This window comes from Tasmannia lanceolata, unplaced genomic scaffold (assembly GCF_043159265.1).
Source record: "Tasmannia lanceolata isolate RefF3 unplaced genomic scaffold, GAP_Taslan_0.1 ptg000026l, whole genome shotgun sequence".
NCBI classification, from domain to species: domain Eukaryota; kingdom Viridiplantae; phylum Streptophyta; class Magnoliopsida; order Canellales; family Winteraceae; genus Tasmannia; species Tasmannia lanceolata.
Window position 1 is genome coordinate 214,512 of NW_027518703.1, and position 72,089 is coordinate 286,600.

Genomic DNA, 72,089 nt, shown 5'->3' on the forward strand with positions numbered 1-72,089 from the left:
AAAATATGTTACAAAATTTCGGTCCGAAATTTCATAATTTCGTTTCGGAATTTTTGTCCGGAATTTCGAACCAAATTACCAAATTTCGGACCAAAATTTCGGTTTTCGGTGGGGTCCGAAACTGTTACCAAAATTGAAATTTTAAACCATGCTCAAAACCACTGTTTAACACTAAGAACCACTATTTAGTTAATTAGATCCACTATGTAGCACTCAAAACCACTATTTTAGCACTAAAAACCAATATTTAGTAATTAGAACCACCATTTAACACTTGCAACCACTGTTTTAACACTACATAACAACTATTTAACACTAAGAACCACTATTTAACAGTCCAAACCACTGTTTTAACACAAAAGAACCCCTATTTAATAGTCCAAACCACTATTTATACACCAAGAACCACTACTTATGACTCAAAAACACTAAGAACCACTATTTAAACATTAAGAATCACTACTTGGCACTAAAAAACACGAAGAACCACTATTTAAACACTAAGAACCACTACTTAGCACTCAAAATCACTAAGAACCACTATTTAACACTCCCAAATACTGTTTTAACCCTAAAGAACCACTATTTAACACTAAGAACCACTATTTAAACACTAAGAACCACTACTTAGCACTCAAAATCACTAAGAACCACTATTTAACACTCCCAAACACTGTTTTAACCCTAAAGAACCACTATTTAACACTAAGAACCACTATTAAGTTAATTAGAACCACTATTTAACACTCCCAACTATTGTTTTAACAATAAGAACCATTATTTAACACAAATAACCACTGTTTTACACTCCAAATCACTATTTGAACACTAAGAACCCCTATTTAGTTAATTAGAACTACTATTTAGCACTCTCAAGCATTGTTTTAACACTAAAGAACCACTATTTAACATAAAGAGCTACTGTTTTAACACTAAAGAATGACTATTTAGCACTCCAAACCACTGATAGTTAGACCCACTATTTAGCACTCCCAAGCACTGTGTTAACATTAGGGAACCGCTATTTAGCACTCCGAACTACTATTTCAACAGTAAGAACCACTATTTAGCACTTCAAACATCTATTTTCAAATAACAAAGTTAAGCGGGAGATAATACCCTAAATTTGAGGCCAAATGGAACCAAAACCCCTTCCTACATGGAATAAAGCATGCAAATGAGAAGATGTTGAAGAAGGCAAAAAGTACAAATGGGTTTGATGCCAAATGCAAGAAGACACTAAAATGGGTTTTTTATAGGACTTTGAGAAGATGAGTAATACACGGTTTTTAAACTATGGCTTTGAGAAGAGATTGAAGAAGGTAGTATAAATGGGTTTGATGCCAAATGAAAGAACACTAAAATGGGTTTTTCATGCCACTGTGAGAACAGGATACAAGGTGTTTGCCTTTGAGAAGAGGTTGAAGATGGTAAAAAGCAAGCAATCATGACAATAAGGTTAAAAGGTGACTTTTGGAAAACGTGCATAAGGGATGATTGGATGGCGAAACTTCAAGAGGTAAGGGGGTATTCTCATCCGGAAACGGGCTAAGTTTCTCCCTCCTCCCTTCTTTTGTAATTTAGAAAATAACCCCCTTTTTTGACAATTTACATTTTCATGATCATTTTCCCTTAAAAAAACCTCTCAAAAATTAGGCAATGTCTCATCTTTTTATGCCATACAAAGGAACTTCCTCCAAGTATAGCAAAACTCAAAAAAAATTATTTCCATAGGTTGATCTAACCCTCCGATCCATAGAGGGTTAGTATCAACCCTCTAACATTCAGATCGGAGGGTTAGGATCAACCTATTGAAATGATTTTTGGGGCACAACCTCTTTAGGTTGTGACCCATCTAATGGACGGTATGGATCATCCTATGGTGCGGGCCATACCGTACTTTTAATAAAGTGAGAAGTGTGATAATCAAATACAGTAGTGCTGATAACATTTCCCTATATTATATTTTGGGAGATGATTTCGCACCCGTGTAACGTGATTTGATGTCAAAAAGCGTCTGGCACCCTTTATCATGATCTGACTGACGTCAAAAAGCGTAAAAAAGGAAGGTAAAGTTAATAGACTTTTAACACTTTTTTAGTTCAAGTGGTGCGAATAATCCTATAGGGGGTGCAAATTTGTCATCTCCCTACATTTTTTAATTCGAAATTTCGGAATTTAGTAAAATTTTGAAAACAAAATTCATTTTTCCGGAAGTAAGGCCAAAATTTGGGAAATTTCGGGTTTTGGGGGTTTCGGTTTAGGTCCCAACCGAAATCCAAAATTTAAAACCATGCTTATCTATAAGTGCAGTCTCTGCACATTAGAAAAAAGGGTGATGATTCCCACCCCCCAACACCACCACCCCCCCCCCCCCCCCCGCGCACACACACACACACACACACTCAATTATAGGAGGGATGCACCCCCTTTTAACATGATTTGAAGTCAAAAAGCGTTAAAGTTGCCCACAGGGGACGCATCCCTCCTACAGGGGTGAAAAAATCATCTCCCTAAAAAAAGGAAAGTGATATCCACCCCTTCTAATTACTTGAGACACCCAGCAGCAATGTATGAATGACTGCATAGGGGCTGATGTATTTCGTGTCAGAAGGATTCAATGGGGCTGATTGCCATGTACACTTCTGCTGGGTGTCTCGAAAGGGGCAGATATATCACTTCCCAAAAATAAATTATGAGGTATGCCTACAGTCCAAGTGGGACCACAATGCGAAAAATCCAATTGTAGAATGATCTTCACCCTTGTAGTTGAATACACATTTCAATGGGATCAAGTTCCAAATCTTCACTCATTAGCTGGGAAATTACTACATGTCTTTATAGATTTCAGATGATAAAGTGAAAAAATTTTATGGTTAGAGGTTTATTGTTTAAGGTTTTGCAATGACTGGTTTGAGGTTTGGGATATGAGTATGACAATGTTATAAAAAGTTATAAAAATTGATGTGCAAATCTGTAATTTAGGATGAGATAATACCTTATACGAAATTAATCTGGTAACTTCAAAAGCAGATTTCAACAGTAACAATTTTCTGCAATAATAAACTGTAAAGAAAGAACAAATCGTTAGATCACTTATCGAGTTGAGGCACGAAGAATCTTCGCTGTCCTTAAGGCAAATCTCGCCCCCACTATGACGAATCAACGGTGCAGATGGGCGTCACGGCGTATGCCTCCAGGATACAACAACTCTCGCTCCAGGGGTGTGCACTCACGCAGCCCGGATGCCTAACAACTTGCTTATATGTGCCAAAAGCCTTGATCAGAAAGGTTGGGAAAACCAGAAGGAAACCAGAGAGAGGATTGCAGAAGAAGAATCCGTTCTATATATATTTCTATCTCTGTAAAACCGTTTTTATAGAAAAATAATAGACACGTTGGGATGAAACGTCGCACTCTTTTAATGCGTGAGAGACGTTTCCCAAACGGTCACAAAACCATGATTTAAGGAATCTCAAACGGTAAAAAGTATTAAATAATGATTAAAGAAAAAGAAAAGAAATAAAATAAAAAGGCTTTCGGCCACGCGCGCGGCCGGCCGAGCCGCGCCGGGCCGGGTGGCGCGCGTGTGGTAATACCAAAAGCCCACCGGACCCAAGTGGGTGATCCGTGCGCGTAGGATTCACATGACCTCTTTCTCATTCACAAGACTAAGAGAGTGAAAGTATATATATGGCCACTCTCACCCTCTCACACTTCCCATTTGGGACTAAAGTTTTCTCATGGCTTTAGTCTTTTTGGAGGGAAGCTTTAACTTTGAGTGAGAAGCCCTAAAGCAAAAGGTAAAGCCAATGTAAAAGACTAAAAGCACCCCTTTGTAAGATTGAATTACAAAAAGACTTTTGCATAAAAAAGTCAACAATCCCCCACTAATTCAAAATTACAAGAAATAAATCATAAATGTAAATAGATTTGATCAAGGCAAGATGTGTTATGCATCAGTAGAGGTGTCTTTTGGACTTGAACCTTTACTTAGTGCAGGTATATCGAGTTTATCAAGTATTTGGTTAACATACGTCTTGAACCAAGCACTTTTAGTAATAAACTGAAACAACATACCACACACACAACACAAAAGGCATAAGCAAGTTCATACAGTGTTGCACTTTTCGGCCATGTGCTATATCCTGATTTCATGAGAGCTCTAGAGAATTTAGCCCAATTCTCATAGGAAGCGGCCACACTTCCACACTCATATAGGTGTATCTATCAGGAGTGCCCTATAACTACGCACCCCACTGACAATCAGCTTGACAGCTAGTCAGCTATAGATAACATTAAGAGTCCTACAACTCATCCTCTTACCGTTACAGGTTGCACCCACACCATAGGGATAGGCTTAGTGAACTTAATTCACATACAACTTGGTGCAAAACAGATCACTCAAATAACTTGTTTTTCCCATTGAACCTACTTCTTCGGATCTCCAGTCAGATAGGTTGGGTTCCTGTTATAGGTGATCTAAACAGTGGGCTTCAGCCCCATCCCCCTCGATGTGCTTATGACTAAATTTTTATTTAGTCCTTTTGTAAGACAATCTGATATATTATCAATTGATCTTACAAAATCTATGGTTATCACTCCATTTTTCAACAACTGTCTTATGGAGTTATGCCTCCGATGAATGTGTCGGGATTTTCCATTATATACATTATTACCTGCTCTTCCAATAGCAGCTTGACAATCACAGTGGATTGTAATACCTGGTACTGGCTTATTCCAAAGTGGAATATCAGACAGAAGGTTTCTAAGCCATTCGGCTTCCTCACTTGCTTTCTCTAAAGCAATAAACTCAGACTCCATAGTGGATCTGGCTATACAAATTTGCTTGGTAGACTTCCAAGAAACCGTTGCACTTCCTAGAGTGAAGACATATCCACTCCTAGATTTGGTCTCAAATCCAGATACCCAATTGGCATCGCTATACCCCTCTAGTACAACAGGATATTTAGAAAAATGCAAACCATAGTTTATGGTTCCTTTAAGATATTTCAATACTCTAATTAGTGCTTCCCAGTGATCACTACCAGGATTACTGGTATAGCTACTGAGTCTACCCACTGCATAGGCTATGTCTGGCCTAGTGCAGTTCATCAAATACATTAGACTCCCTATAACTCTAGAGTATTCAAGTTGATCTACTCCGCTCCCTTTATTCTTACATAATCTTATACTAGAATCATATGGGGTAGCTACAGGTTTACAATCAAATTGATTAAACCTCCTTAATATTTTTTCTACATAATGAGACTGAGTTAAAATTATTTCTTCTGGGTTTCTATTTATTTTGATACCCAGGATTACATCTGCCTTTCCCAAATCTTTCATATCAAAATTATTTGATAAAAATTTCTTAGTGTCTTTAATTACACTTATGTCTGTTCCGATGATCAACATATCATCTACATACAGACAAACAATAACACCACTATCCCCACTAAATTTGCTATAAACACATTTATCTGATTCATTTATTATGAATCCATTTGATAGCATCACACTATCAAACTTCTCATGCCATTGCTTTGGTGCTTGTTTTAAACCATATAGAGATTTTATAAGTTTGCATACCTTTTGCTCTTGGCCTTGGATTACAAAGCCTTCAGGTTGATCCATATAAATCTCTTCATCTAATTCACCATTCAGAAAGGCTGTTTTGACATCCATTTGATGGATTTCAAGGTTATAGATTGCAGCTATGGCAATAAGGATTCTAATAGTGGTTATCCTGGTTACAGGTGAGTAAGTGTCAAAAAAGTCCATTCCTTCTTTTTGCTTAAACCCTTTAGCTACTAGTCTAGCTTTGAACTTATCTATAGTTCCATCAGTTTTTAATTTCTTTCTAAAGATCCACTTGCAACCAATAGGTTTACAACCAGGAGGCAGATCTGTCAAGATCCATGTCCTATTACTCAAAATAGAGTCTATTTCACTCTTGACAGCTTCTTTCCAGAATGAAGAATCTGGAAGTGACATTGCATCTTTATATGTCTTTGGATCTCCTTCTAGAAGATAGGCAATGAACTCTGGACCAAAGTTTTTCTCTACTCTTGCCCTTTTACTTCTTCTAGGCTCTACAGATTCCTCAGACACTTGATGCTCTTTTTCTATAGATTCAATAGGTCTTTTTAGTGTGTTCTCACTTAGACTAGTCTTATAAGGGAATATGGTTTCAAAGAATTCAGCATCTCTGGATTCAATTATGGTGTTAGGATGCATATCAACATGATCTGATCTATAGATTAAGAACCTATATGCACTACTGTTTTGTGCATATCCAATGAATGCACAATCAACAGTCTTAGGACCTAACTTAGTACTTTTAGGATCTGGAATCCTAACTTTAGCTAAGCACCCCCACACTTTAAGGTATTTAAAATGCGGTTTTCTATTCTTCCATAACTCGTAAGGAGTTTTGTCAGAATCTTTAAATGGAATTTTGTTTAGAATATAACAAGCAGAGAGAAGAGCCTCTCCCCATAGGTTCTGAGGTAAACCTGAACTCCCTAACATAGAGTTTACCATGTTCATTAAAGTTCTGTTTTTACGTTCAGCAACTTCATTTTGTTGTGGAGAGTAAGGTGCAGTTACTTGATGAATTATGCCATGAGATTCACAAAAAGCACTAAAATCATTAGAGGTGTACTCACCTCCTCTATCAGATCTTAGGATTTTGATCTTCTTTTCTAACTGATTCTCTACTTCAGATTTGAATGTAATGAATTTATCAAATGATTCATCTTTATATCTAATAAGATAAACAGTACAAAATCTAGAGAAATCATCTATAAATGTAATAAAATACCTTTTTCCTCCTCTAGTTAAAACATTGTTTAAGTCACATACATCACTATGAATTAAACTAAGAAGTTCTGAATTTCTTTCTTCTACTCTATGAAAAGGCTTCTTAGAGTACTTTGATTGCACACAAATTTCGCATTTATCTACTATTAGATCACTTTTAGGAATTAGACCTATGGTCATCATTTTCTTTAAAGATGCATAGTTAACATGACCTAGCCTACCATGCTATAAACAAGAAGAATCAATAATATAAGCAGAAGAAGAAGATGCTTTATTCATAATGTTCTCAGATACATTCAGTTTGAATAAACCCTCACTGGAATAACCCTTCCCCACAAATTCACCATTCTTAGTAATGACAAATTTATCAGCCTCGAAAACTAGTTTAAAACCTTTCTTGATCAGAAGTGGCCCAGACAGCAGATTCTTTCTTATATCTGGTACGTGAAGGACATCACAGAGCTTCAGAACTTTTCCAGATGTAAGCTTCAATAGGACTGTTCCTTTACCCGCCACAGCAGATGCTGACGAGTTTCCCATGAAAAGCTGCTCTCCATCCCCTACAAGCTTGTAGGAAGAAAATACACTTCTGTCACTACAGATGTGTCTGGTGGCACCAGTGTCCACCCACCAGTCCTTCACGTTGCTAACCAGGTTCACTTCAGATACTACAGCCGACAGATATTGATCTTCAGCCACATTTGCCTGAGGCGCATTATTTCCTTGAGGGTTTTTCTTCTTGTCGTTTTTGCGACAGTTTTTAGCATAGTGACCTGCTTTCCCACACACAAAGCAGTTACCTTTCTTTTTCTTGAAGTCCTTATTATTTTTCTTGAAATTTCCTTTTCCAGATCCATACCCAGGTTTAGAATAGATTTTCTTTCCAGATGAAGATTCAGTGAGATTTGCCTTAGAGTTAAACTCATAGGCCTTTGATTTCTGTTTTCTGAAACGGTTTTCCTCTTCAGTTCGAAGATATACAAATAGATCTTGAAGAGAAAAATCGTTTCTGTCATGCAAAAGGGTGTCTTGGAATTTCTCCCATGAAGGTGGTAATTTTTCAATAATTGCACCAATTTGGAGCTGTTCTTCTATTTTAATACCTCTAGCAAGAATATCAGAAACAATCAACTGGATCTCATTTACTTGATCCATAATAGATTTTCCATCTATCATCTGATATCGGAAATATTTTCCAATAAGATGTTTCTTAGAACCCGCGGCTTCAACCAGGTATTTCTGCTCTAGAGTTTCCCACAACTCTTTGGCAGACTCAATTCTGAAAAATACATCGAACAATTGATTGCTGAGACAACTCAGTATATGGCCTTTACAGAGATAATTATCTATTTTCCTTTTCTCAGAGAGATGGGTTCTTGCGGGTTCTTCCTCATCAGGTGATGGTTCAGGAGCATTCAAGATATAGTCTAGGTTCAGAAAGGTGAGAAAGAATCGCATCTTTTCTTGCCATCTACCGAAATCCGATCCATCAAATTTTTCCGGTCTTTCGGTTTGGGAAGTCATGATGATTAATTTCCAATAATCAGAATCCCAAATTACAGATCACAGATCGTAGAGTTTTGCCTTAAGATTGTTATAAAAAGTTATAAAAATTGATGTGCAAATCTGTAATTTAGGATGAGATAATACCTTATACGAAATTAATCTGGTAACTTCAAAAGCAGATTTCAACAGTAACAATTTTCTGCAATAATAAACTGTAAAGGAAGAACAAATCGTTAGATCACTTATCGAGTTGAGGCACGAAGAATCTTCACTGTCCTTAAGGCAAATCTCGCCCCCACTATGACGAATCAACGGTGCAGATGGGCGTCACGGCGTATGCCTCCAGGATACAACAACTCTCGCTCCAGGGGTGTGCACTCACGCAGCCCGGATGCCTAACAACTTGCTTATATGTGCCAAAAGCCTTGATCAGAAAGGTTGGGAAAACCAGAAGGAAACCAGAGAGAGGATTGCAGAAGAAGAATCCGTTCTATATATATTTCTATCTCTGTAAAACCGTTTTTATAGAAAAATAATAGACACGTTGGGATGAAACGTCGCACTCTTTTAATGCGTGAGAGACGTTTCCCAAACGGTCACAAAACCATGATTTAAGGAATCTCAAACGGTAAAAAGTATTAAATAATGATTAAAGAAAAAGAAAAGAAATAAAATAAGAAGGCTTTGGGCCCACGCGCGCGGCCGGCCGAGCCGCGCCGGGCCGGGCGGCGCGCGTGTGGTAATACCAAAAGCCCACCGGACCCAAGTGGGTGATCCGTGCGCGTAGGATTCACATGACCTCTTTCTCATTCACAAGACTAAGAGAGTGAAAGTATATATATGGCCACTCTCACCCTCTCACACTTCCCATTTGGGACTAAAGTTTTCTCATGGCTTTAGTCTTTTTGGAGGGAAGCTTTAACTTTGAGTGAGAAGCCCTAAAGCAAAAAGTAAAGCCAATGTAAAAGACTAAAAGCACCCCTTTGTAAGATTGAATTACAAAAAGACTTTTGCATAAAAAAGTCAACAATGACAATGCTTCTCATTTTGAGAAGAAGAAAATGGGGAGAAATTGGGGGATGAGATTGGTGTTAGGTGCCTAGATGGGTCCCACTTGGGTTGGAATAAATGAGTTTAAATTTTGTAATTTGTTAACTTTGTTCTATACTTGTTTAGTATGGGTAGGATTATTAGAGATAAGGCTTAAAATATCTAGATTGGCTTGAGTAGGAATTTTAGATGAAGTGGTCAAGGGGCTGGTATGAATAACACATGTAAGTAGCCCTTTTCAAATGAAGAATTTCAAACCCAAAACTGTGTCTTTGCAAAGATGAGGACTGATCCTTCCCTCCAAATGGGAGGTTTGTAACAAATTGACCGAAGGCCCAAGTAACTTAGTAGAAGAAGAAGAACTGTTTTTCACTACTCGAAAAGGTGCCATTTGATGAAATGGGGCGTCCCTTGAGTTTGCTTATGCTCTTCCAATTTTTTTTCATTCTTGGCACAAAAAAAGCACAAAAATGCTATAGAAAATGGCTATTGAAGGTCGCCTAACATTCAAATGATTGTTTTACAAGTAGAGAATGTTGGGTCTTATTTTACAAAGAAAATTAGATAGGATGGAAGCACCAGCATGACCACACGTTCATAGACCGCGCGAAAGAAAAAAATAACCTTCTCATTAGAAGGGGGCAGCCCCAGGGTAGAAAAGGGGGCAAATATATCACTTCCCATATTTTATAAGATAAACTCTATGGTCTCAAGCATGGTTTTAAATTTTGACCGAAATCCAAAATTTCGGGTTTCGGTGGAGACCGAAATCGAAATGGCACATACCCGAAACGTGTCATTATTTCATACGAAAATTTAAAATTTCGGACGAAATTTCGTGCGAAATTTTAGGGATTTCGACCAATTTTTTTATTTTTTAATTATTTTATAATTATCCCGAAATTTCGACCAGAATTTTAGGGATTACGATAACGAATAAAATATTCTTTTTATTAGTCCGTCGGATTTTGAGCGAAATTTCGATTTTGGTGGGGTACCAAAACCGGTACCGAAACCGAAATTTAAAACCATGGTCTCAAGTGGAGTTAAAAAAGGATGTCCTTATTGCAAGGCGTTATCTGCAAGGATATTTGGCCATTGATTTTAAGTTTAAAAAACTTAAAAAATGTTTTAAGGATTCTAGATGGGTGAGTAAAAAAAATCTTTCATTGCATTTCATAAACCTCAAATCACGAATTATGTATTTAAATAACTAAAATAGTCTTATATCTTTAAAAAAAACCTCTCAAAAAATTAGGCAATATCTGGATTTCTTTATGCACTACAAAGGAATTTCCTCTAGAGCATAGTTAGCAAAACTTTTTAAAAAAAATCCGTTTAAAACTTTTACATTAAAAGAGGTAGGGCAAACCAAAAACAACTTGGGTGGAAACAGTAAGGAAAGACTTGAGAGCTAGGAACGTAACAGAGAATATGACCTTGGATAGGATAGAATGAAAGAAAATGATCCATGTAGACAAACCCAACTAGTGTCAGGATTAGACTAAGTCAATTTGAGCCAGGTAAATCCTTTCACCTTCTTCATGAAATTTTCTAAAGAATTCATTAGCCAACCCCAACTAGTTGGGTTGACTTGAATTGAGTTTAAAACTTTTACATTAGCTCGGTTTTTTTCTTGGAAGAAAAAGTTTTATACATGTTTTAAACGTATTTTTTGATCAACTTATTGAGGCCCGAGTATAACTCATCCTTAAAAAGCTCTCTGTTATGGGAAGGGTGCCCATTCCCTTATAAGTCCGTCAACATCCACTCACTTTTACGACATGGGATCTTTGCTTTTGTATGGAACCCCCAACCAGAGGCAGAGCCACATATAGAATGGAGGCAATGACCTGCAAAATCCCTTTTTTGAAATGTAAATTCCCTTCAAAAATTGTTTTCTATATAAAGCTAGTTAGACCTCATCCCCTCCTCCCCCCCCCCCCCCCCCGCCCGCAAATTACAAGTGCATGCAAAGTGTAAATTAGTTCGACCACCCAAGTGTAAATTCCTTGCTCCACCCCTTCCCCCAACACAACTTTCTAACTTTACCCTCACTATATTTTGTAAAAACTATAAAATTTTAACTGCAGATTTTTGTGTTTCCGTTTTTTTGTCCAAACCATGGGTAGTGTATCCAGCCGGGATTTATCTTATCCCCACCACCCGGGCTGTTCTCCATAGGACCCCACTGTATTTTTTATTTTATTTTATTTTTGAAGGAAAACACTTACAAAACAGGATTTCATTGACGAAAGTGGAATTGACCATGATTTGGTTAACTGCAATGCAACAGCCCATCATCAGCGAAATGCCCTCTGCTTACTTACCCCTAACCTTGGTCAAACTGAGTTTCCATGAAACTGCTTGAGTTTGTCAATGGTGGTGCCTCTAGAAATACTGAGAATAGGGAGTTCAGTGTAATAATATCCTTCTCTTCTACTGATGGAGTGCAACTCGGGTCAGGCTGAGTTAGGTTGAGGCCAAGGCCAACCATAAGCCCAACCCGGGTCGCATTACCTCAACCCGACTTAACCCCTGCCTCGGGTCGAGGAGGGTCAACCCTAAACCAAACCACCTCTAAATCTCTTAACCCTAACACAACCCTTCTAACCCCATTTTCCAAATTGGACGGGGTTGGGTTTGTCATGATCGGGTAGGATCGCCAAAGACCGAAATTCTAACCGAGCCCAAAATTAAATCAGGTCAGCTTTTCCGAACCCAACCCTAGTAAATGCCAACCCAAACCGAGCAGAAATATTGTGGGTTGAATCCAGCCCAAGTTGCACCCATGACTACCGTTAATTTAGGCTTTCGTTGTAAGTTTTTCATTTCTATGAATATGATGAGTCCTCAGTCTATGAAGATGACAAACTTATAAATAGGAGCTGTTCCTATCTTAGGCATTGGTTTAGGATTCAAGGTCTCAGTTCCAAAAAAGTTTAGGGTTCAAGTGTTCAAAATAAGGGACACACCAAGAGGCTGCCTATAAACACAAGAGATAACGGGCAAGCAATCCAACAATAAGGAAAATCTGAAAGGGAAGTGATATTTTTCACCCCCTTTTGGTCCTTGGGCCACACCCCTTCTAGTGTAAAAAGAGTAGTCCTAAATACACTAGAAGGGGTGTGGCCCAAGGACGAAAAGGGGGTGAACATATCATTTCCCAATCTGAAACCTCATTAAAAGGCCAAAGCAAGAAAAACAAATATGATATCTTGATTTGATGATATCTCCTAAAAACCCCTAGCTTACAAAATTCTAACAATTAAAGAAAAACTTAACAGATGTCTGAAAAAACATGAAGGGAAAGAGAACCAGAGGCATAAGTATCGAGATACATTGTAGAAATTGATAGTGAAACTACCCATACAGAGGGCATTAGCTAGTAGCTTAACTTAGTAGTTCAACAAGCTCTGCTTTCTTCAGCTTTGAATACCCTTTAACACCGCGAGACTTTGCAAGAACCCTCAGTTCAGATAGTTTTAATGAGCTTATAACAGTATGTTCAACAGGCAATGATGGTTCTTCCACAACTTCATCATAAGCTTCATCAACATCTGAAGATTCTGCATCCAACTGAACAAAACCTTCATCATGCAAATCCGAAGAAACAGGCTCCGGGTCCAACTGAACTATATTCTTTCTCTCCTTACCCTGTGACTTTGATGGTGAACTCAAACCGATATCTTTTTCAGTGAAAAGAATTGGTTGGTATTTTACTCTGGGCACTGGAGATTTGCGCCGAAATTTTGATGCGGGCCTAGTATAAGGAGCCACACTTGGTTGTTCTTGTATTTCCTCTGGTGCGAGGGAGTTGGAATCCAAAAAGTTCGAATTTTTCTGGCCGTTGATTGAGTTGTTACTTCCTGGCTGATCGAGATTAAAATCTTCGCTGTCATTTCTCTTCCCTTGCTTGGCTGAGTGCTTCCGCAAGAATTTTGATGCAGGCCTAGTATAAGGAGCCACATTTGGTTGTTCTTGTATTTCCTCTGCTGCGAGGGAGTTGGAATCGAAAAAATTTGAATTTTTCTCGCCATTGATTGAGTTGTTACTTTCAGGCTGATCGAGATTAAAATCTTCGCTCTCAATTTTCTTCCCTTGCTTGGCTGAGTGTTTCCTTAGAAGTTTGAGAAGGGAATCGACTGTTCCTCGTTCTCCTTGTCCTTGCAAAGCTTCAATCCTTTTCTCTTCTTTGATTGCAGCTCGTTCGCGGAGTTGGGCTTGGACTTTTCTAAAAAGTTCAACAATCTCTTTTTCTCTTGGTCCAGGCTTCGCAGTGGCCTGAAACTTTGAACTTCCAGAGAGAGAAAGTAATGGCCCGTCTTTGGAGGACAAAATCTCAGTTTCTTCATCAGAGCGGTCTTCCTCTTGGTTTTGCATGTTTTTGCTTCTAGAGAACCCATTGCGTTGTTTGTTTTGACTCGAGAAATCTGGGTTTTTTCTAGGGTTACTAGAGCTTGCATTACAAACAAGTGATGTCCTTTTGGAGCCATAAACAAGTTTTTTACTCAGTGGGATCTTGAACCCCGAGCGGGGGAGACATCTTCCCTCAGATAGTCCATAACCTAAACAAAGAGCCATTTTTCATACAGTGGAAGTTCAGATGAGCCGGTGATATATTTAAGTATGCATCAAAACAATCGAAACAAAATAATTTATACTTAGGTTTTGATTCTTACAGTTTTTTATTGCTACTAATTCATTACAGAGCTTCCAAGATATGAGTTTACACAACATCGAAATGGATCGAGACTAATTTCAGGACATTTTAAAAACAAAAGATACTTTTTTCACCATTGTAGCTTCTAAGCATCATATAATAAATTCCAAACTCGTAATTCGTAATAGAGAAACAATTAAAAGTTACTTCAAAGTTCATACAACATTGTGCAGATGAAACAAATTTAAATGAGAATTTTGTATGAGCTGCTAGCCTAAAAAGTCGAGGAAAACTTTTTAATCATGTTTAAGTGTTTCCTTATTCATGGCTACGGGTTGTTTGCTGAAGAAAATAGAATGGCATCTCCGTTAATACCAAAATTGGTTCCAAAGTTGGCATCTCCTTGCAAGCTAGAAAGTGTTTGCATGCAACATGGCTCAAGCATCTGGAATAGTGGGAGTATTTTGGATAGGGGGAGTATTAAGAGATGACCAAGGAAATGTTGTTCGGGCTATTCGGGCCCAATAGGTATTTCGGATGCAAATGAGGCGGAAGTGCGAGCCATACCATGGAATCAAACTTCTAAACAATGTTGAATTGGAAAAGGTGGAGATAGAAAAAGACTCAGAGAATGTAATTAGGTGGTTTAATGGAACTCACTCAACTCCTTGGAGATTTGCGGCTCTTTTTTATGAGATTCAAGATAATATTGGAGGTTCACAAATAGTCAATTATCATGTCAAGCGGAGCGCAAATGGGGTAGCGGATAAGCTAGCAAAATATGGGGTATCCAAAGAAAGATTGGAGCAAATTGATTATCTCCCCCCTTCTTCGATCTTGTATTATCTGTATTGACCATCTCGGTCTCCTTTCGATAATATTAATACTATCTACCATTCAAAGAAAAAACATGGGTCAAGCATCTGGACCAAAACTTTCATCCTAGATTTTAAATGACAAATACAAGTTTTCTAGTAACCATTTTTTTTTAATGGTAAGTTTTCTAGTAATCTTTCCAAACAAAAATTGGTAGTCTATTGATATTCATTACTCAACTCAACTCTAAGCCTTTGACCCAAACTAGTTGGGATCGGCTAATGAATTCTTTTTTTTTTAGACGGTAAAATGAGAATATATTAAAAGGCGAACTGAGAAGGTTCAAAACAAATTACAGAAGGAGAAAGAAAAGAAAATACAAAATCATGGTGGGAGATAATCAAACCGCTCCAGACTAGACCTAAAAACACCACCCCTTGCTAGGGAGTCAGCATCTGAATTAGCAGATCTCCTCACATGCTTAAACAATATAGACGAGTCAAGAACTATATCATCAATTTCCTATAAGAAAGATAAAAACTGCCACGGAGGAGAAGCTGCACCCAAAAGCCAGAGAACAACATTAGAGGAGTCCCCTTCCACTATCACCTTATCTAACACAGAATTATCCAAAAACTTGATCCCACAATGAACTGCTCTCACTTCCGCTTCATTAGAGTCCGCCATACCAATGGGGCCCGAGAAGGCCCAGAGAACATCCCCCTTGGAATCTCTGCATAAACCCCCAATCCCTGCATCACCAGGATTGCCAAGAGATGATCCATCGAAATTCATCTTTAACATCCCATCTGGAGGAGGGAGCCAAGATTGATTAATTTTGACTTTGCTAACCCCCTCCTTGCAAATAATCTGCCAACCTTTCCATAGATCATAGCCTGAGACGAAATGAAACAGAGAAAGGCTTCTAGCCCAAGAAATGACCGCTGCAATGATCTTGATAAATATCCAGTAAAACGATTTTGCCACTTCGTCAAATACTCGGGAATTTCTTTCCTTCCAAATGAACCACCATGAAGCCAACATCGGCTAATGAATTATCTCAACTCAACTCAACTCAACAAAGCCTTTGTCCCAAACTAGTTGGGATTGGGTAATGAATCCTTTAGAAAATTTTCATGAAGAAGGTGAAAGAATCTACCCGGCTCAAATTGACTATGTCGAATCATGACAGTAGTTGGGTTCGTCTACATGGATCATTTTCTTCCATTCTCTCCTATGCAAGGTCATGTTCTCAGTTATGTTCCTAGCCATCAAGTCTTTCCTCACTGTTTCTACCCAAGTTATTTTCGGTCTGCCCCTACCTCTTTTTACGCCATCAACTTGGCACAATTCACTTCTTCTCACTGGAGCAGCCACAGGCCTACATTGGATATGCCCAAACCATCTTAAGCGGTGCTCTCTCATCTTCTCCTCCATTGGTCCCACCCCCACCTTTTTACGGATGTCTTCATTTTTAATTTTATCTAACCTTGTGTGGCCGCACATCGATCTAAACATTCACATCTCCGCTACACTCATCTTATGCAAAGGGACACATATTCTAAAAATATGATCATAGACGATGTCAGACTACACAACGCTAATAAATAACACCCATAAGGTACAAAACAGCGACTCTTTAAATCCCTGCTATATTTCAAATAATTTATTAATGTAGTAATGAAAAGCCTAGGAGAAAGTGCTGATAACTACAATTATTGAATTCCTCAAGCACTAATTTAGACGACCAACGCAGTGCACCTCACAAATTTCTTAGGGTCCTTTTTCTTCTAAACAAGTGAGAATTTTTAGGTGTCAACAACAACAGCAAGACAGCTGAAAGTCTAAATGTCTTGCCATTCCATAGCATTTTTCATATTTCATGACAAACAGATACTTACCACTTACCAGGTGCTGTTTTCCATTTTTTTTTTACATTTAGCTCACAAACTCACCATTCATAAGTTAGCATTGTTTCTATGTCTATATAATTTTTCCGAAAACAATGTTAGACTTGCACGTGTTAAGCATATGGCTAGTGTTCATTCTGAGCCAGGATCAAACTCGCCTTTTGAATATGATTGGGCCCTGAAGTAGTAGAACCTGGTGAACTGGGTGTACTCCCTGTCTTCTTTATCCTGACCCCTCGCTTTCTATGTTATATATATGCCAACCCACTCATCTTATTTTTTGTAAATCCACCAGGCAATTGCTAGGAATTCATGCCTGTTTACAGAAAATATTAAGGCCTGTTCGTTTGAGATTATGTCAATGATGCACATTTAAACGTCAGAAATATGACATTAATTTATCTAAACTACATAATTAGTTTGTGTGGATCTTTGTTGAGGAGTTTATGACTGGGGTTTTAGTATCAGATCTAAGTTCAGGTTATATATAGCTAGGTCTGGAATTGGAAGGGGCTGCTATATGCAGTTATGCACGGTTGGGAGTTAGTAAAAATAGTTTCTATTTGATTCACAAATTATTATATCATGATAAAGGATGGGGAAGTGTCAAAAGACAAGCCACAACAGTGTTACAAGGTCTTATATACAAAACAAGAGGTCATATGATAATTGACCTGCGAGTTAGTGATGGAATTAATGGAGAGTTCATTGTGATTCCTTTATCCTGGAACTTCCTCGTGAAATCAGCCACCTTCCGTGTTAGTCGATGATCGATTTTATTGGCCATCTTTAAAGAAAGACGTAGCGCGAGTTGTTTTTTAGTGTCGTACTTGCCAATTGGGAAAGGCTAATAAGCAAAACACTGGATTATACACGCCTTTGCCTATTCCTCATTCTCCATGGAAAGATGTCGGCATGGACTTTGTCCTAGGACTACCTAGGACAGCTCGAGGACATGACTCTATCCTGGTTGTGGTAGTTCGAGTCTCACGGATGACTCACTTTGTCCCGTGTAGCAAGACAGCTGACGCCGTGCAGGTTGCTAAGCTGTTCTTTAAGGAGGTCGTCAAACTTCAAGGGCTACCAATTTCCATTGTACCTGATAGAGATGTCAAATTCGTTAGCTATTTTTGGAGGACACTTTGGAAACTCTTCAGAACACAATTGAAGTTTTCATCAGCATTTCATCCACAGACTGATGGTCAGACTGAGGTCGCTAATCGTAGTTTGGGTGATTTGTCGAGATGTTTAGTAGGAGACCGTCCAAGTACATGGGATCTTTTGTTACCAACTGCTGAGTTCGCGTACAATAGTTCTGTTAATCGGACTATTGGAAAAAGCCCCTTTGAGAGTGTTGATGGCGTCAACCCTCATCAGCCTGTTGATCTTATATCATTACCCCCTGATGCCCGTCCCTCTCAGTCAGCCGATTCTTTTGTCCAGCACATCCGTGACCTACATGCTGATATACGTCGTAGGATTGCTACAAGTAATGTTGACTACAAACTAGCCGCTGATGTACATCGTAGGACTCTTGAGTTTAATAAAGGCGACTATGTTATGGTTCGTATTCGTCCTGAGCGTTACCCTCGCCATTCTTTCAAAAAGTTGCATGCTCGAGCCATTGGACCTTTTCGTATCCTTTGTAAGTATGGCCCTAATGCATATTTAATAGACTTACCAGCTGATATGAATATTAGTCTTGTATTCAATATCGAAGATCTTATCACATATGGAGGTACCTTCGAGCCTCCTTCTATGCCGACAGATGATTATATAGGTCGGACTGCCAGCTCTTTTGTTCCAACCCCAGTACCAGTGGTTCCACAAGTTCCACCACTTCCTGCCGACCAGATTGATGCTATACTTGCCGATGAGATCGTTTCATCACGCCACGGTAGTTTTCAGCGCTATCTTGTCAAGTGGCGTCGTTGGCCAGATTCTGACGCTACTTGGCTTGCTGAGGAGGAGCTTCGCCGTTTGGACCCCGACATTTTGGAGCAGTACCTAACTATTCACTCTCCAGAGGAGAGTTCTTTTCAACAGGAGGGAAATCATGGAGATCGACGTCCCTTGCGAGTTTATTCTCAATGGGCCGCCCTCGAGGAGCCCCGTAAAGATCTTTTTATTGTTATTTTATTGCCTTAGGGGTGTTTTTGGGATTAGTTGGTATTATTAGGGTTATTTTACTCTTTATGATTATTTAGGGTGTTTTAGTGCTTTAGGGATTGTTAATTGCCTATTTATAGGCCAAACTACAGCTCTTTTGTTAAGATTGAATGAATTATTGATTATTGAGTGAAACTTCTCTCCCTACAGAATTCTTCTTCTTCTCTTCCCCCTAAATTCTCCTCTTCTACTTCTAATCTCCTCTCTTTCTTCTTCTTCTTCTTCTTCTATTTCTCTTTTTAGTGCCTACATCAGCTAGACTATGAGAAAATGGACAGATTGCTCAAGCAGATAAAATTTACTCGGCACACACAACTACACAGAATCATGGAGAAACAACACTCAGTAGATTGAAGATGAACATACGCTTGGCAGGGACCTTACGTAAGCAAAATTAAGCAAACCACATTATAAACACGGAAGCAGCTACATTCGACATAATTAATTCTATCCCACTGGCTATGTAGATAAACTAAGATACCATGGGCAACATTCCACATATAAGGGAAAGATGTTCATGTCTATAAAACATTATGTCATTGAGAAGTGATCATACTTGAGATCAATTCGAGGAAGAAACCAAATTTCAGGATGTGTACTACAGTTACATTAAATAATGGCCCACTTTTGACAAGAGCTCTAATATAGATGAGTTACATATCAAAGCTTGTAGTTAGACAACCGTAACTAAGGGCAGAAGGCACCATAGCTATTTGATTGGATGAAATATGAAACCGTTACTAGTTCATAAGCCATAAATTATTGAAAAGCACGACCATTTTTCACTATCATCTGAGCATAGGACAGCCTTGGTTCAAAGCTTCTAATATGAATGAGAATGTGGGAAAACGTGTCTTGAGATCCATAACTTCATAAACATTAAAATTGGACCAGAAAATTTAGCTCCAAGGTGACAATAGAAACTTCTTGACCAAAAAAAAAAAAAAACAATTCATATTCTCAGACTCGTACCCAATGACATCTATAAATTCCAGGATTTGAAGCTAATAAAATCTACAAGCTACATAAAAGCTTGAGAGAAGCATCAACTTACCCAGAGAGAGAGAGAGAGAGAGAGAGAGAGAGAGAGAGAGAGAGATTTAAAATGAACAAAAAAGAAAAAGAAGAAGAAGAAGAAACAGACCCAAAACAAGCAAATATTGGAGACCAAACTGTAATTATTCATCCTAGAATCTCAAGGACCAAACTGTAATTATTCCCAGCGGTACCTTAAAAAACTAGGAGCTCAAAGATTGATGGATGAAGGCAAGTGAATCATTTCCGTTAAAATGATGTTGAAGACAATACGAAGCACATTAAGAAATATGTATCCTAAGGAAGTGGGGAGAAGTTGAACTAGTAGGGCAATCAGTGTAAGGGTGTCATATTTAGAGAACTTGATCATACCGCTGATGAAAGGGCGATATGCCGTATTTCATGCAGGCAAAATTTGTATAGACCCTTGATTCGATCGGAAATCATCATCAAGGGAGGGGCTCTCGGTTAGCAAATTAAACAATGAAGAGGATTAATGTAGAAGAAGAGTCTTGCTGATTGTTTGCATGCTGTAACGACGTTGAGAGTGGAAGTATTGATCAAAGAGATTATCATGAGCTTGCAACAACAAAAGTAAGCTAGCACTTACTATTTTGAAGTTTCATAAGAGGCGACTTGTAATAAAGAACAAACCTCATGGAAGGGAAAGATAGACCTAATGAATGATTAGATTGGTGCTTCAAGTTTTAGTCACTAATTGCTACATAATAGGTAACAAGGATAAGTTCGTCCTGTTATACGTTCGACAGTGGAGCGGTGGTGCTCATTGCAATAGTACAAAGTAGTGGTATCAACTCTGATGGTAATGGTCCTGACGGTAATGACTAAAGTCTACATTGTGTAACTGTTCAAAAAATGCTTGCATTGTTGAAGATGTAAGTAAGGTTCAATGTCAACACTTGAATCGATGTTTATGGAAAAGGCAACAAGAGCCTTTATTGGAGAGTTACAAAAATGAGTTGCTGCATGGTTTTTCACCAAAAGAGATAGTGCTTGTTTTTTACCAAAAGAGATTGTGCTTGTTTTTTACCAAAAGAGATTGTGCTTGTTTTTTACCAAAAGAGATTTGCGCTTGTGCCAATGGGAGTGGTGATAACAAGTCATTAACCCGAAAGAGAGCCAATGAGCCTCTGATTATTAGACAAGATAGTCTATGTATAGGGTCAGAAACCTCTGGCATATCATCATGGAAATAAAGAAATGTTATATACATGAGCAAGATTTCCCAATGTCACACTCCAATTTTGTTTCCCAGTACTTTCGATTTTTTAGGCTATCTTGAAAGCTTGATGGTTGTATTGCAAACTCAAAAGGTATAGGGCTCAAAATAGGTACAGGGGAGTTGTTGATGTACAAATACTTCAACAGAAACAAAGATGGGAATGCAGGTATTCGTGGAAAGTGAAACAATCATCAAGTTAGTGGACCAGTAGGACCTTGGATGGTTTTTCCCACTTTGGTCTATAAGAAAAAAATTTCTTTAATGGTTTGAACATGAGCTAGGTAAGCAGGAACTTTCTTCGACCCAAAGATTCGGCCGAGGAGAATGAAGAGCAGGGGCAATGGAAGTAAAGACAATTACGCCAGCCAATACAGCGTGATGCATGGATGGCCACATCACCACGTATGCCACATATCTATATCGAGTGAGTCCAATAGATAGTAACATTATTAATTTGAACTTAGCAATAAGAATAAGTGTTAAAATCATAGTTTCAAAACTCCCCCACGTCGTCGGGACTCCCACGGGTTGACTCCCTTTTACCTAGGCCGCATTCCGGTCCAAATCCGTGGTTTGCCCTACAAAGTCAATCAAAACTTCTTTGACTTGCCCAAGTTATGACCACATCAACCAAGCACTCAGCTGCATCAATCGAGTGCTCGACCTCGTCGTACTGAATTGACTAGGATTTTCTTTGGCCATGTTTCGAACCACATCCAAGTTTTGAAACACTGGTTAAAACCCCTTTCTAAACTGGGAAAATTTAGGCATGTTAGGCTAAGAATAATAGTTGTTTAAGAATATTTCCAAATAAATAGCTATTCCTTTGAAGTGCTTAGAGATTTAGACAACAAAGTGGATCTACAATAAAAATTGGGAAATGATATTAGCACAACCATGTTTAATAATAGCAGAGACCCAACTTGTGTTTTCTTTTTGAATTGCCTTATGAGAGCATTTTGGGAACTGTAATAACCTTATGACAGCTCTTTAAATACTAAAAGACAAGATGTGTTAGTGATAATATCAAAAAATGGTTGTGCTGATATCACTTCCCTAAAATTTAATGTTTTTTTTTGTTTAAAAGGGAATTGAAAAATACTTAGAAACTAGAATCCAAGTTTAACTATATAACCTATTTTTACTAGAACTAGATCTATAAAGCATCTGTTTAATGTTTATTGTTGTGGTTTACAGATTTTATCTGTTAAATGGATATTCTCTAAATCTTTTCCTTCCTTTCCATCTTCTTCCATGTGGTTTCTTCTCACATTAGATAGTTGCATGTGGACCTTGTATTTCAACAAATCTTCTAATAAAAGTGTAAAAAAGGGTCTAAAACCTTTTAATAAGTTTTGGGAGGATAAGAATTTTTTTTATCACTTCATTCCTCAAAATCCTAAATACCCATTCTCAAAAACAACATAATAGACGAGAATTTCATGTAAAACATCATAATAACCCATAAAGCAACTGACCTTACAGGCCCACGTACCAGTCATCCTATGAATGCATAAAAATAAAAAAAAGATCCGAAAATCAATCAAACCTTCTTCACCCATTTGCAGAAACAATACACAAAACACAATTACAAATTTATACTCTTAGAACATCTAGTCCAAGCAGTAAGTTGCAAAAACAAAGCAGAAAATGTTCAGGACAGAGAGAAATTGGAGGATAAGAAAAAACCCACCTGGAACGTTACTGGAAAAGAGATGGACTCCTCGAGACATCGCTCAAAATGCGACGTGGGTTTCCCTGGCCGTTGTGTGTTTTATAGAGAAACTCTATAATCAAACCTCTATAGATCGGATGGTTGGGATCATCCTATGGAAATGATTTTTTGGGGCATAACCTATTTACATTGTGGCCCATCAAATGGACGGTTTGGATCATCCTACGGTGTGGGCTATACAGTCCATTTTGAAAAATAAGGGGTGAATTCATCCTAGAAGGGAACCAAAAGCATCCCAAAACCTAAACCCGTCTCTATTAGGGGTGCACTATGGGTCGGGCTCAACCCGAACCTGACAGGTTCAACCTGATTTTGGCTTGGATTGGGTTGGCATTTCCTCATGTTGGGTTGGGTCAGGGTTGGGAAAAGCCAACCCGATTTAATTTTCAGTCCGGTTAGGGTTGAGTCCTTGGCAACCCAAATCCGTCCTTCATCCTCTAATTTTATCTCGATTTTCTTTGGATTATGTTTTTTCTTGTATTTTTCTGTTCGGCCCTTGGGGAACCCGAACCTGACCCGACCCGATTTCAGGTTAGATGGGTTGGGTTAGGGTTGAGAGATTTAAATGCGGGTTGGTTTAGGGTTGACCATTCTCAATCTGAGGCTAAGTTGAGGGAATGCTATCTTGGGTTGGCCTCAACCCGATCCAACTTGGCCCGAGTTGCACCCCTTGAGTCTCTATGGTTATCGGGCTAAGTTGTAAAGTTCTCCCTGTATGTCAATCAACCAGCCAAAGGTAGGAAGATAATGCGAAATCAATATTAGGAGGAAATTCAAATTTTGTGTTCAATATTAAGAGGATATTCAAATTTTGTGTACTTGATCTAGAACATTCATTTAGTGGTCTTCATGTTCGATAAAATCATTTTTTTTTCCCGGTAACAAAGCCTTTTACCAACCAATTGAGCTACTGCCAACTGAGCTAGAGGCTCAACCCCAACCCAAAAATTATCTACAAAAGATCCTAGCACATCAACTTAATGGCCATAAAATAGAGGACTTGGAAAGTGAATTTTACGAATTAAAACCAGTAGTCAGATCAACAAAAGAGGAAAACTTTAACACCATATCCGGCAGCCAGGAATTTTTTTCATTATAAATTAGTGCCTCTAAGTGGTGAGAGAAAGGTGGCGGGTGGGAGAAAGAGACAGATTTGAGAGGGCATGATTGAGATGAGAGTGGGAAGTGGCTAAAAATCAGAAAAAGTCGATCCTATTTTGAGTAGAGAATTTTATTTATTGATATATAGTCACTTCTCATCCACATGATGTTAGTATGATTTGGATTGTTAGAGGGTTCCTTGACACATTGTGAGAAATGACTTTGAATTATATTTCAACCATTCAATGATATAAAAAGAATTTTGGACATTGATAAATTTTTCTTCATCTTTCATTAGCAAGCAATCAAATGGAATGTTAGGATCATCCCACAAGTATAGTTTTTTCTGTCGATTCACCACTATGATATTCTTTTCAAAACAACAAAATGTTGAAAAGTTGTTAAAACTCTATTTATTCATATTTCTTGCCATCCCTTCTCATCCCTGATAACATTCATAAGATCAAAGGAAATAAGGTTTTTTTAACAAATTTATCCCTGTGTCTTATGTGAAATCTAAGGTCTGTTGAGCTCAAGGAATTTTCTGGAAATGTTTGGAAAAGAACTTTTCCACAATTTCCTGATTTTTCCATTGTTTGATTTACACATGAAAAAATAACTTAGAACCACCACAGTTCAACTCTTATTTACAGGGAACTTCATCCTATAATTATATCCCTCTAAATAAGCCATAACTATATCATTTCCCTCTAACATCCATAGGATCATCCCAACCCTACGATTTGTGGAGGTAAAATGGACGTGTATAAACCTTCACAAATTAGTCCATTTTTTGCCTCCATAGTTTGAATGGTTAGGATGATCCTATGGATCTGATTTTTTGTGGACACCCTATCTATGTGAGGACCATTCAAATGAATTGTTTGGATCACCCAAACAATATGGGCCCCCACTGTATTTTAAGCTAGTGTGTAGGTAACTTACCTACACAAGTGTGTAGGAAATGTTCTCTCATATATATATATATATATATATATATATATATATATATATATATATATATATATGAGAATAGAGTTCCTAAGGTGTCACCTCATGTAGCTTATATGAGGTGGCGCTTAAAAACATAAGGGGCCCACTTTGTTTGGATGATCCAAAGCATTCATATGATAGGCCCCCACATAGATAGGGTGTGCACAAAAAATCAACTTCATAGGATCATCATAACCCTTCCATTTGTGGAGGTTGAAATGGATGGGCTATAAACCTCCATAAATCTGCCCATTTTTAACCTCCATAAATGGAAGGGTTAGGATGATCCTATGGACGTGATTTTTTGTAGGCACCATATCCATCTAAGGGCCTTTCAAATGAGTGGTTTCGATCACCCCAAGAATGTGGGCCCCTTATGTTTTGTGAGCGCCACCTCATATAAGCTATATGAGGTGACACCTCTCTCTCTCTCTCTCTCTCTCTCTCTCTCTCTCTATATATATATATATATATATATATATGAGGAAAAGGATTGTGAGCTTGAGCGTTGGAACCTTATGGTGAGCTTGAGCTCTCAAACCAATCAGGCCCACATTGTTAGGATGATCCAAAGCATTCACTAGAAAGGGCCTTACATAGATAGGGTGTGTACAAAAAATCAGCTCCATAGGATCATCCTAACCCATCCATTTGTGGAGGTCAAAATGGACAGACCACAAATCTGCCCATTTTTGCCCTCCACTTTTGGAGGGGTTAGGATGATTCAATGGAGCTGATTTTTGGTACACACCCTATCTATGATAGGGCCTTGCAAATGAATGGTTTGGATCCTCACAGAAATTGTGGGACCCATGTGATTGGTGCACTCAAGCGCACCATTTCCTATTAGAGCTTGAGCGCACGAACATATTCCTCTATATATATCTTCTTGCAAAATGCAAGTGGGTTGATCACCCAAACTAACCTATCCCTATTCTGGAGTGCAAACCACTTTGATTTTGGGTGCGATGAATAAAATTGCACCCAAAATGCAAGTGGGTTTGATCAACCAAACTAACATTTCCTTGTTCTGGCATGCAACCCTAATCCAAAGGCTAAAATCACATGAAACAGTGAAACCAAAAAGCTCTCTACTTTCTAAGAAACATGGCACTGCAAAAAAGGTCAAATAACAAGTCATGCAACAGCTTATTTAGTAGCAGACTAGAGTAGGAGCTTGGCTTTCCTAAAAATCAGTTCGTAAATAGAAGAGCATGTTCTCAACAAATTAAATACGCCCGAAAAGTCGAAATTCAGGATCAGCAATCTCGTGTTCTTCAGTTACAAAAAAGACCCAATTCCTTGATCAACATGCTTCCACAGGTATATGCCAATAACATTATCCTTAAATGGCCAAATCCCTGAAAAAGTTCATCTATCATTTTATTTTCACATAACCCAAGATTGATCAGGTCTGTAACAAAGGGAGTGACGCAAAGAAACAACGGTAACAGACTAGTGAACACTTTCGTGCACTTTCAGGCATAACTTAAGCTTTTTGATTTTTTGCCATCTCATCAATATCCAACTCCACTGCTAACACTGGGGAATCCTTTTGCATCCCTAAACGACTGATCGACGCAGTTGCAACAAAGCAAATTAAAATTAAAATTCATGTACTTTTGAAATTCTGGTAAGATAAAACGAAAGTTAAATAAGGAAACTGAGTAGCTCACCTGTTCGGTACAGGACCATGATCCACAGCTGTTCGCAAGGCATAAACAACTCTGCCAACAATGCCTGTCATAGGAACAGGGCCAAATGTCCGACTGTCCCTTGCTTCCTGCTAAAAAAGCAATATATAAAGAAAATTACACAAATTTGTTGTTTGTACTCTAATTTTTCATTTAAAAAAAAATTGTTTTTAAAGCTTGAAGCCATTTAGGATGATTTTTTGGTCAGGATCTGCAGCTTAAAAGGGAAGCAATAGGTTAAGAAATCGACAAAAAATGATGCCAATGTTCTGAAAATTGAATCGAGATTATTAAATCAAGATCTAAATCAAATCAAATTGTAAAATCAGATCATAAATTTTAAGAATCCAAAACATTTATGGAACTTGCAAGTAATATTCTGAGTTTTGAAAGTTAAAGACTTCTTTCTCATGTTTAGCTTTCATTTCATTTCCTTGAGTTGGATCAAATTGAACCATGATTGGCTTTAAAATGATGCAAGAGTAGCCATTCACAAAAAAATGACGCAAGAGCAACCACCGAAACGGGCCTATATGGCTTTGATTGGTCAAAAAATTTAGCAGTTTTTTGTTTGAAATAGTGGTATTTTAATAAGAGAAATGATATCAGCACAACCATATTTTGATATTTTCACAAACCATCTTGTCTTTTAGTATTTAAAGAGATGTCGAAATAGTGGTATTTTAATAAGAGAAATGATATCAGCACAACCATATTTTGATATTTTCACAAACCATCTTGTCTTTTAGTATTTAAAGAGATGTCAAAAGGTTATTACATTTCTCAGAAAGCTCTCACAAGCTAATTAAAGAAGAAAAGACAGCTGAGTTTGTGCAAGTATGAAAATATGGTTGTGCTGATAACATTTCACTTTATTAATTAGAAAAAAAGAAGAAAGCCAAGACCAAGATGGTTGGAGATACAATATGAAAAGCAAAAAGAAGTAAAGAAACAACAATTACAGCAGCAATCAAAGGAGTCCAAAATTTTAGTGGTTTGATTAATTTTTTAAAATTTTAAGAAATAATTGTCATTTTCAACTGATTTTTCAGGGTGAGTGTAGGTGGGTTCTAAACTGGGTTAGTTTGACAAAATATAGATACTTCTTTCTCTTACTAATTTAAATTTTAAGATTCATTACGTCTTTGATTTAGATGTCGAGATCTCTTCAAATTTTATTGTTTACCGCAAAAATATCACGAAAATACCATGATAAATTCACAATAGTATTTGGGTACTAATTTTGTTCTTAGATTTTACTTTTATATATATATATATATATATATATATATATATATATATATATATATATATATATATATATATATTATAAATATTTCCCCGCAATGGCAGGAGCCTCATGCACTGGACCGCCCTTTTTATATATTATAAATATTTTATTTTTTGAGTTTTTTCCCGACAAGCCGAAAAATAACAAAAAAAATTGAAAATGCCAAAAGACGCCCTTCCGGTACGATAGGGCTAAATGGAGATGCATTGACTTTTTTATGGAAATAATGGGTTCCGGGGATAGACAGAATTTGGATGAGAAATAGTGTTTCTTCATCGTGGTGCTCATTTTTAGTTTATGGATCTCTCGCCATTGTGGTTTGCTTTAAGGATTTAAGGATGGTTAATCGGAGGTTGAAATTAGCCACCTTCATTATACTGATGATACCCTTTCAACAAATATGATGCATGGAAGATTAAGAATATGAAAGCAGTTTTGTGATGCTATGAGGTTGTTTCCGGTCAAAGGATCAATTTGCAAAGTAAACAATGATGGGTATTCATTTGGTGAGTGTGGAGAGAAAATTCCTCCAAAGTTAATAAATGTCAATTTTCCAAAAAAAAAAGTGTGGAGCGAAATTCCCACTCCCTTGTGAAAAAAGCCTTCTCTCCTAGGGCGGTATAATTGCACTTGTGAAAGTTATTCTCTCCAATGCTTAAGAATAACAAGGAGGATTGTAGGAAATATTACCATGTTGGAATGAGTTGTGTTGTTCTAAGGAGGAAATATCACCATGTTAGTGGTCTTTCCATCAAGAGACTGAGATTCATGAATAACACTTTTCTCGATAAGTGGATTTTGTGGTTCAGTGTAGAGAGATCAACTCTGACGTCTGATAATTGAAGATAAGTATGACTCTAGTTTCGAGGATTGATATTCTCAGAATGAATACAGGTTTCAAGGTACCATTCAAAAAAAAAAAAAAACAGGTTTCAGGGTATCACGATTTGGCGCAACATTACCTGTATGATTGACCCATTTTAGAAATGTATTCTGTTCCGAGTGATTAATGGTGAGAGAGCTGGATTCTAGTGGGATATGTGGTGCGGAAATAATTCCATGTGTGATATTTTCCTTCATTTTTCGTATTGCATTTGAAAAGGAGATCAATGTGGTTGAATCATTTGGCAGCCAGGATGGGAGAATTGTTTGGAAGGTGCAATTTCAAAGGTCCTTTTTTGATTGGGAGATTGGTTTGGTTGCCTCTCTCATGGTTAGATTGGGATAAAGAAGTCAAAGGGCACATTTTCCATGTGTACTTTCTATGGTCAAATTGTTTTGTAGTTTGCCATCTCCCCAGCCAAGGAGGGTCTAAAGAGTGCCAACGATATAAAAAGTTATTTCCTTATGCTGTAAGTGTGCTTGAATAACATTTTAATGGTTGATCATCTCCGATGCTATGGAAAGATTACTATCAATCATTGCACCTTGTGTCTTGCCTCGAGGGAGACGGTTGATCAATTGTTTGCGGCTTCATTCGTGAAGTATGGGTTTCTAGTTTTTGTATTTGAATGGTCAAGTCTGGTGCTTTATTTTCTGATTATTTGGAGTGAGTTGGGTTCTTCCTGGTCACATTGTTGAGCAGTCATCTAGGTTTTTGAACCATGGTCTGCTAGGGAAGGCTTTCTGTTGGGCCTATTTCTCTATGTCTTGCTCATTGGTCTTAGTGGCTTTCTACTTAATAATTCATTGTCATTAAAAACTTATTCGTTCCATTCAGAATTCCGTCCATAAGTCTAATCGTCACATTTTTGGAAAGGATACTATATTGGATAAGAGAAAAAAGAGATTGGAACTTTTTCATCCTCTCAAAACGAGCAAAACACCGATGCTGCTTGTGCAGCGGAAAAAATGTAATACTGATGCCACCATTTCCTACGACAGGACAGCTGTGAAGTGCACATGGTCCCATCACAGACTCCAATGGACAAGCGGATGGGGCACAATTTTCACTCCCATGAATGACGCTAGCAGTCCTCATAAAAAAAATAGTACATTGTTCCCCCTACCTTCATAACATGACATTGTTTGATATTCTAATTTCTTTCGCAAGATATCACCTATGCAGAAACAAGTGCACATAGAAAAGTGAAGAACACCATAAAGAATAGAATGCCAGTAAGGCCTGGATAATAGTACATGCTAATCTTACTAGTATCAATTACTAAAGTGCTATGTTTGTAGTTTTGCTAACTTAGCATGTAAATATTAATATAATACCCAATTTAATAAAACTAAAAATTAATCGTATGGTATAAGAATGTAATAAAAAACATAAGTATGAATGGCTACCATGAAAAGATGTGCTACATGTATTCATATTAGATGTCTTCATATTAGATGTCTTGCAATCAGTATCCAGAACAGAGAATCATAGATTTCAATCCATTTTGAATTAAAACTATGTAGATAAGAATGACTGTTAAATGCCCCAAAACAAATTTTAAAAATATTTAAATAAGGCACACCTTTGCCTTTAAAGTGTCATTGTCTGAAACCACCCAACATTGATCCTTCTCTAGAACAAAAGGTGTGTCATTTTCATCGGTAGACGCCATCTCATACCCTTCAATAGCAGCCAATCTTCTAACAAGATGACTATCTGAGTTCTCAGGATCTTTCAAAACGACAACATCTCCCACAAAAACACGCCTGCAATATAAATATATGCATTAAAGAATATACGAAAATAATGTGACAAGCAAAAAGGGAAAACGAAACACTAAAAATTGTGAAAAAGAAAGAGAAAATATGAAAAGTTTTCAACACCAATTAACTAGAGAGACTCTGACTCTCATAACATCAATCGTCTAGTCACGAGCCCATCATCTCCAAATTCCAACATCTTTAAAAAAAATTCGCACCGTCACTATTTTAGTGAAGATATTAGTTTTGTAAATATTAATTCATTTATTTACATATTTCATATTTGCATTGTAGAAACTGCAGAAGGAAGAGGACGAGGACGAGGACGTGGACAAGTTGATCGTGTTTACATGAAGGGAAAGAGGAAGCTATAACTTAATTATCTTTTTATTTGATAAGACTTGAGAAAATCTGTAATAACTTTGATATTTGTATTTTGGAGAGTGAATTTTTATTTAATGGTGGAGAGCTAAATGAAATTCTGGAAAGCTTTGGTATTTGGAGAGTGAATTTTGATTAATGGTGGAGAGTTGAATGCTTAGGTTTGCTATTTGCATGTATTTTTTTCATTAAATTTTTTCATTTTTTTTACGTATTTAACGCTTCCCTTCGGGGCTCCCCACGCTTCTCCGTCGCTTCCCCCTTCGCTTCCCATCGCGCTTCCCCAGTGCTTCCCCTCATGATTCCCCAACGTTTTCCGATTCCCACTTTCCATCATCCCGAGAGCCTTCGCTTCCCGCTCCACTTCCTGCTTTCGATTCCCGCTCTGGCAACCTTGCTGAAACCATTGAGATTTTGTTTCGGTAGGGATGGAAACGGAAACATTTCAGTCATTTCGTGTCGGTGTCGGTGGAGATTTAAAGTCACGATCACAACACGAGGTATCATGCCAAAATCTAACCAGGTCCCCGCACCCTGATGGAATCTGTGAACGGCCCAAAAATCCTCCACGCACCATATAATGTCTTCAAACAGTCGACAATGTATAAGGGCCACCCCAACCCTCAACATACTTTGCAACAATCTCCTCAGGCCTTTCCTTACTTTCTAAGCCAAATCCATTTTCCTATCAATGCCTAGTTCATAACTCAAGACCACAAAACCCAAGATCACTCTTCTGCGGTTTACATACTACTCCAAGCTAATGAGGAGATACATCGGGCTTTCCTCTTTATCATTCCACAAAAAATCTTCTTCACTTTCTAAGGCCTATCAATCACACTAATCGGACATTGGCATAAAGACAAAATACAGAGACATAATCACAAGCACCGCCTTGATAAGAATGATTCTTCCACCTAAGGATAGTAAACTCTTCTTCCACGAAGACAACTTTCTTTCAACTCTTTCAATTACCGAGCCCCACAAACTCTTTGACAGCCTCCCAACACATAATGTAAGGCCTAAATAGGAGCTGGGAATACCTGCAAATCTACATCCCAGCAATTGAGCACAATGGTCCATTGTCCGTTTGACCTTTGTCTGTCCTCACTACCATAAACTATGACTAATGGAAGTTAACACGCTGCCCAGTCACTGCCTTATAACACCATAGCACCACTTTCAGGTTCCTCACCTTCAATTCGCAGACTCCATTAAATAGAAGATTGACATCCGCATATTGCAAGTGAGATATCTAACACCCATATGAAGGAATTGTGAAACGTTGTATTAGCTCCCCATCTCTAGCCTTAGCAAACAAATGACTAAGAGACAATATATATATCCGTTATTTCAAGGGGAATAAGGATATGACACACTCCCTACACAAATTTGCCCCCTTTGAGGCTTCTTTTTTCATATCTCCATTTTCTTTTAAAAGAGAATCCCTTATACAACAATACTACAACCTCTTCCCAGTCCATCTTTCTGTGCTTTCACAGTTCAAGCTATATTATATGTGTGCGTGCGTGTGTGTGTGTGTAGAGAGAGAGAGAGAGAGAGAGAGAGAGAGAGAGAGAGAGAGAAGGGTTCCTGCGCTCGAGTGCAGAAACAGGGTGGGCCACATTTGGGGGGTGGGATCCAAAGCATTCATTTGATGGGCCCTTTCATGGATAGGGTGTCCACCAAAAATCAGCTCCATTGGATCATAGGGTGTATCTGCCCATTTTTGGCCCCACAAATGGACACCCTAAGATGGTCCAATGGAGCTGATTTTTTGTACACCCCCCATCCATGATGGGGCCTGTCAAATGAATGCTTAGGATCACACCCCACCCCCCCCCCCCCCCCACCCCCCACCCCCAATGTGGCCCTACCCCTTTCCAGCACACGAGCGCAGATAAGCTATCTGCGCTCGAGCGCAGGAACCCTTTTCTCTCTCTCTCTCTCTCTCTCTCTCTCTCTCTCTCTCTCTCTCTCTCTCTCTCTCTCACACACACACACACACACACATATATATATATATATATATATATATGAGGAAAGTGAAGCTACACACTCGTGTAGCTAACTTAGCTACACCGCCGGCTGAAAATACAGTGGGCCCCACATTGTTTGGGTGATCCAAACCATTCATTTGATAGGCCCTCACATTGATAGGGTGTGCCCAAAAAACAGCTCCATAGGATCTCCCAACCCTTCAAACTGTGGAGTAAAAAATGGACAGATTTGTGAAGATTTTTACAAGTCCATTTTTGCCTCCACAAATCGTAGGGTTGGGATGATCCTATGGAGCTGATTTTTAGGGCACACCCTATCTATGTAAGGGCCCATCAAATGAATGGTTTGAATCACCCAAACAATGTGGGGCCCACTGTATTACACCTCTCTCTCTCTCTCTCTCTCTCTCTCTCTCTCTCTCTCTCTCTCTATATATATATATATATATATATATATATATATATATATCTCTCTCTCTCTCTATATATATATATATAGAGAGAGAGAGAGAAGTGTTCCTAAGCTATAGCTCAAAAACACATGTGGCCCCACATTTTTTGGGGGATCCAAAGCATTCATTTGGAAGGCCTTTCCATGGATAGGGTGTGTACCAAAAATCAGCCCTATAGGATCATCCTAACCCAATCAAAGGTGGAGTGGAAAATGGACAAACAATGTGTGTCCATGTTTCTGCCCAATATTTCCCTCAAAAGACGGCAGGGTTAGGATGATCCTATAGGGCTGATTTTTGGTACACACCCTATCCATGGAAGGGCCTTCCAAATGAATGCTTTGGATCCCCCAAAAAATGTGGGACCACATTTGTTTTTGAGCTATAGCTTAGATAAGCTTATCTAAGCTATAGCTTAGGAACACTTTCCTCATATATATATATATATATATATATATATATATATATATATATATATATGAGGAAAAGGATTGTGAGCTTGAGCGTTGGAACCTTATGGTGAGCTTGAGCTCTCAAACCAATCAGGCCCACATTGTTAGGATGATCCAAAGCATTCACTAGAAAGGGCCTTACATAGATAGGGTGTGTACAAAAAATCAGCTCCATAGGATCATCCTAACCCATCCATTTGTGGAGGTCAAAATGGACAGACCACAAATCTGCCCATTTTTGCCCTCCACTTTTGGAGGGGTTAGGATGATTCAATGGAGCTGATTTTTGGTACACACCCTATCTATGATAGGGCCTTGCAAATGAATGGTTTGGATCCTCACAGAAATTGTGGGACCCATGTGATTGGTGCACTCAAGCGCACCATTTCCTATTAGAGCTTGAGCGCACGAACATATTCCTCATATATATATATGAGAAAACGGTTTCTACACACTAGTGTAGATAAGTTATCTACACACTAGCTTAAAATACAGTGGAGGGCATATTGTTTGGGTGATCCAAACCATTCATTTGATTGACCCTCACATAGATAAGGTGTCCACAAAAAATCAGCTCCATAGGATCATCCCAACCCTACGATTTGTGGAGGTAAAATGGACGTGTATAAACCTTCACAAATCTGTCCATTTTTTGCCTCCACGGTTCAAAGGGTTAGGATGATCCTATGAAGCTAATTTTTTGGGCACACCCTATCTATGTGAGGGCCCATCAAATGAAAAACCACCATGATTCGTAATATCATGTAATTACAACAAAGTTTCCGTAATTTTGCATATAGAAAGGCTGCCAATGTTGACTTTCGTGACACATTCATATTAGAAAAGTAGGGGGAAAATAATTAAATGACTTGTTTACCCTCACATAGTTAGTTTGGACATACATATGGCAAGGCATTAAATAGTAAAAAACCACCATGTTGATGTGTTAAATTGACAGAATTTTGAAATAAATCAAAAAATTCTTCTCTTTTCTCTTCTGCTATATATATATATATATATATATATATATATATATATATATACTAGTAAAAATCGGGCCGACAAAGAACTGTACGGACCACATCACGGGTTGATCCAAACCGTCCGTGTGATGGAACACAAATAAATAGGTTGTGCCCCAAAAATAATTTCCATAGGCTGATCCTAGCCCTCCAATCTATAGAGGTTTCCATAATATGTTGTTCCTCTTAAATCGGATGGTTAAGATCACCCTATAGATTTTTTATTAAAAAAGCATAAAGGAGGGGGGTAGGATTGAAATTATTTAGCTTTAATGGGTGCCTTTCTTAAAAAGCATAAAGAAGGAGGTAGGATTGAAAATATGTGTGTTGAATGAGTGCCTTTGTTAAAAAAAGTCAAAAAGAGTGATGTGTAATTCTACAAAAAATTCTCTTATTTTCTCTTCTACCATTTAAATCTAGAGATAGAAAATAATATTTGCACTTTCATGGAATTGATTTTTTTTTTGGCACAACTTATTTACATTGTGGCCCATCAAATGGACTACTTGGATCATCCTATGGTGTGACAGTATTTTATTCCAAAAAACTCTAGGCTTACAACATATAAAATCTCATGGTCTAAGCCACATTATTTTTTTCAATAAACTGGACTATATGGGCTTACTATAAAATCTCATGGGAAGATTTTATACGCTGCATGCCCTTTTGAAGAAAATGCGGTCCGGCCCACACTATAGGATTATCCAAACTGTCCATTTGATGGACCACAATGTAAATAGGTTGTGTCCTAATAAACATTTCCAGATGATCCTAACCCTCCGTTCAATGTAGGTTTCATAATATGCGGTTCCCCTATAGATTGTAGGGCTAGGATCATTGTATGGAAATTAATTTTTTGGGCACAAACCTATTTACAACTGTGGGCATCAAATGGATGGTTGAAAATAATTGGTTCATAAAAGAGATGTATAATAGAAAGTCTGACAAACGGTCAACATGTGTGTCTGCTCTCTCTCTCTCTCTCTCTCTCTCTCTCTCTCTCTCTCTCTCTCTCTCTCTCTCTTGTCAACATTTGGAGAAAGTAGACACGTAGGCATGGGTGCTATGGCCTGTTTAACATATTATATTATTATATTCAATAAACAAATATGGGATTTGCTAGGCAATTTTGCAGAGATGACAGCTAAGAAAAAAAGTAATAATCTACTACTAACTGACAAAAAAGAGAAAGAGGTAGTAACCTACTGACAGCTGACAAAATATTAGGTGGAGAGATAGACGATTGGCACGTGGTTACAGATGAGGATTAATAAGTCAATTTTCAGTTGTACAGGTAGCCACAGGGAATAAAAGATACGGGGAGTAAAAGGTGAGAGTAAACGTGTAAATCTCACAGAATTTTGAAAATATTCAAAAAATTCTCTAATTTCTCTTCGCTTTAATATATATAGATATATAGCAGAAGAGAAAAGGAGAGAATTATTTGAATTTCTCCCAATTCTATGAGAATAACACATCACCTTTTTTGACTTTTTTTAACAAAGGCACCCATTCAACCCACATATTTTCCATCCTACCCCTCCTTTATGCTTTTTAACAAAGGCACCCATTAAAGCCACATAATTTCAATCCTACCCTGGAAACCTCTATAGATTGGAAGGCTAGGATCAGCCTATGGAAATGATTTAACGGGCACAACCTATTGATGTTGTGTTCCATCACATGGACGGTTTGGATCAACCTATGATGTGGTCCGTACAGTTCTTTGTCGGCCCGTGCATCACACGGGGTTTTTTACTAGTGTGTGTGTGTGTGTGTGTGTATATATAATGATTGTGAGCTTGAAGCTCATATAGCTTATATGAGCTTGAGGGCCCAAACACATGGATCCCACATTATTTGTGGTGATCCAAACCATTCATTTGCAAGGCCCCATCATAGATAGGGTGTGTACCAAAAATCAGCTCTATTGGATCATCCTATCCCATCCAAAAGCGGAGGGCAAAAATGGGCAGATTTGTGGCAAACGGTGTCTGTCCATTCTGCCCTCCACTTTTGGATGGGTTAGGATGATCCTATGAAGCCGATTTTTTGTACACACCCTATCTATGTAAGGGCCTTTCAAATGAATGCTTTGGATCATCCTAACAATGTGGGCCCACATGTGTTTGGGCCCTCAAGCTCATATAAGCTATATGAGCTTCAAGCTCACAATCATTTTCCTCATATATATATAATGATTGTGAGAAAGAAGCATTCCAAGTCAAGTCAACAAGGCTTTGAAATGAGAGTCCAAGCTAAGTGATGAAAGTACAGAATTTTTAAAGGGAAAACTACTAGAAACCCCCTAGATTAAAACATATCTACCAGAATCCCCTCAGATTTTCTAGTGATACAATTTTGTGCCTAAAATAGTTTTCTATTTTTTCTTTTACTCATTATACCCTTTATTATATTACCCTTAGAAATCCCTAAAATCTCTCCTTCACTAAAAGCAACACTAAATCCTTTGAAAATCTCTCTCTCTCTCTCTCTCTCTCTCTCTCTCTCTCTCTCTCTCTCTCTCTCTCATAAGGCAAGATGGTGTAAGCCCGAACAAACCATTATTATTCAAAAAGTACTGTACGGACCACATCGTAGGATGATCCAAACCATCCATTTGATGGGCACCGCACACCATAGTATGATCCAAGCGTCCATTTGATGGGCACACTGTTGTATGATCCAAACCATCCATTTGATGAGCCACAACGTAAATAGGTTGTGGCCCAAAAATCACTTCCATAGGATGATCCCAACCGTCAGATCTATAGCAGTTTCCATAATATGCAGTTCCTCAATAGATCATGGGATTATCTTATGGAAATGATTTTTGGGCCACATCCTATTTACATTGTGGCCCATCAAATGGATGGTTGGATCATACAATGGTGTGCCCATCAAATGAATGGTTGGATCATACTGTGCCCATCAATTGAATGGTTGGATCATACTACGGTGTGCCCTTCAAATGGACGGTTTGTATCATCCCACAGTGTGGCACGTACAATACTTTTTGAAAAATAATGGACTATACCGGCTTACACCATATAAAATCTTACAAGAGAGATGTTGCCTTCGTAAAAGAGAGATTTTTTAGGCTGTGAAGTGAGAGATTTTAGGGATTTCAAAGTTATGTTGTAAGGGTAAAATGGATAAAAGAAAAAAATTTAAAAGCCAATGAGGTGCTACTGGTAATTAAGAAAATTTTGAGGGGATTCTTGTATATACGTTTTTATCTAGGGGGTTTTTAGTAGTTTTCCCAATTTTAAATGTTGACATCAACAGAGGGGCCCACAACGGTTCCCAAATGGTTAGAAAGTTTGGAGTTCTTAATATCTTAAGAGTTATGGTTATATTATCTGTAATTTTCATACGGTTCTTGTAGGTGCAAGTTTAGGAAGTACAGTTGGATCTCTAATAATTAATATTTTTGGCAGCTGCATTTTATATTAGGTATTAAAAAGTATTATTTATCACTTAGGTTTTGTCCATCACCCCCGCCCCTTACCCCTAGTAGCGTGGGACTTCCACCGTCCAACTATTTGTCCTTGCCCAGCCCGCGTTTCTAGTGCAGCAGTGTCTAGTTGGCAAGAAGAAAAGACGACAACCTCCTACAGTAATTGCCACCGGGCACGAGTCTCCATGCCTACATCTTCCATTGGTACCACTATCATTGCCACACCAGTCTCTTTCTGTTGCGACCACCACAACACATTCCATTGAAGAGACCGAAGAACGTTTCCTATATGCCTAGGTACAACATTAATATTCGCCTACACATACTTTGAACAGCATTTCCTAAGAAACTAATCTATTTTTTTGAATGATAGCCATTTTATTGCAAAGAGACTGAGATGGTCAAAATACAAGGATAGAGAAAAAAAAAAAAAAAAACTAATAAGAAGAACCACCAAAGCTACATCATGGAGGAAGAGAGTCAAACAACGCCAACGCCTCTTTAGAAACACCTTTCCTTGCTAGACTATCTGCCACCTCATTGACAGAGCGATGGACATACTTGAATACAAGTGAATAGGATCCCACCCAATCTTGAATCTTGTCAAAGAACCTTTTAAATCTCCAAGGGTGACTATGCAAACCTTGACGCCACCGTATAACATTTAGGAAGCCCCCCTCCACCACCACATTATTCAAGTGCTCTCTTGCCAATAATTTTATGCCTTGGTGTACTACATGCATTTCAGCTACCGTAGCATCCGCCACCCCAATCGGACCCGCAAAGGCCCAAATCGCCTCCCCAGTATCATTCCTAGAACCCCTCCAATCCCTCCTAGGCCGGAATTCCCCAAGCTAGAACCGTCAAAATTTAGCTTTACATACCCGGAAGCAGGGGGTTCCCACGCTTGAACTATTACATTCTTCTTTTCCACACTCCAGCACGCTTCTCTCCAACCTTCCCATAGGTCGTAAGCAGATTCAAACTTCAAACTTGGGAGAGCTTTAACCCAAGAGATCGTCAGTGATATCACTTTGATGAAAAGGAACGCAGGGTTCTTTGAGCGTCCATTAAAAACTCTAGCATTCATTTCCTTCCATAGGACCCTAATAGTGGCTAAGAATGACACATTCCAGAGGATTTTCCCTTTTTTCTTCCATGGGAATTCCGTTCAACCCATAAGAAGATCAAGGAGAGATTCAGGGAAAACCCAATTAATACCAAATCTCCTAAGGAGTTTGCTCCAAACCTCCCTAGCAATCTTGCAGTGAATAAGCAGATGATTCACTAATTCTCCCGCCTCTAATTAGCAATGATCAATAATTATCATCTCCTTTTTACGAAGGAAGTCCATAGTCTGAATCCTTTCTAGCAAAACTGCCCAGCCAAAGATACCCACCCGAGGAGGAGCTTGGAATGTCCACACTCTAGCTATCATGGAAGACGCAGGGCTTGCCACCATGTGCTGATAGAAGGACTTGACTAAGAAGTCACCCGATGAGTTCCAGATCCAAACCCAATTATCTTCCCCATCTTGTTTTATGTAACTTTCCCCAAGCAACTCCAACAATGTAGCAACGAAAGCAAGCTCTCGATCAAAAAAGTTCTTGCGAAACTGAGGTTTCCAGAGCACACCATCTTCCCTTTTTTCCATATTATCCTTCACCGAACCATCCTTGAGGATTACAATCACAAATAAGTCTAGAAACATTTCTTTTAGAGACCGATCTGAGCACTTCTTTTTTTTAATGGTACGATCTGAGCACCATTTGCCTAACCAAAACCGTATTTTATCCCCTTCTGCTCTTCATACACTCTAAATCTGATTCCCGCTGAAAACAAGTGACCAAATCTCATAATATTTCCCCAAACCGTCACCCCTGAACATCTGAAATTATCCTCAGAAGCCCAATGACCCAGTGATGAACCATATTTCCTTTTAAGAAACTAAACTATTATATCTTACAACACTGAATTTTTATATTAAGTATTAGATATAAGAGAGTATAAACTACCACCATAGGCCGTTCAAACAAAAAATAAATAAACTACCACCATAGGAACAATGCCAGTTCCTGGTCCGAGCAATAAGATATAAAAGATTATAAATTCATGGAGCATTAATTATTAGAGCCCCAACTGTAGTCTTTTATTTAGCAAATTACTTTGTCCAAGTTACATTAACATCTAGTTTATTACTTTTACTAAGGTTTTTCTTGGCTGGTACACCTAGTTTATTATTTTACTAAGGTTTTTTTTTTTTTTTCTGGGCTGGTAAACTAATCTATAAATTTAGTAGTTGCTGGAAGAAGTTGGAAACTCTACTTTCTTATAAACATATGCAAACGTTTCAGAATTTAATTGTCTTTATGCGGTTCTGACCCCTAGAGGCTGTACAAACAGTCTAGTTGAGTTTTATAACAGATCTTCAATATTCTCTGTGTTTTTGTGATATTTTTACAGGTCTGTTCTCTTTGGTGCTGCTGGAAGAAGTTGGAAAGTCTACTTTCTTATAATCATATGCAAATGTTTCAGAATTAAAGTGTCTTTATGAGGTTTTCACCCCTAAGAGGCTGTTTTTAAGTTTTTGAAATGATAAGTTTATATTATATTAAAAAAAAAGAAATGATAACATGATATTAAAGAGAGGGCTAGCACTAAATCGAGAAGATAGGGGAAAATACAAGCCAAAGAACAAAAAAGAAACAAAAGAAAATACAAATCAAGGCAAAGGAAATCAAATAACTCTAATAATGTCCGATTCACCCCAACTCTTGCTAAACGATCAGCTTTGTTAATAGCCGAGAGACGAACAAGCCGAAAAAGGACAGGATGATCATCCACCTGGTCCAAGATCCCATCATATCTGCGAACCTCCACAGATATGTACTACTACCATCCATCCATCTAATGGAATTAAGAGAATCCCCCTCGACTATCAGTCTATCCAACAGGTTATCGGCAACCATCCTCATACCCTGGAGAACAGCTCTAATTTCTGCCTCATTTGCATCCTTGAAACCAATCGAACCTGAGAATTCCCATATGGTCTCTCCCTCTTCACCTTGAAGCAATCCTCCCACACCAGCAGGTCCCGGGTTACCCATGCTAGACCCATCAAAATTAAGCTTGAGCCAACCAAGGTCAGGCAGCGTCCAACTACAAATAAGTGGATCCTCCCTTTCTGATGCACAACAGATCTCCTTCCAACCTCTATTGAGATCAGAACTAGAATAGAATTTGAAAGAGGGGAGAGCGCCCACCCAAGAGATATTAATGGATATGAACTTCATGAATGTGAAAAGAGGGCCTTTTTTATCGGTTTTTGAAGAGCCTTGAATTCCTCTCCTTCCAAATAATCGATAATGAAGCTAGCATTGCTGCTCTCCAAAGGATTCTTCCTTTAGACGGCCATGACAGTGAGTACCAAATATCTAAAAAGTCTTCCAAACAGATGGGAAAAACTCAAGACATCCCAAACTTCTCTAGGATACAACACCGAATTTTCCTACCAAAAGAAGAATGAGGGAATAGGTGATCAACTGATTTGAGGAACAAACAGTCTTGCAGAGTTTTGTACCAAATTTTCTCTATTTTCTGTGTTTTTGTGATATTTTACAGGTCTATTCTCTTTGGTGTACATTAGTTTTTATCAGCAACAATGATCTAGAAAAAAAATTTAGCAGTACCAAGCACGAATAATATCCTTGAAGGTAGATGTATTTGAATTTCCATTATGCTGACAATTCTTCGATCCCAAAAACAAATGAACATATATACAGATGGCATGGGAGTTTAACAAGTAGCTGGCCAAAACTAATAAAAAAAAAAGAGTGGCCCAGTGCACGAGGCTCCCGCCATTGCGGGGTCTGGCGAGGGCTAGATGTACGCAGCCTTACCCCTGCTTTGCAGACCTGTTTCCGTGACTCGAACCCGTGACCACCAGGTCACAATGGAGCAACCTTACCGTTGTGCCAAGGCTCGCCCTCTAGCTGGCCAAAACTAATATGATATAATAATTTTAAAAGTCCATGCAGAAATCACACACACGTCAACAACAAAATTTACTCTGTTCAAAAAATATATGATAGATGAAATAGAATATACTCAACAAAATAACATCAAATTTGAGAATTACAAGTATAATTTGGAAACTGGAACAATAAGAATTTTCACAGGCATCAACATTGTGCAATAATATGGAACATCATCAAATCTCCTTATCTAGTTACTGCCGAAAGTTTAAAATGCCATCACAAAAACAACGAAGCTAATCAAGATAATTTCAATGAACTTATCAGATTGGACAAGTAAAATACGTGGGATCTGGAGTGGGTAATTTCCGAACAAGTAGAGTCCCGCCCTGCCCTGTTATTGTCGGTGCCATCTCTTCACCTCTGTTCCAATGCAAGTACGTCAACTTGCCATGGAATACATTTTTCCAGATTCTATCCCCAACTTCTCTGTTAGTAATTTGGCCCATAGTATAACTCTGCATTATAGTTAAAAAATTTGTCAAGACTTTTCTTGAACTCAAAATTATTGCACTCAAAATTAAACGTAGATTTGAGTCCAATAATTGATTTTGGGCTCACAATCGATTGGCATAATCTTAAACGAACAGGGCCTAAATCTCTCCATTATCTACAAGTGGCAGAAAAAATAAAAAAGGAAGCAACACAATGACAAACAATGACAACATGATGGCAAAAGGAAAAGCTATCTGATGAGCGTGAATCATTTTTTTTTTAACAGAGCGCATATTTCTCTACATAAAATTGTAAATTTACAGGGACAATTTGGCTTCATAACTCTAGGCAATAAATATAATGTGAACCTTTCATTTATGATCTCATAGGAAAATATCTACAAAACAATAAAGAAATAATCTCTATTTTTAACTGACCAGATAATCTCTAAAAATGCTCAATATGGAAGCTCATATGCTGTGACAACATTCACTTAGTCCAGCATAAAATAAAACTAACAAGGTGGCTGAATAAAAATACAAACCTGGCCAAAATGCATAAATACTGGAAATCAACAAGGACTAACCCAAAGATGGAAAAACTGAAGGTGAACAACCAATAACATCTATAATTTGTAACAGGTACTGACTAACCCAAAAATGGAGAATTTAGAGGACCTCTTGCAAAAAGGAGGGGAAATGAGGCATAAATTTTAACAAATTACATGAGATGAAATTTATGGAGTTTAGCAAAAATAGGACCTAGGTATAGGGAGAACTAGGGAGAGAGAATTAGAGGTCTTAATAAAGTAGTTGATGAGATTCAAGGAGGAAATATAAGTAATGTGGACCATAATTTATGAAAAATACAGGTGTATGGATAGGGGTAGAGAGTGTGGAAGTATAGCTAGGTGGAGAGAGGGCTGTGGGCTTCAATTTGGAAAGTAGAATAGAATTTAGTCAAAGGATTAGACTTATAGTAAGGGTGAGAGATCTTGGAAGATTAAGGGAATCTTTTCGGTGAGGAGTCGTTAGGTTTAGCATCACATATGCGAAATTGGTTAGTATAAATAATATTGCCAATAGGTTAGCCAATGGTAATTGTGGGTGGGTGGGTGGGTGGGTGGGCAATGAATCAACCCCTCTTGATGAAGGGAAGTTCATAAGTAACACTATAGAGAACTGGCCCTCTATGACAAAATAAAAACAATTAATAAGGCTGTAACACACAGCAAAGCCAAACTTTAAAGATTTAAAAAAACATACATTAACATAATCACCCATAGAAAAAAAAGTCTCTACAACTTTAAGCCCGTAACTCAACTTACATTTTTTTAATGGTGAAAATTTTATTAGAAGATATAGAAGGGGAAATCCCCGCGACAAAATTGTCAGAAAAACAAGAGATAAAACAACAATAGCTAGGAAAACATATCAGCCCTCAAGGGGGGAAGAAAATCAAAGACGACCTCCAAGGCCGCTCTACTAACTCTCACTCTAGCAAGTCTATTCACATAGCTATTCAGCGATCTCTTGACATGATGAAACCGAACTTGGGACTTTGCCACTCACTCCTAAATCTCGTCAACCATGTCAGCAAATCTCCAAGGATGGCGCTGGCTACCGTCTATCTATCAAATTAAATTAAGCAAATCCACACCAGTCCCTCTACAATCAATCTGATTAAATCCATCTCCTTTGTAAGTCTTATACCTTGTAGGACAGCTCTCATTTGAATATGTGATCCCATAGGACCGGAAAAAAGCCCTTATGGAAAATCCCTCATCACTCCTAAGAACTCCTCCAACATTGGTTGACTCCGGATTGCCTAGGCTTGAGCCATCAAAGTTGAGCTTCATAAACCCTTGCTCGGTAGGAGACCAATAAAATGGAATCTACTTCAACTCCCCTGTAAAACAAAACCCTTTCCAACACCTCCAAAGATCAGAACTCGAGATGAAACTGAAAGAGGGGAGAATGTTAACCCATGCAATTGTAAGCGAGGTGGCTTTTGTGTACAAATAGCGTGGACTTTTAATTAGGCCTTAAAGACGATCATTTCTTTCCTTCCAAATAACCCAAATCGTGGCTAGAAGCATCACTCCCCACAGGATCCTTCCCCTACTCCTCTAGGGGTCGAAAGACCAGCAAGCAAAGAGATCTATTATTCAGGATGAGAGCACCCACAACAGCCCAAATATCTTTAGATTGAAGCTCCATACCTCTCTGGCTAACCTACAATGAAGCAAAATGTGACCCACCGTCTCGTCGACCCCTCTGCAAGGGGCACAATGGTCAATAATTAAGATATTGTGATTTCGCAGATGATATACCGTCTAAATTTTATTCTGGAAGGTAGTCCACCCGAAAACACAAACCCTAGAAGGTGCGGGAATGCTCCACCCCTGGCAAGCTGAGAAGAAGAATGATTAGGGACAAGATGAATGCAGAAAGATTTGACAGTAAATTCTCCGGACGAATTCAAGATCCAAACCCGCTTTTCGTTACGCGATTTTTTTATGTAGCATAACCCCAGCAAATTCATCAACCGAGCAATATGTTTATTTTCCCTCTCAAAGAAGTTCCTCCTAAATAAAATCTTCCATGAAACCCAGCCCTCCTCCCATTGAAAGCACTCTTTAACAAAGGCTTCCTTCCCTAGAGCAACCGCAAATAGGTCCGGGAACACCGTGGCCAATACTAGCCCTTCACACCACTTATCATGCCAGCATTTTGTTCTATCCGTAATAAAATCTTCATAATGTCCCACCACAACGTTAGGCCACTCTTCCTAAAACGGTCATCAGAACACCATCTACTAGGGTAGGAACCATATTTACTTTCAATAACCTTAGTCCACAGCTGGGAGCTCTCTTCACCAAATCTCCATAATCATTTTCCAAGAAGATTGTTATTAACGTGTCTTAGTTTTCAAAAACCTACACCACCAAAGTTTATCGGTCTGCACACCTCCGCGCTTCCTTTTATCGTCATATCCACTCCAAACTTGTACTCAAGCCAACCAAATCTTATTATAGTTTATTACAAACCCTCTCAGACACTTCACTTTAGGAAACACAAAGGAATTCTCAAATAGAAATAGTAATGTATTACCCCAATTAAAATTTATTGTAAATCCCTACAAGGATAATTAAACTAGTAAAATTTCAGAGCAAAAAGTGCTCCAGAAGCATATTATCTTAAATTTCATGTTGGAAGGACCACAAGTTTTGTGTTGCATCAAGCCCCTCCCGATTGAAAAGAACTCCTCAGTTTGTAATGCTTCATGTGATCTCTTCAAACCATGAACAAATGAATTACAGAAAACCCTTCCATCGAATGAGATATTTAAAATAGATCTATTGATGACATTTATGAGACAATTAGAAGATGAAAGATTGCATTTTCTCATGTTTCTAGAAACGCAAACAATCTCGCCAATAGGTTAGCCAAATTAGGAATATGTAGACCTAATGTAAAACAAACCTACAATTGATGCTCCGATACCAAATGATATATAACAAATCTACTACGATTGAAACTCTAGTAACAAAAAACATAGGACCAATACGGAAGGAAATCTATCTCTTGGTAGAAATTGATATCCAATATTAATTTCGTTGCTCATACCAGTTTATGATGCAACTTATAACGAAAATATGAACAATTCAAAATAGTTTTGCGTGTAACTATCAACAATATACTTCAAATTTGAAAGAACTAGATAAATTACCGAACAACATTTCAGCAACTAACCTTCAATTGATAACCATCCAACAGAATGAAAATTGCAGCACAAATAGATATATTCTAGGTTGATTACAACCGTAGATCAAACCCATGAAAATCCTACCAAATTGCTAGAGAAATCTTTGAAATCTTGGGGTTCTCTTCTCCAAGAAAAATCCACGAACAGGATAGTAGAACCCTAACTCGTTTCTTATTCCAAAAGATGCAAAAAACTAGTCTCTAAACCCTACAATGTATATATACTAGAGAGAGAGAGAGAGAGAGAGGGAAATAAAAGAACTATGAAAGCTCGAAGAGCCTAAAATAAAAACTCTCCACTCAAAAAACTAGTCTCTAAACCCTACAATGTATATATACTAGAGAGAGAGAGAGAGAGAGAGAGAGAGGGAAATAAAAGAATCATGAAAACTCGAAGAGCCTAAAATAAAAACTCTCCACTTTTGACAAAAATACCCTCACTTAAAGCTCCCTAGAAATCCTTGTAAATAGTGCCATAAATAGTATTGTGAGCAGTAGCTTTTTACTTCCCTAGCTCATGTCGTAGCTCTGATTCTGAATCACGAACCATCCCCATCTTGGCTCTCCTTGCAAAGGTTTTAGCAGCCTTTAGATGCTCCATCCTCCTCACAAGTTGATCCACTTCAACTTCAACCTCAACTTTAGATGCTTCATTCTACAGTCTACACTCAAATCCTCAGTAGGATATTTCATCTTTTGCGCCTAGCAATCAATCGAGTGTGTTTGTTCTGGATCTAAGGTGTGGTATGAGTTGATTGCACAAAACTAGAGCGAGAACGGTGTTAAGTTTTGTGAATTGCACTCTCATCTCTCAATCATACTTTTTTTTTTTGAATGGCAATAAATAATCTCTCGATCATACTTCTCCCCTTATTGCTGAATTAATATCATAATAGGAATGATAAATGCAAGGGCGCCCTTGCATAAGGAGCCGGAAAAGGGCCCTTGATTGGATCCACGTCATTTTCGGTACCCGTTTAAAATCGGTTCAAAAAGTAAGTTTGGCTGCACTTAATGACGTGAGAAAAGAGTTGAGGGCTAGGAAGCCTAGGAACATAACAGAGAACATGACCTTGGATAGGAGAGAATGGAAGAAAATGACCCATGTAGACGAACCCAACTAGTGTCAAGATCAGACTTAGTCAATTTGAGCCGGGTAGATCCTTTCACCTTCTTCAAGAAAATTTTCTAAAGGATTCATTAGCCAACCCCAACTAGTTTGGGACAAAGGCTTAGTTGAGTTGAGTTGAGTTGAGTAGAGTAGCTGTTCAGTGACCACAAATGCCCACATTGCAACATAAGGGAGTCCTTGTGTTTGTGGTACTTGAAGTGGTAGTTTCCATGATAGGTTTGAACAGTCCTAGACTCCTAGGTTATTTCTAGTAGGATTAGATAAAGTCCAAGTAATGGGAATCCTTAAGTCATTAAGAGTTGACTAAGTCATTTGACACGTGTCTTGATACCGTTGGTAGGAAATAGGAGTCATTAGAGTGTTAAGAATATTGTTTTAAGAAAGAAAGTCCATGAGAAAAGAGTCTTAAGTTGATAGGAGTCCTAATATGGGTAGGAATTGGGGTTTAGAACTTAATTTAGGTGAGGTTTAGGAGTCTTAATCAAGGATTTAAATTTCGGATTCGGTACCGGTTTCAGACCCCTTGAAAATCGAAATTTCAACCGAAATTTCAAAATTTCGGCCGAAATCCGGCGAAACAAAGAAAAGACTATTTTATTCAATATTAAATTTCGGCCAAAATTACCGAAATTTCAAATTTTCGGTAAAATATTAAATTAATTTAAAAAAACCAGGTTTTTTGGGTGAAATTTTGGAAAATCGAAATTTCGGCCAAAATAAAATACCGTTTCAGGTTTTTGTGATTTCGGTGTCGATCTCCACTTCGAAATTTAAAACCATGGTCTTAATCCTTCCCAAATCATGAATTGAGTGGGGTTTGAAGTATCTATAAATTGTAAAGGCCTATGGCCTTAGCTACCATGATATGACTGAATAAAATTGAATCTATGCTCCCTTGGTTGCCAACCATTGCTCTCTCCGCATCTGTCACTCTCGCTGTTTTCTCTCCCCTCTTTAAGGAGCATCAGTCCTTCCTCCTCATTCCCTTGTTTTCCTTCTACCATCTTCCATTCTCTTCCTGCATAAGTAATTTGTGAACCCGGATTTGCATCGTAAAGCATTCTGGCAACTTCCCAACTTTCTGCATATCCACTATTATGAGATCAAAGGAGCCTTTTCACCGATCTCCCATGCTTCAAAACATCATTTTGCACGTGATTGTGGGAATCGATCTCCTCTTCCTCTTTGAAGGTGTCTCCTTCCACTACTCCCGGAGTCCCAGTTGATTCTCGAGACAACCTTTTGATTGGCTATTGTATTTCCTACTTTCCATGAAGTTGGTAGTCTAATATCGTCAAATTTTGACCTCACTGAACATGCCCTGACATGTCCTGTTCCTTACACAAATCAACAGAAGTTACATTAGTCAAATGACCTACTTGACTAGATACAACATGAGCTCATCTCATTGTGCTTGCATCACCTTTTCATTATTATCATTACCAACTTGCTCAACACCGCAACCACGATCCATCAGAAAAGTTCCCAAAGGATCGGAACTTGAAATATACGAATTGATGCAAGGAAATCCGAAAGAACACAATAGAGACGTCAGTCTAGCAAAATCAAAGCAAAGCTTAGTTGTCAATCCCATTCCGTTCTGGGCAAAATTTTTGGAATGTTCCGTTCCGGTAAGGAGATTAGAATAGAAACTACATCAGGATGATGGTTTGTGTTCTGGTCATTCCAATTGTTCACCTGTTCTGTTCAATACTTTTTTTACCATTTTTCCTAGAAAAGTTAGATGTGCTTAACGGCCTATTCAGTTGAGAAATAGTCTCAAATAAAATTTGGGGGTTTCATAAAAACAAAAACACTAGCAAGAAAATGCACGAACATTATTCATGAGAAAAATATCTGCTTGTATGAATAAATTTTGATGGGGTCCTAGGACTCCAGGACCAAGACAACCAATCCTAAGCGAATCTGTCTTCTCATGTCTTTACATTGAAGGAGGATTTGGCCTTTCATAGTTGAAACCACAACCTGGGTTTTCCAAACCCTCTTGATCCAGTCTAAGAACTTAAATTCAGGGTGTGAGGGTTTCCTTACGAGGCATGCCTTGAGCCTAGATCTCATATCAGTTGTAGCCAAAATTGGGGCTAGCAAGTGGTCAAAACCATCTTCACGCAACTGAAAATGAGGGTTTTTAAACCCCAACCATAGGCGTGTTCTCTCCAGCTGAACAAGAGTTCTCCCCTCTCACAATCTCATCTAAAGACTTTGTAGTGATAGATGAGAAGGGGGAGAGGGGCACCCAGCATGGGGGTCTCTGATTCCCACGATATCATCAGTAGGATTACACATCTAAAATTGAGGAAATCACGTACGAGGGGCGCGGGGGGGAGGGGGTCCATGAATGATACCTAAATTTATTTCTTAATTTATCAATACAGATAAACCTCGTGGAAGCCAAAAAAAATCCATGAATGAGAACTAAGGAAAAGAAAAACATGTTTCTGGATTTTTTTTAAGAACTAACAGTAAAAAGTTTGACAACGGAAATACGACCATCTAGGAGCAGGGACAAGATGGGACCTGGATTACAAAGATATATAATCAAAATCTAAAATCTTCATTTGCACTTTTTGGAATGCGTCTAAGGGAATAGACCTAATTCATGACACAAACCCCTCACTTTCAAAATAACGTTTATCAAACCCCCGTGGTCTTGATATTGAACATTTTACCCATGTTGTTTACATTAGCTGGATCACCCTCAACCCATAGATGACTTGCAAGGTTGCCCTTAAAAAAATCTACCACCATAAACAGAGTTAAAAACCAATCCGGTTGGAATATGCTCCAACGATTCCTCCAATATTATCCCAAAAACTCCCAATAACCACAGGGCACAAGTTCCTCCTTGAATTGCTGTTTAGTTTAGTTTTGGGGATCCCAATAGGACGTGGCTCCCACCTAGCCGCCACCATAACCGATGAGGAATGAGTGAAGAGATAATTCGCAAATTGTAGTAAACATCTCTCACAAAAATACCCCAAAATTCTTTTCTCCCAAAATGTATTATACAGAGTTTCACATCAATGATCAATTTCAATGCCGGAACTTCTCGATTGTCAAGAAGCCCATTGTTCCTCAAGCCAGTAAGTACGGAGGTCCAGCTTTGCAGTCTAGCGAGTCAAGGGATGAGAGCGAAGAAAGCGGTTTTTCCTCAATTGATAGGCTCAGTTCAGCTCACGAAGAATACAAAGAGTTGTCCTCGCTTTCTTATCCAGGGCCTTACGGCCTTTTGACCCTCTAGAAAAAGATGCAACAATTAATAGATGGTCTCTTTTTTATAATAGTGAATAGATGGTCTCTTATTTGTCCACCACTCATTGGAACTTCGGGATTAAGTAAAACCAAATGAGCAAATGGGTAGCAATCAACCCCCCAACGACTGGAGCATTAACAAAAAAAAATGATACAAATCAGAGAGCGAAACAAATAGAACACAAGGTAGCTAACGAAGCCCAGTCACTGAAGTCATCGGCCAGCATCTTTAATTCATCACGCGCGAGACTGTTATTAAAAATCATACCAGGAAACAGACAAAAAATTTGATCTTCAACTACTTCACGATTAACAGAAATAGCCCATACTAAGCCAGATGATACCCAACTCAAATCATGAAAGACCCATTTGTAACCCATCAAAGCCAAGCATAAACTGATGATACGCAGTAAGATGAATACATCAGTAGCTCATCAAAAGTTCAATACACATGCGAATAAAGAAAGGATTTTGCTAGGGCACTCATTAAGGTGCATTGGAAAAACAAAATTCACAATCATTTTACACATTGTTTGAGACTTTTACTCACGCTTTGAGATTTTTCTATCAAAACATGTGTCAAATTTCTTTTCCAAAATCACTCCAGAAAAAAAAAATCTTTTCCAAAGCACCTTAAAGAGTGCCCATAGGGCATTCATTAGCAAAACCCATAAAGAAAACTTTATGAAAAAAGGCAAAAATCCAACCTTTCATATGCCCCATTATTAATCAAGAAAAACCCACAACAAAAATCAGAAGAGACCACAACAACTAGGCACAGAAATTAATAACAAACCCTAATGTAGCTGCACAAAATAAAAACACCGGGACCCAATAGAGAAAAAAAATCTGCAATTCATTCAAAAATACAGGAACAAAGAACAGATATAACTATATAAGAAAACAAGCAAAACCTAAGGTTAACAAATCAGAGGATACAACAGAGAATCACATAATTTAAGAAAAACCCATCAATAAGAGATCACAGATGACAAGATTCATAGGAAATCTAAATGGGAAAAGAGAAGCAAAAAAAAATATGAGAGAAAAAAAGACCTTATAGCTGAGAGATACAGAGTATTCGAGCTTGTGAGCTATGTACCGAAACCATGTCGAAAGAGAAACCATCGCAAGCTGAATCTGTCCCAATTCAGCATCCCTTTTTGGGAACCCCCTCTCTCTCTCTCTTAAATTTCTCTTATAAAATAAAATTCTCAAAACCCAAACTCCTCTCTCTGGCCTCAACAAGGCCACCCAATGGTGCAACCTTACAGACAAGGGGGTAACTTAATGAATTACAGAATCAATGGGCCGGGCCTTAGCCGGGCCCATTTCATTCGGGTTGCAACTCGGGTCGGAAGGTCGGGTCGGGTTGGGTTCAGGTTCGTGTTGGATTTTCCTAAATCGGGTTGTTTTCCGGTCGGGTTCGGATCGAGGGCTTGGGCAACCCAACCCGAGTGAAACTCGATATTTTTTTTAGTTTTTTGTAAGCTTAAAAACTCGGGTTGGAACTCAGGTCATGTCGGGTTCAGGCTGGAAAAATGAGTTCCTCAGGTTGGGTTGGGTTGAACCTCATTGGGTTGGAACTTGGGTCGGGTTTGGGTTGAGTAAATGGGAGTTCCAATCCCCCATTGTATTTGTAGGATTTTCAATAATCTATTTGTGATCGCCCAAAAAAAATCAATTAAAGGGTCTCGGATTGGGGTTGAGCCTGGTAATGGCTTTGTTCTTCAACCTTAAGTTTGGAGGTTCAATCCCAGCTCACCTACCAAGAAAAGGCCTAGGATTGGAAAAACCCATTACATAGTTAGATACGAGTGTCAAATCTATCATAAGGGATGGGCCTGCAAGGCCCATTAAAAGAGAATAAAAAATTTATGGCAAATGATGAAAAAAATGCAAAGTTTATTCGAAATTCTTAATAAAGGGTAGTAATTTGGAAATTATAATAAAGGGGTGTGAGGTGAGAGAAAAATCGTATGAAGACAAATATACCCTTAGTTTAGGTTTTAACCTTTTACACTGTTTTTATTTTATTACTTTCGTTTTTAACCTTTTACACGGTTTTTTTTTTTTACCTTTGTCTTCTCCGACGAGAGTTCTCACCGCCGGTGGAGAAACGACCTTTGTCACCGTCGTACGTATGCGTGAATCTCGGTGACGCACCACCTACTCGCCAGAAAGCATCCCCTCTCGCCGGAAATCAGCTTCGTCCACTATTCAAAGGTAATTTTTAAACATTTCATCTAGGGTTTTGTTAATTTTGGGTTTTTTTCGTGATGGGTTGGATCTCACGTATCTGAAGCTGTTTTAAGTACCTCTTTGGTAGTTTGTGAGAGGGATTTGCATGAGTATGTAGTTTTGAAATGCTTTGCAAGGTGTTTCATTTGTATGGATTTAGAAATTTTTGGGTTTTAATGGGGTGGAACCATTAATTGTTAGAAACAAAATATTTTGATATAGGGTTTATAGGTTTTGAATGGTTGGGCTTTGATTTTGTGTTTGAAAGGGTTTGGTTGAGGGCTTTAAATGGGAATAATGAGTAGAAAAATCAGAGGAGATCTAAATCCCAAGGGTAGGAGAGAAGAGTATGGGCATGGAATAGTCCTGACCAGTTTCCAGTCATGTCTTTTTATAAAGTCCCTCTCCTCTTGGGCAATCTATAACCTGGTGCCAAAGTGTGGCATGTCTGTATCCCTCAAAGAGGAGAAGCTTTCAGTTGCTGGGAGCAACAAATAACATGCTAACTTGCAATCATAACCAAAATAGGAAGATCCATCTGGGAAAGTGGTGAACTCTTGTACGAAGGCAGCATAGGTGATGAAGCAGTTCTTCATTCATTGTTCAATCGTAAGAGTTGTTCAATTTAAGAGATTAGTTTTTTTTCTCAATCTTTCCGCATGAGATGATATATCATCAGTAGGATGGTTGAGAGGGCCACTAACCGTATAACAAGGCGCATCTTTAGGAAACTATATCATATGCTAATATGTCATTTTGTTCAAAAACTTGAAAAGAGAATGGAAGATCGTATAGCAATAAAGGTAGATCCTTACTGGAGATGAAGATGTTAGTAATTCATGTGAGTTAGTAAGCATATTGAAGTAGTGTCATGTTGGTGAAAAATTCACTCCCAAAAAGCATTCAAAATACTGCGGCAGGATCCACCATAGAATCCCTGAAATTAGGGAACTGGTTAATGTGTTGAGTGTATTACATAAAACCGCAAAGGTGCCTTTCTTATATTGGCCTTAATATTCCTCTTTCCAGTATTTGAAACTAGAAAAAATGGGGGAAAAAAAAAACAAAAAGACATTTAACCAGTAAACATGATAAACTTGATGCAATGAAATGGACGGCGTAGTATCTAAGGAACAAGTGTTTCATGCGTGCCCCTTTCGCACTGTGGTGGTGCTTGTTCGTGTAAACTTACTGGGATACACCGGCCTTTCCATGCTTGTCATATGCTTCACGTTTTTCAGGGTCACTTAGAACTTGATAAGCCTCACCAAGTACCTTGACACATACAACAATATTGGAAAATAAAAAATACGCACCGATAATATAGAGGTCATGTAAGGACTGAGAAGATTATGCTTGAGGGGAAAATATCTAATATCCGAAGGAATATATAGCATAACAACTTGTGACTGTTCCAGCCTGTATGTGCCTACCTGGAAATTATGAGCTGCCTGGGGATCTCCAGGATTTTTGTCTGGGTGAACTGACCTTGCCTGCATTATAAGGACAAAATAGTTACTTAAGTAAAAGAAGCTGACATAACATAGCAAAGGCTTATCAGCAATAAATTCTGAGTTAAATTTTTTATTAAAAGAAAAGATAGTGATGGTTTAGGGAAAATGTCATTCATATATGTGTTGGCCCCAATAAACATGGATCGATTATATTGTGTTGAGGTCAAATGAGAAAGGTAAGGGGGCTTGGAGATACACGGCCAAAGGGCACGTGTAGAGCTCCACCAAAAACAAGAAATGTAACACCAAAATAAGAACTCTTTATATAGATCAAAACAACTTACAAAAGATTTCTACACTTGTTCTCCCTTAAGCCTTCACCCTTGAAGCTTCTCTCTTAACTTTCCCTTGAAGTTCTTAAGCTTGCAATCTCTACAACACTACTCCATATTTGTAGACTCAAAAAACTCCTAAAAATAGTAAATACATTAAACCATAGTTGTAGTTCCCATGAGTCATCTAGGAAGTCTAAGCAACTACATAGGAATCCACATTTGTCTCTATGATAAATTAGCTACACAAAAAGACTTACATTTTCCATGCATAACAAATAACCTAGAAGACTACATAGACTTTCCACAAAACCATACTAATATTAATTTTGATTTACTATTTCCACCCCTCCTTAAATCAAAATCCCAAAATGTTTCTAGTCTTCATCAACATGATCTTCATCTGAGCTTGATGAAATCTTCATTTTCAACATAACAATTTCGCCATCAAGCAACTTGATCCGATTCTTCAAATCCGCCACACGATCTCTTTCTTCAACTTCAACCGAGGCTTTGAAAAAAAAAGTTTGAGGTCTGGTCCTTCTTTCCAAACACTGTAAATGGGAGGTTTTAACTTCAACTTTTCTGAAGCTTCCATTAGAAATGCTTTGAACAAAACTTTCACAATAATGATTTTCATCATGGTGCATCAAACATCATAACCGTTGCCTTTTTGCAACACCAACGGGATAAAGAAGAAAATTGTTCTTTTCCCAACACTCATCGGGCCAATAAGAGAAAATCGTTCTCTTTCCCGGAACACAAAAGAGGACACTTGTCCTTCCAATCTTGAGAATAAGAGAAGAGTATCATTCTCTTTCGCACACCATAAATTTTGCACCACCCAATCAAATGAAAATATCACAAATAGATATAGAGAAGAGAGTCGTTCTCTATTGTAACCAAAAGAAGAAAAAAAACCTTAAACAAAACCTCCTCGTTAAACCTTTAAATGGACCATAATCCTTTCAACCCAAACACTTGAAGGAACATTCAGATCTTGAACAACAGTCAACTTTGACATATGTCTGGTCTTTTGACAATAACTCTTTGTAGAAAATTCTGATTAACGATAACACGCCCTAGGCTCTGATACCACTTGTTGGCCCCAATAAACATGGATCGATTATATTGTGTTGAGGTCAAAAGAGAAAGGTAAAGGGGCTTGGAGATACACGGGCAAAGGGGATGTGTAGAGCTCCACCAAAAACAAGAAATGTAACACGAAAATAAGAACTCTTTATATATATATCAAAACATCTTACAAAAGATTTCTACACTTGTTCTCCCTTAAGCCTTCACCCTTGAAGCTTCTCTTAACTTTCCCTTGAAGTTCTTAAGCTTGCAATCTCTACAACACTACTCCATATTTGTAGACTCAAAAGACTCCTAAAAATAGTAAATACATTAACCATAGTTGTAGTTCCCATGAGTCATCTAGAAAGTCTAAGCAACTACATAGGAAATTAGCTACACAAAAAGACTTACATTTTCCATGCATAATAAATAACCTAGAAGACTACATAGACTTTCCACAAAACCATAGTAATATTAATTTTGATTTACTATTTCCAACAATATGTACAATGAAACCACATTTTTGGGTGAATTTGTTTACAGAAATAGCATGTCAAATCGGTGAGGGAATAGGGACTGCTGATATGTGGAGGGCAATATATTCATTTCACAACATTCAGAAGGGAGTGCTAAAATAAGAGAAGTAGAAATCAAATGGAGATAGATAACCAACAGAATTAACAATATAGAGCAACACATAAGATCCTTAGATCCATCAAAAGTATTGAAAAGCTAGACAAGAACCTACCCACGTTAAGGAACTTAGCAACTTAACATTGAATTGCATAAGTTGAAGGTTCTAAGCAGAAAGAGGTTGTTCTACCAATTGCGAAGTGCAAATATTGAGAAGAAATTTCAGACTTGGATAAAAAAAAGAAGTAAAAAAGAATTAGAATGATGGCAATATATTGCTGTGCACATTACGAAACAACTATTATTTAATGGCTAAGGCACGAAATGCATTTTCAATCCTTGATCGTGCAGGTCTGATACCGAGTTATCTACCAAAATAAAGAAGTACCGGGGATGATGATTTCTGCTTATACCCATAATTTGCAAGAAAACAGTAAATCTCTATGCTCATGTTAGTGGTTGCATATTAGGGCAATAAACAAAGGAAGAAGAAAGAGGAAGATGGAGAAAAGAAGAGAGGATAGAATTGTGATAAGAGGGTACTATATAACCCTCACTCAGGTTGCGTATTTATATACTAAAATTGCGATGAACAATAATGCGCATACACTTATAAACATATTCTAACATCCCCCTCAAGCTAGGGAATATATATCATATAATCCTAGCCTAGCACAGATAGTATCCACACGCCCCCGATTCAACAACTTGGTAAACAAGTCGGCTAACGGATCCTCTGACTTACACAAATGGTGTAGAAACATCTCCAGTTCTCCACCCATAACCTTCTATCACACAACATGACACTACTTCAATATGCTTAGTAACTGACATGGTAGACCGCGTTTCGATCCCCCGACTCCCATCAGTTGGTGAAGTCGCGGGTTGCCTATTCACGGATTGGCGGTTTGAATCCTCCTCTCTATCTTGAAAAGGCTGTCATGTAAGGTGTTCGTAGTTGGAGTCTAGTGTGGAAAATCTTTGAAGGAAATCATTCATCAGTTGAAGTTGTAGAGTCAGTCCCCACTGTATTCTCATGGTGCTCTCCTTCAATTCTGTGACTGGCTCATCCAATTTCGTGAAGCGGGTTCCGTCCGCCAGACCAGAACCGTTTAGCTCTGATACCAAATATGTTACGTTCTTTCTGTTGGATTTTCCTATCCTCAAATATGGGTACTTCGAGGGAGCCAACCTGCAGGAAAGAGTATACTTTTTAGGAGAAGAAAGTTGTCTGCCTTTCATTCATGAGAAAAGAGTTTAAGTACAATACAATTCTCCAAATGACAACTACCACAACTCCACAACTGACTCCACGTACTAGTAACAGGACTCCATAACTGACACCACAATCGCTCAAAACCAACTCCATTACATACATAGGAGTGACCCTACATATACTTAACATAAAGGAAAATAACTAAATAACTGGTACAGATTCTGCACGTAACAAGGATCCTCTATTTCGGCATTTTTCAATAGGTTCATCTGGTTTCTTTTCTTTTATATAGTTGGAACCAGTTTTGGTTCCAAAGGGTTTCAATTGTTTAATTTTTTGTTTGAAAGGGTTTCAATGGTTTAGGCTCGCATTTATGGTTTCAATGGTTTGGCTGGTTTCATTTAGGGTTTCAATGGTTGCATATAGGTTTTCAATGGTTTGAAGGGTTTCATTTGGGATTTCCATGGTTTTCAATGCTTTTCAATGGTTGCAATGTTTTGAATTTGTTTGAAGGGTTTCAATTAGGGGTTTGAAAGTTAGAACCGTTATTCCATGGAAGTTGGATCCATGAAACCACATATTCTGCCCAAGTTGGAACCAGTATTCCATGGACCCTGTATCCAGTATTACTGGTTCAAACTGTGTAATTTGTGATTCCGTACTTCCTCTATCCAGTTATTGTGGTTTGAACTTTCTAATATGTGGTTCCAGTAATCGTATTTGTGAACTTTCTAATATGTGGTTCCGTAGTTCATCTATCCTAACATTGGTTTCAAGTGGTTCGAAGTCTCTAAATAGTGAGTTTTGTACGAACTTTCTGAAACATGGTTTTCTTCGAAGTATCTTTATTTTCAACTTTTCAACTATCTTCTACTTGAAGTATCTTCCCCTCCAAGTTTATTCTCCTGCTCTCTGCAGATAAGGACCGGAAGCGGCTCCCCTTTTACTTTGTGAACCCCACTAACCACCTAACCCAAAACCCCTATAGTCATGCAGCGCGCGAAGCAAAGAAAGAAGAATGTGAATGTAGATGAAGGGTCTTCCACCCGCAAACGGCGTGGGAAGGCTATCCGTGAGCCCTCCCCTAGTCCTCCTGCCTCTGACGAGGATATGGGCAATGAGGATGCAGATGTAGAGGTTGGGTCCCTCGGTAGTATAAAAACGAAGGGCATACTCCGAGGTAGGAAAGTCATTTTTAAAGATATCGAAGTTTTTAATGTGAAACCCTTATTTCTAGCCTTTGGATGGGTGAATTTTCTCGAAATTCACTGTGACTCGTACCCGACTCTCGTCAAGCAATTCTATGCCAATTACAGATTCGACAGATATTTGAAGGTATTCCAATCCAGAGTAAACAACAAAACCATCCATATGACAGTTCAAAAGTTTTGTGAAGTTGTCTCTCTTCCCACCACAGGCGACGAAATCTACTTTTGGCCCGGAACCATGGATGACATTAGTGCCTGTATACATGATCCGGTCGCCGCCTATGGGGAGCTTGGTTGCGAAGGCCCACCTACTGATGGGTCAACCAACGTATCCTACAATTCCCTCAGCCCTATGTGCAAAGTCCTACACAAGATTCTGACGAGCAATATCACGCCTCGTGGAGGCAATGCTGACATGGTCCGGCCTTTTGAGGCTTTTATTATGCACCGACTTCTTCGCGGCACGCCCCTTCACCTTGGTTATATCCTCCTTAGGTTCATGGAGGACACGAGGACGAAGGCCTTGGCTAGTCTACCATTCGGGATGCTTCTCACGCATGTCTTCAACCATGAGAAGTTGATACAAGGTGGTGAAGAACGCCTTAGTCCCTCTACTGTGTTCAATGCTAAAACTATAAAGGCCATGCGGCTTGATATCCCCTCCTCGTCAGCCGGCTCAGCGTTTTGCATCACAAGAGTTTGTTGCGCAAGAGCTTCGTGCACATCGTCAGTACCTTGACGGGCAGTTTACCGCGGCTCATCAGCTTCTACAATCCCATCATCAGGACCAATTGGCGACTCAGCAAGCTTTGACTGCGGTACACACCGAGGTCTCCACCCTCCGCCAGAACTACGGCACAGCGGTCACCTCACTCACGGAGCAGGTTTCTTCACTCACCAACTTGGTCCGCCGTCTGTTGCCCCCAGATCATTAGACCGTTGTTGTGGAAAAAAATTTCCCTTCACTGTTTTTGGCATGTATATGGATCGTATGTAATTATGGTTGTTGTGGTTGATTTATGGATTGATGGATGTTATGTTTTTTTTATTTTTTTATTTTTTTTGAATGGTTGATGGATGTTATGTTATATACGGGTTTCATATGTTATTATGGATGGATGGATGAAATGTTATTATCGTTATATTTCTGTGTCTTGCTTGCATGATATGTTTCTGATGGTTCTTATGAATTTGATTCAAGTATCTATATAGCTATGGTTGTTTTAAGTGATTTTTGGTGGTTTAAGTTTGAATGGTTTAGCTTGAGTCTCGTACGGTTTGTTATGGTTGCTATTAGTTGGGGAGCCATATGTTGTTTGAACCGATGTTTGATTGTTTAAATTTGAAGGGATTAGCTACAGTTGTCATATATGGTATTGATGATCTTTACGTCTGGTTGTTTCAAGTTACTTGGGGAACCCTGTGTTGTTTAAAGTGATTACATATGGTTTCTCTATCCTTGTTGTTTGAATGGAGTAATACTGTGTTTGAATATACTAATATTGTGTTTCAAGTGATTGTTGCTGGTTTCGACAGATACAGGCAAAGTTAAGAAAATTGTCGATCTTTCCCATCAATTCTTTCCATCTTCGTCATGGTGAGTAACTGTTATATTTTCCGTCTGCATCTCCTCCTGTTTCTAGCTCAACTGTTTAATAGTGCCATTTTTTGCAGGCGAAATATGTCTTATCTAGATGCTGTCCGTCACGCTTTCACGAGACCCTACAAAATATTCGGTTACGGGATGTGCATAGGGATTTCATAAAGGATACCCCATTTACAGATTTGATTCTGCATGAAGGCCTCGAAGATGTCGAGTTGCGGAAGAAGATTTTGATGACAATGGTAAATAAATGGGATCCCAAACGGAAAGCTTTTTGTTTGGGCGGCATCGTACTCCCATTTCTAGTTAGTGATGTAGCGAAAATATTAGGTTTAAGTATGATTGTGGAAAGGCCGCAATTTGATTGGTCTAGCAGGGATACTGTGGATGGTTGGAGGTTTGGGGGTCCAACCGCCACCTTTGACGAGGTGGTCAAGGTTATTCATGCCGATATGGATTCAGACAAAGAAGACTTCGTGAAGTCGACTGTGAAGCATTTGATATTGTTATTCTGCAGCACTGTCTTGTTTGCGCAGAGGGACCAGAAGGCATGTTCTTGCCTCTTCCCGTATATTGATCTGGAGACTATAGGAAATGTTGCATGGGCTTATCCCGTTCATGAGTTCTTGGTCAGATCATTAGATTCACATGCTGCACTCCGTGGAAAGGGACATATATTGGGTTGCTCTATCCTTTTACAGGTAATTTTCCATTCATTGCATATAGTTTTTTTCTTTCTATCTTATGCGGATCTAATCTACTTTGATATCAAGTATGGCTATTTGAGCATACGACGTTATGGGCACCTAATTCTCCTCATGCGTATCCGCGTTTATTTAAGTGGACCGCTCGGATGAATACGAAGAAGATGGAGCATCAATAGTTGATTAACTGTATTCTTCATGGGACGGTGAAAGCCTCAGAGGTGAGAGTATAATGCATGTTGGTCGTTGTATGTCTTTCGTGTTATTTTTACAGTCGTATTTGTAATTAATAATATGGAATGTATTCCAGGTGGTTAGGAGGGTCAAAGCTACGGCAAGGGAAGAATCTCTACTTCGACTCGATGATCAACACGACGATGATAGTATTCCTTGCGATTCAGTCGGTTCAATTGTGGTCGCAGTGGGGGATTGCATGGGTCTAACTGTGCCTGTACTGAGGGATCCAATGAGACCAATTGCGACATATCAGAGGAGGGAACGAAGGAGGAGAAGTAGGAGAGGAAGAGGGGAACATGGGAAGTCTGAGGTACATGACTCCGTTACAAAGAGGTCAGTGGGGGATGGCATGGGTCCAATTGTGCGTGTAGTGGGGGATTCAATGGCGCCAACTGCAGCAGAGCAGGGGATGGAAAGAAGGAGGAGGAGTAGGAGAGGAAGTGGGGCATATGAGAAGTCCGAAGTAGATGAATATGTTACAAAGAGTTCATTGTTGGAGAGGTTAACCAGAGTTGAACGTGAAATGAGGGAGGTAAAAACTCATTTGTTCGGGAGAGATTCCAGAAAGAGGGAAGGTTTGGAGTCAGGGAATAATATCCCAACGAAGATAACGAGAAAGAGGGAACGAGAGATCGACAATATGGATGGGGAAGCCGAGATAGTGACTGCGAAGGGGGAAGTAGGGGATGGTGTTTTTGTAGATGATATGGGGAAACACATAGTTGATGATAGCGTAGAACATATCTCTATTGATAGCCTAATTACTAGGGATGTCAGGGATGCTGCAGCTAATATGGTTATCTTGCTTGACAGTCCTGATTTGAACCTCAGTCAGAGTAAGAAATCAAATAAGAAAGAAGATGAAAAAGTGATTGGGAGCATTGAAAAAAATGTGAAGCAACGTTGAAGGAAGTTATAACCTAGTAGAGCAGTCAATTCACCGTATGTCATAAGCAACCGGAAAAGCATGTATGCTCTTCGGAATATCACCGGGCCTGCAGCAATGAAGGTGGATGCATTGGCAGCGCTAGAACCTAGGTAAATTTTCGTACAACCTACATTGTTTTGGAATTCTAATTTCTCCTATTAATTTCATACATAGGTTGTTTCAGTACAATTATATGACCAAAGGTCCATAGAGGTAGGTGACTTTTTACTCGATTTGCAATGAGAGACTCATTCACAGTGATGGGTATCACATGTGTAAAGAAGACTTGCTTATACTAACCGATCGTAGAGGGTGGATATCATCTCCGGTAAGATATTATATGGTTCAGTTAGTAACGTAAAGCGTGAATAATGCGTTGGTACACATATCTTCTTAAATTCCTTCTCGTTGACCTATGGTCTATTCTGTAGATTGTTAATGTATATACGGATTACTTGAACTTGCGGGACGTATGTTTGCGAACAACAGAAAAGGGATCATGCATTTGCCTTCCTACCTATCTACCTGTGAGATTAAATTCACTTATAAGTAATGGTTTTTGTTTTTGAAGCTGCGGGCAATTCTAACATTTCTTTTTCTGGTTGCAGCAACTTATTCTTGACGAAAGATGTGAACGTCTCGATGCATGTTCCAGATTCGTAACTCGTGTATAGAACATCCCTCTTCATATGATACGAAAAGTACTCATTCCAATTAACATAGATATGGTTCATTGGGTACTTCTAGTGTTGGATATGGGGCATCGTACCTTCCTTCTTTACGATTCTCTTTACAGTCGCACGGATTGTAGGAGGGTGCAACCCCTTGTGAGTACTACTCTTTACTTGATTCGTATGGCAATTATTAATTAATTTTTTCTTACTCCTGCCCTAACGTACGAAATTCTTGATTTGTAGGTCGATTACCTTGTTAAATGGTTCAGAATGGTGAAAGACATTGATATAAGTGCATTCCCCATTGATGTAGTGGTCGATCGGCCCCTACAAGGTAACAGGTATGTTACGTGCAATTACTTCAGTTTACGATACCTCCGTAAACGATTAATTCTTCTTCTCGGTTTTGCTTCATGTTTTGCAGCCACGACTGTGGGCTGTTCGTTATGAAAGAGATGGAATACATTACCCGTGACGCTAGCCTCGATTTCACCCAGAAAGATATTACGGCTATGCGAGCTTCGCTACTTTCGAAAATGTTGACTGGGGTCTATGGGAAAGTATCCCTATAAGTTGTTCACATTCTTACCTGGGAGTCATTGTTGTTGGTTGTACATGTATTAGACTTCAATTGCTTGGCGGCCGATCCGATACTTGCTCTCCTCGTTCCAGAAGTAGGTGGCGGAAATCAACCTGCTAGGGTGAGTGGATATTTTGCAAACAATTGGGAAACATCAAAATGTTCTAGTTATTCATTATGATAATTGTGCTTGTTTGCAGGTAAGCCTTGTTCCAAATCCTGGCTCTCTTCAGCGTTACTGCCAACTTGAAGAAGTCGTGGATGAGGAATGGCTTCAACATCTGCTCCTTCAAGAGCAAGCTTCTGAGTGACTAGGATAGGGAGAAGCGGAAGAAGTTGCAGGAAGAATGGGGGAAATGGGAGAAGCACTGGAGACAGTTGCATGAGATGGCGAAGCTAGTGATGAAGAGGAAGAATATGAAGCCAAACAAGTGGAAGTTGAAGAAGTCGTGGATGTTACAGAAGAGATTGTCTCATATGATTTTTTAGTAGTAGTACTCATTGTTCACACTGAAATTTTTTATTTGTTTTAACTTCTAAATGTTGATTGTATCTTTATTTTGAACCCATAACTGACACAGCTGGGACTTTTTGTTTCAGTCCCTATGTTCAATGAAAGCAAGAGGTAGGTGCTATTTTTTCCCCCCCCTCTCATTATTTATAAATGTAATCTGCACTTTATTATTTTCGCTGATATTGGCAGTACAATGTTTTGATATTAAGGCGAACTCCTCTTAAAGGTTTCATTTTGTGTAAGGTAGCCCCCTCTTTCAAACAGAAGCTCTGGTAATGAAGACCCCATACACCCCTTCGAACCCCATTCCCCTTGCAAAACACTGGGATTTGAATTGGTGTTACATAGGCAATCCGAAACTTTGTTTCGGACTTCGGAATTAAGTCCACTGAAATGGGCTTTCTATGGTACTGGTCATCAGTCGGAAGTCCGGCGCAAGGGTCAGACGTCCGATACGGACATCCGAATCAAATTTCGGATTTCCGATTGAAGGCAGTGGAATGCCAACTCATCTGGATTTCCTTCGAATTTCCGGACCTTGTTTCGGATTTCGGACACGGAAGTCCGAATCATTCGTCGGACTTTCGATTCAATTCCACAGAGACACTGTTCTACTGGACTTCCGTCGGATGTCCGAGACTGAGGTCGGATTTCCGATTGAAGTCCAGTATAGTTGCCATTGTTTTGGACTGTATCCAGAAGTCCGATACTGTGTTCGGAAATCCGAAACAACGTCCGGACATCCGACGGAACTCCAGTAGAGTTGCCATGCTACTGGACTTCATTCGAAAATTCGAATATTTTTCGGAATTCCGACTCGGAATTCCGAACAACTGTTCGGATTTCCGAATGAATTCCAGTAGAATGGCAATTCTACTGGGGTTCCGTCGGATGTCCGGACGTTGTTTCAGATTTTCGAGTCGGAATTCCGAACACAGTATCAGACTTCCGACGGGAGACCAGTGGAATTGCGCTTCCGCTGGATGTCATTTGGAAGTCCGACGCTGGGTTCAGACTTTTGAGTAATCGTACGTACACTTTGTTCATCCACAGATGGAAGGATTACGATGATTCAATGGACCTGATTATTTGAGCACACCCTATATATGTGACGGCGCATCAAATGAACGCTTTCGATGATCCAAACAATGTGAGGTGACTAACTTTTCGGTATTGAGTAAAAACCAATGATATTGCCAACACCAATGATACATTAATGATCACTTTTACAACAGTCACGATCAGCTGTACAACCAATGTTATACTGTAAGTCTATAATAACGTTTAATTTATACAAATTCTGTGTGAGTAAATATTTATGTGTAGTATGAAGAGTCCCAAAATCAATGCCACTTTGTACAAACAAACCAACAACTCCATCCCTAAGCAAAGAAAGGAGGTGCGAATGAGACACCGGACCTACAAGAAAAACATGCAACAATCAATAAAATTATGGGTTTGATAGAGAAATCATATCGAGTGAGTAATAATGGAACATACGTATTTTCTGTAGGTGCGGATAGACGGATGGGCGTCATATTTAACTGAAGATTTACAAGGGGGGGATTTTTGCACGTTCTTTTGTTGTGTCCAGGTTCCCCACATGATTTCTAGTTGTGATGTTGTCCAAATTGTAGCCCTCTTTCCATTCGTACTTTTTTCGGTCGTTCAGGCTGTCTTCTTACTCGTGGTGGCAACACTACTTCTAAAACATGGGATGGCTCCGGCCATTGTGTGCGATCTAAAGTAGGGTGAATCACGTCGTCATATGTAGTCCGATAAGTTGAAGCCAAAAACCAATCCTGGCAGTACCTATATTTGTCCAGCTTGTTGACTCCCATGGCTGCTATGGCATGCCCACACGGCAATCCCATAATTTGGAAAAGACCACACGTACACGTTCTCTGCTCTAAGTCCACACGATCCGTATTAGTTGACGATATCACTTCATATTCAATCCAACTACACGGCCGGGGTGTAAACTTACTGCCATACAGACATGATCTGGCTAACCGTTTTTCTGCATTATGGGTCAAATGCGTTTTCCATTCAAAAGCAGCCTTGCGGCGAAGGTGGAAGTACTCTTGTACTTTCCATCTAGTGTGATCGACTAGAGCCGCGATCGGTAACTCTCGTGCGCCCTTTAATACGTTGTTGAAGGACTCCGCTGCATTAGTTGTCAACATATTCCACCTAGACCCTTTAAAGTATACATTAGCCCACTTTTCTTTAGGAATCTCAGATATCCATTTCTCTGCTTTTGCGTTCTTCGCTTTAATACATTCTATCGTCTCCTTATAGTCTCTCTCCCTTAAAGCATATGCGGCTCTCGAAAAAAGTTTGCAAAGTATTTGGCTCTTAAAGGTCTTCAGGAAATTGGCATTGAGGTGACGAATACAATAGCTATGGTATGATCCCGGCAATGCTTCGTCTATAGCTCTAGGCAAACCCTTCATCCTATCAGAGGAAATAGTGAATTCGTTGTTGTCTTTTCCTGCTGGTATCACCCTTTGGCGGAGTAAACGAAGAAACCATAGCCAGCTCTCATACATCTCATTCTCAACCACTGCATATGCTAACGGAAATAATCCACCGTCACCATCTACTGCAGTGGCAGCTAATAAAATTCCTTTGTACTTGCCTCGCAAATGTGTCCAATCAATTAGTATCAGTGGTCTAATTGTTCGACTGAAGGCGCGAATGCTAGGGCCGAATGACCAAAATAAACGACAAAATGTATTATCTCCACCCGTCCATAGCTGACGACTTCGATATACACACATAATGGTGCCAGGATTGCATCTCTCCATCTCTTCAGCATATGCAGGAAGGATGCGGTAAGACGCTTCGGCATTTCAACACATTTTTTCGTGTATAATGACCTTCGCATTGAAAGCCTTCACATAGCTTATGGTTATACCCCACTTATCCTTGATGCATGCTCTTATCAAAGTAGGCCTCACGTCTCCTGGGCAGGGAAATAACCCAAGACAGGTGTCTGCTGCCCAAGCTGCTGTGACAAGGGGATGGTCATTACCCCTCATAGTACCTGAGCATGTATGCTCTGGCACAAACCTTTTTACCATAACATGATCCAAAGAAATTCTCCCACTGATTCTGAAGGGGCAACTTTTATCCTTGCATCTAAGAGCATACTTTGTAAGCTTTGAATCTACTTGGACGAATACAAACTTCCGTTCAATTGCGTACTCTTTCACTTTGTTCTTAAATACTTTCAAATTCGGGAAGATTCCCCCCACCTTCATCTCCTCAAGTCCTATACGTCCCTCATTTAATTCATCTACAACCATCTCATCTACTTCCAACCGCTTCCTTCTATATGTATTACACAACGGGTCGCCCACAACGTTCTGTAGACCAACGAGGGGGCGTACAGCTTCGCACTCATCTTCCTTACCAAAGTCACCTTCGCGCACACTGTCATCAACAAAGTCATCATCACCAAATGAATCATCACCCTCTATACTGTTACCATCCTCGCATTCAATGCCATCACTAACATGCATATCACTATGGAAATCCCTGCTGAACTCTGCATCGTGCCTGCACAGTAGGGAGTACGTTAGAATGAATATTGTATGAGAAAAACATAGAACTGGCGAAGTAAATGTAATTAGTAATTACAAGATTACATGGCAGTGCTCATATGTTGAGTTGTATTTTCCTCTATCTCATTAAAAATAGGGTCCTCATAGTCTTGGTTCAAGTCCACTGAATATCTTTTCGGATTCCGAGGAATATTGCTATCTTCTCGATTTCTGCCCAATATTTGTATGTTCTTCGGAGCACCAACGTCATTTGGATTAGGTGTTGCTGACGCTGCACGGATGGATTTATTTATGAGGTTCAATGGCGGTTCAAGAGGACGACAAGAAGGTTCACAAATATTTCCATATAAAATAGGATCTTCATAATGTTGAATTCGATCCCTCATATTCCTAAGCAATGACAAATTTCACATCACCTAATAGTGTAATGGAATGAGAGTTCAAAGAATGGAAATTTCCACCCGACTGAATATTTTACCTCCGGATGGGGATCGGTGCTGAACTAATTCCTCCTACTCTGTACTCTTTGGTTATGTACAGGCTCATACAATTGAAGAGGCTATTCTCAAAAAGCATCATCACCATAGCTAGGTCATCGTCATTTCGAATGTCGTACAACACGATTTGATATGGCTCCACGACATATCGACATTTTATAAATTGTGAGATACCGGTTGCTGTGGTATGAATTTTTTGGTGAACTAGAGACTCAAATTCTGCAAATTTTATATGCCGATTCACAATTAAAGACATCTTCGTCCCGCCAATATACTCAAATGATATTTTATCCTTCAAGTAGCCATCAACGTGTAACATAAAAGAAGCCCTTCTTTCCACCATTTTCGCAAACCCTATTAGGATAAGAATCATTATTAAACCCTCATAAAATTTGAATACAAACTAATATATGAACAACCATTTACAATGATACAACCACAATTGGAACAATAAGTTACACTCTTGGAAGCACATTTTATTCCTTCGAACCACAGCGGATCCACATTTTATACATCGGAACCACTAGGGAACCACATTTTATACCTCGGAAGCACTACGGAACCACATTTTATAACCCGGGAACCATTACGGATTCACATTTTATACCTCCGAACCACTAACGAACCACATTTTCTACTCCAGGACCACTAGGGAACCACATTTTCTACCCCGGAACTACTAGAGAACCACATTTTGTACCCCGGAACCACTAGGGAACCACATTTTATAATCCAGAACCACTAGGGAACAACATCTTTTACCCCGGAACCAGTTCAAAACCACATTTTATACGCCGGAACCCTGACGGCACCACATTTCATACCTCGTAACCTCTAGGGAACCAGATTTTATACCACGTAACCACTACGGGATCACATTTTCTATGGAACGCAACCACTCCGGAACCACATTTTATACCTCGGAACCACATTTTATACCCACTTATCCACTACGGAACCACATTTTATACCCCACAACCACTATGGAACCACATTTTATACCACGTAACCACTACGGGATCACATTTTCTACCTCGGAACCACTCCGGAACCACATTTTATACCTCGGAACCACTACGGAACCACATATTCTACCCCGGAACCACTAGGGAACCACATTTTATTCCTCGGAACCACTACGGAACCACATTTTATACCTCTGAACCACTAAGGAACCACATTTTCTACCCCGGAACCACTAGGGAACCACATTTTCTACCCCAGAACCACTAGGGAACCACACTTCATACCCCGGAACCACTAGGGAACCGCATTTTATACCCTGGGACCATACCCCGCAACCACTATGGAACCACATTTTATACCTTGTTACCACTACGGAACCACATTTTCTACCCCGCAACCAGTCCGGAACCACATTTTATACCTCGGAACCACATTTTCTACCCCGGAACCACTAGGGAAGCACAATTCATACCCCGGAACCACTAGGGAACCACATTTTCTACCCCAGAACCACTAGGGAAGCACACTTCATACCCCAGAACCACTAGAGAACCACATTTTATACCCCACAACCATTACGAAACCACATTTTATACCTCCGAACCACTACGGAACCACATTTTCTACCCCGGAACCACTAGGGAACCACACTTCATACCCCGGAACCACTAGGGAACAACATTTTCTACGCCGGAACCACCAGGGAACCACATTTAATACCCCGGGACCACTCGGGAACCACATTTCATACCCTGGAACCACTAGGGAACCGCATTTTATACCCCGGGACCACTACGGAACCACATTTTATACCTCATAACTATTAGGGAACCACATTTTCTACCCCGGAACCACTAGGGAACCACATTTTATACCCCGTGACGACTCGGGAACCACATGTTATACCCCGGAACCACTAGGGAAACACATTTTATACCTCAGAACCAGTAGGGAACCATATTTTCTACCCTGGAACCACTACGGAACCACATTTTATACACCGGAACCACTAGGGAACCACATCTTATACCCCCAAACGACTTCAAAATCATATTTTATACGTCGGAACCACTACGGAACAACATTTCATACCCCGGAACCACTACGGAACAACATTTCATACCCTGGAACCACTAGGGAGCCATAATTTATACCCCTGAACCACTACGGAACCACATTTTATACCCAGGAAGCACTACAGAACCACATTTTATACCCCACAACCACTACGGAACCACATTTTATACCTCCTAACCACTAGGGAAACACATTTTATACCTCGGAACCACTAGGGAACCATATTTTCTACCCTGGAACCAGAAGGGAACCACATTTTATACACCGGAACCACTAGGGAACAACATCTTATACCAACGAACCACTTCAAAACCACATTTTATACGTCGGAACCCCTACAGCACCACATTTCATACCCCGTAACCACTAGGGAACCATATTTTATACGCCTGAACCACTACGGAACCACTAGGGAACCACATTTTATACCCCGGAACCATTACAGAACCACATTTTATACCCCGCAACCAAACAAAGAGTCTCATAAATAGGGTGAGAAAACCTAAGCACAAAAAACATGAAAACATTAACAGAAGATGTTAAACCTAACCGAAGCTATGTTTACCACCCAAATAAGCAATGGACATTTTTTTTCCAAACTACAATGGCGCCATTGGAGCTATATCACGTTGGCAATGGCCTTCTTTCGAAAAGTACAATGGCAATGGACCTTTATAACGTTCCAAATGGAGTTTTTTTTTTCAACACTAAAATGGTAATAGAGCTTGGAAACATTGGCAATGGAGCTTGGAAACGTTGGCAATGGAGTTTTTTTCCAAAACTTCAATGGCAATGGCAAGCTTCAAAAACCTTCCATGAAGCCTTGAGGAAGAAGAAGGTGGTACGTAAATGGCAACCTTCAAAAACCTTCCATGAAGCCTTGAGGAAGAAGAAGGTGGTACGTAAATGGCAACCTTCAAAACCCTCTCATGGAGTTTTCCACGTTATAAATGCCTTGAGGAAGAAAAAACCCTCCCATGGAGTTTTCCACGTTACAAAATGGCTTGAGGAAGAAGACGGTAGGTGAGAACGTATAGGGATAGGGAAATAGTGGAGGGAAAAAAGAGGTAGAGGGGTATATTTGTCCTACATGCCATCTTCTCTCACCTCACTACACTAGGGAAACACATTTTATACCTCGGAACCACTAGGTAACCATATTTTCTACCCTTGAACCACAAGGGAACCACATTTTATACACTGGAACCACTAGGGAACAACATTTTATACCCCGGAACCACTTGAAACCACATTTTATACGCCGAACCCTTACGGCACCACATTTCATACCCCGTAACCACTAGGGAACCATATTTTATACCCCTGAATCACTAGGGAACCACATTTTATACATCGGAACCACAAGGGAACCACATTTTATACCCCAGAACCACTACGGAACCACATTTTATACCCCACAACCACTATGAAACCACATTTTATACCTCGTCCCCACTACGGAACCACATTTTCTACCCCGCAACCACTCCGGAA

General features: G+C 39.0%; 2 protein-coding genes across 3 annotated transcripts; both read right to left on the bottom strand.

Moving 5' to 3' along the window:
- Positions 1-12,578: 12,578 nt before the first annotated feature.
- LOC143858731 (rho-N domain-containing protein 1, chloroplastic-like) lies at positions 12,579-23,049 on the bottom strand. The gene is made up of 2 exons (XM_077369447.1): positions 22,911-23,049; positions 12,579-13,949 (listed from the first exon to the last, which is right to left on the bottom strand). Exons 1-2 carry the CDS (start codon positions 22,948-22,950, stop codon positions 12,775-12,777), a joined length of 1,215 nt encoding a protein of 404 aa, XP_077225562.1. The 5' UTR covers positions 22,951-23,049; the 3' UTR covers positions 12,579-12,774.
- A 3,179-nt stretch (positions 23,050-26,228) lies between these two features.
- On the bottom strand, positions 26,229-52,348 carry LOC143858550 (mitochondrial ATP-independent inner membrane protease subunit 2-like). Of its 2 annotated transcripts, none has more exons than XM_077369209.1 (5): positions 52,142-52,348; positions 42,764-42,936; positions 30,500-30,683; positions 26,723-26,832; positions 26,229-26,617 (listed from the first exon to the last, which is right to left on the bottom strand). In XM_077369209.1, the coding sequence occupies exons 1-5, from the start codon at positions 52,211-52,213 to the stop codon at positions 26,536-26,538; spliced, it is 621 nt and encodes a 206-aa protein (XP_077225324.1). In that variant the 5' UTR covers positions 52,214-52,348; the 3' UTR covers positions 26,229-26,535. The 2 variants fall into 2 exon arrangements, with proteins under 2 accessions (XP_077225324.1, XP_077225325.1); XM_077369210.1 differs by having other exon boundaries at positions 26,723-26,829; positions 52,142-52,347.
- Between the last annotated feature and the right edge of the window lie 19,741 nt (positions 52,349-72,089).

Coding starts and splice junctions, on each gene's coding strand:
- LOC143858731 (XM_077369447.1), bottom strand. CDS start 22,950: ATGTCTCGAGGAGTCCATCTCTTTTCCAGTAACGTTCCAG. Junction 13,950..22,910: donor CTTTTCCAGTAACGTTCCAG/GTGGGTTTTTTC, acceptor CTCTTTGTTTAG/GTTATGGACTATCTGAGGGA.
- LOC143858550 (XM_077369209.1), bottom strand. CDS start 52,213: ATGGTTTCTCTTTCGACATGGTTTCGGTACATAGCTCACAAGCTCGAA. Junction 30,684..42,763: donor TTACCCACTCCAGATCCCAC/GTATTTTACTTG, acceptor TTTATATTGCAG/GCGTGTTTTTGTGGGAGATG. Junction 26,618..26,722: donor CATGGTCCTGTACCGAACAG/GTGAGCTACTCA, acceptor TGCGTCGATCAG/TCGTTTAGGGATGCAAAAGG.